Genomic DNA, 72,089 nt, shown 5'->3' with positions numbered 1-72,089 from the left:
AAATGGCTGAGACCCACTGAGGCAGAGCATGTGCCATATTGGAATAGCATGGGCATTTTCTTTGAAATAGTAAACTTTCAGTTTGGTTATTTGGGGCAGAGGAGGAAAAGGAGGGAAAAAAGGAAAGAAAGGGGAAAGGAAAAGGGGAAGAGAAGGAAAGGGAAGAGAAAACAAGACTGAGTTCAAGATCTTGAGGGATTCCCACACTTAGCAATGTGAGAGAATAAAGAAGAGTAAGTAGAGCATCCAGAAAAGGGGTGAATCACAGATAGAGGAAAAGAACCAAGATGGTATCGAGCAATAGATACCAATGATAGTGACACGAGGAGTATGTGATCTATGTGCATTTTTTTGCAGAATGATGTCAACATGAACTCTTGAGTTACTGTGAGACCCCACTTTTTGTACCTCTCATAAAATTACAGAATCATAGATTTACAGCTGGAAAAGACATCAGAGAACAATCATTTACTTTTACATATGGGGAAAATGAAGCCCAGGGAAGTGAAATGAAATGCCCAAGATCACTCTGAACTTTGCCCAATGGTAAAGTTGTGATTTGGATCTGTTTTCTTGGAGACCAAATCTAACATTCTTTTTTTCTGTACATGCTTCCTCAAAAAAATATCAGAATCTCTATTCAAACTTTCCTCTAATGCTTTATTTTGGTGTGGCTGAGTGTCCCTCTAGCTCCTCAAATACTCTGTCAATGGACAAAGAACTCTAGCAGGTCCAACTGAGCTGGAAAGAGTTCAAAAAGAGCCCAGAATCAAGACTTGTTTCTATGATTCAAGGTCTAGCTAATGATAGAGGACTTAGCTCCTTGATAGAAAGTTGAACATAAGACAATGAATTCTTTTGGTCATAGCTACTCAATGAATCCATATCAACAAATGCCTCTCTTGTGCCAGGTGATGTTCTTGCTTCTGATGATTCAAAGACTAAAATAGAACACTTCCCTCCCTGGAGGAACTTCCGTTCTATTGGAGGAAAACATAATATGCTTCTATAAGAACCTATGAAATGCATAGTAGATTGTGAAAAATACTCTCAAAGGCACAGAAATTTAGTTCCCGCAGAATTCCATAACATTAGTTATGAGATTTTTTTTTTCCATGTTGGGTGTGACCCTCAGCTTTCTGGGACCATGGTGAAAATTCTTGCCAATGGGAAGAGAACAAATAAAGAAGACTTAACCTCAGAATTTGGACCAGAGAGAAAGATTTTATCCCTGCGCCTTCTCCATAAAGAAACCAATGCTTTCTTAGATCAAAATAAGTGAATTTGGAAAGAAACCCAAGTTATCAGCTTAGCCAGGGAAACCTAGGATTCCCTGAAAACACCATTGTCTTTACCTCCTTCCTGAAACTCCTCTCTGACTCCAGTCTTTTCATCAGGACTCAGAGCTAAATGAACCTCCATTAGTATCATTCTCTCCCGGAAAGAAAACTGGGACTTGGCATTAGTAGAAAGCCACGAGAAAGGAAAATGCTTGGATCTTTTCAAGCTGATCTCCTCGAGAAGAAGGGTGATTATGCTTTACAAGAGGAAGTGTTGCTGCCATTAGGTTTATTAATCTAACAATTTTCTGCCTGGCCAAGAAGAAAGCGAGAAATACCTACTCATGCTCAACTAATCCCAAATAACTTTCTGAATATCCCATTTGTTTTGAACTCCCAAATGCAAATTCAGGGTGTCGCCTCCCTGCTATTTCTTTATCACTTTTCATGGATTTGCTGCTTCAAAAGAAATATGTCTCACTGAATTACCCCTAAGTATATGGATTGAGATCAATAGGAAAATAAAATGTTACATGTTGTCAATTGAAAAAAAGTGTGATCACATTTAATCTGGGTAGATCAGTTACTTTTGGGGGGTTATAAAAGAGGAGAAAATCAGATGGAAATTGGGAGGGTACTTAGCCAGGAGGCTTGGGGCTGAGCTGTTATTAGTAAAGAATTGGTAGATCACCTTGCCCAGCCCTCACTCACTTAAATCCAATTCATTTGCACATTATTGTATCACTTCCCTAATGTCATGGTTCCTCTTTTAAGAATGCAGAACAAACAATGGTAAAGAATTAGGGCTGGAAAGGATCTTAGAGGTCATTTAGTCCAGCCCTTCATTTTGTGAAGAAGAAAACTGAGGAAATAGAATGACTTGTCCAAGGTCCCACAGCTGGTAATTGTCAGAGCTGAGATTTGGGCCCAGGTGTTTTTGGCTCCAAAGCCAAGGTTCTTTTCTATCAGCGGTTGCCATGATTGGCCCTATCATCACTTTAATACAATCAGGTTCCGGAAAATCCTATTTATTCCAGTTAAAAGAAACCCCGGGGGAATGGAAAGATTGTTAGATTTAAAGGCTAGATTGGAATCTTGATTTTGACATCATCTGTGTGTGACTTCAAAAACCATGTCTCAAATGCTCTTTTGGAGTTTCCTTCAGTGCTGGAGCCCTCCTCACCCTGTATTATTCCTTCTGACAGACATGGGTCCATGTTCTATTGATGAGTTCCTCCTGGGATCCAGCTGAGGAAGTTTTTTTTTAAACAATAAGTTTTTATTTTTCAAAATATATGTAAAAATAATATTTACCATTCAGCCTTGTAAAATCTTGTGTTCCAATTTTTTCTCCCTCCCTCACCTACTCCCCTAGATACCAAGTAATTCAATATTGGTGAAACACGTGCAATTCTTCTAAACATATTTCCACATTTATCATGCTACATAAGAAAAATCAAATCAAAAAGGAGAAAAATAAATGAGAGGAAAAAAAAACAAGCAAACAAAAAACAACAACAAAAAGATGAAAATCCTGTGCTATACCCCATTTAGTTTCCATAGTTTTCTCTCTGGATGTGGATAGCTCTTTCTATCACATGTTAGAATTGCTCACCTACCTCATTGTTAAAAAGAGCCAAATTCTGGAATGGTTTTTAATTCCAGAAGGTCAGGAGCAGATGGAGGAAGGGACTCAGATGGGTTTTCCCCTTATCTCCTCCTGTCTGAGGTCCATCACTCTACTTCCTGGATATTTCCAAGTCATGCCCCACTTTCCTGTGTTCCCTCCCCAACTTTCCTTTCCAACTCTTGTCACTCCTCCACATGTGCTACCTTCTCCTCTTAATATGGAAGCTTCTGCAGGGCATGGACTATCTTGCTTGCTTGTAAATTCACAGTGCCTGAGCTCCTAATAAATTTACTTCATAAATATTTTTGAGATATTTGGATTTGATGATTTCTTAGGACTCCTTCAGTTATAAATCTGTAATTCTAGTGACTTGGTTATAAGAGGTGGAAATAATGGAAAACTAATAAATGTCAGCAACCTTAAGGATAAACTAACATTTGTAATTTATCATTATTAATTTATCACTTTTAATTATTAATATTTTATAATTATTTTATTTTATTCCCCTCAATTACATGGAAAAAACAATTTTAACATCCTTTGTAAAGGAAAGTTTTGAAGACTAAATTATAATTTGTAATAATTAATACTCAAAACAGATCTGTGACCTCATTGACTTGGAAGTTCCCTCCACTTATCCAGTTATTCTTAGCATTTATATAGCACTTTAAGAGTGATGAAGTATTTTATATTAATTATGTTTCTGTTTGTTATGTGTATTATAGTTATATATGTTCATTCAATTGAGCCTTACAACTTTGTGAGCTAGGTATTATCATTAACTGAAAAGGAGAGGTTAAGGAACTTGCCCAGAATTACACAGCTAGTAAGTATCTGAGGCAGAATTTGAACTCAAATCTTCCTGAATGTGTAAAGGGCTAGAACTGAGCAAATGCACTTGAATAATGAAGCACGTGAGACTAATTGCCAATTGGATAGTTCCCTATTAACTTGTTTGAAGGTTGACCCTTCCCAGCTGTTCTGTGCTGACTTAATTGGTGGGACAAAGAGGGGGAAGTGATGTGTGTGGGAGGAATAGGAGGAAGAAGAGGAATTGAGACGCAGAAGCTGACTCAGTCTCTCCTGGAGTTTGTGGGAGGAAGGTGTGTGTGAGGCAGCTAGGCCTAACCCTCTGACCTTGACCGTAAAAGATCCAGAATAAAGACGTTTAGTGATCCTGACTCCAGCTGAGTTCTGGGAAGACAGAGTTCCAGCATGAATGTAAGCACAGAATTCTATCCCTTGTACAACCTAATTTGTCCATCCACACCTACCCATTCACCTTTGTGATTATTGTCTACGAATTTCCATAACAATGATTTCCTAATTAGGTTGTTATTTAAAAATCAAGTCTAGAGAAAGGGATGATTAATCACAATATACTAAGTTCTGGAGTTAAAACCGCCACACCTTTTGAAAACAATTTCTCCCTTATATTCTTGAAAGGATGATTTTTTAAAATCTAAATGAAGGACTTTTCTTTTTATCCCTACTGAACTTCAGCTTCTTAGTTTAGCCCAGATCTTTTTGAATCCTGATTCTGTCAGAAATATTTTTCTTTTCCTTCCTTTCCTTCCTTTCCTTCCTTTCCTTCCTTTCCTTCCTTTCCTTCCTTTCCTTCCTTTCCTTCCTTTCCTTCCTTTCCTTCCTTTCCTTCCTTTCCTTCCTTTCCTTCCTTTCCTTCCTTTCCTTCCTTTCCTTCCTTTCCTTCCTTTCCTTCCTTTCCTTCCTTTCCTTCCTTTCCTTCCTTTCCTTCCTTTCCTTCCTTTCCTTCCTTTCCTTCCTTTCCTTCCTTTCCTTCCTTTCCTTCCTTTCCTTCCTTTCCTTCCTTTCCTTCCTTTCCTTCTTTTCCTTCCTTTCCTTCCAAGTGACTTGCCTAGAGTCACACAGCTAGTAAATGTCAAATGTCTGAGATCATATTTGAACTCAAGTTCTCCTGACTCCAAGCCTGGTGCTGTATCCATTGTGCCATTTAGCTGTCCCAGGAATTTTTTTCAAGGCCACAGGACTGCTTAAAACCATCCATTAAATCATGAATGCATTTTAATATGTGAAGCATATTAAACATTAAGTCACATATCCTGGAAATATTGAGGCAGTATTAGAAATTTTACAAAGTGGCATCATGGCTCAGTAAAGAGAGAAAAAGGCCTTGTTATTGGGAAGAATTGCATTCAAGTTCTGACTCTGACACTGGGCAAAATCACTTATGCTTTCTGAGCCTCCCAAGAGTTCTCTAAGACTATACAGTACAAAGCAGGATCTAGTCTCCATTGGTAATGGGAGTTTCCATTTGGTCTATGCCAATAGAATCACAGACCCATTTCCATCCTATTTCCATGAGCTCACATTAAATGCTTTCTAGGTATTACTGCTCTTTGGTGAGTCGGTCACTAATCGAGTTTAAAAGCAAATTGTCATCATCCTCAAACTGGATTTAAAATGGAGCCACATTTGACCTCCAGTTTAAACCAGAAGCATTTAAAACAAACTTTTTTATTCCGAACTTAAGAAATAAAACAAGTATTTCTGCAACACAGTAGAATTAAAAAAAAAAAAAACAAGATGATTGAACATGCAACTGTAAATCTGTTATGTACAACTTGCTATTCCTTTTAAATATATAATAATAATATAATGTATTGCTTTCTGCCCTTCATTCTTTTTTCTCTGCCATAAAGATAACTACTATTAGACACAATGTGTGTGTGTGTGTGTGTGTGTGTGTGTATAAATATATATATATATAAAATCATTCTGTACATATTTCTATTTATCAGTTCTTTCTTTGAATATAGAAAATATCTTCCTTTATGTGTCCTGGGTAGTTAATTTGAGTATTTATAATCATTAAAAGGACTTAGTCACTCAAAGTTGTTCTTAAAACAGTATTTTGCTTACTGTATATAGTGTTCTCTTGATTCTGCTCATTTCATTTTTGATTATTTTGTGCTAGTCTATTGATATTTTTTCCTATGATCATCAAGCTCATCATTTCTTGTAGCAGAATAATATTCTGTTAAAATCATATAACACAACTTGTTTAGCCCTTCCCCAACTGAAAGGCATTTTCACAATTTCCAGTTTTTTGCCAACACAAAGAGAACTGCTATAAACATTTGAAAACAGATAGATTCCTTTGCTTACTATTTGATCATCTTTGGAAACAGACCTGGAATTGTAATTGCTGAATCACAGGGTATAGACAGTTCAATAACTCTTTATATATAATTTTGAGATTGCTCTCTAAAATGGTTGCATCAATTCATAGTTCCCACCAATAGCAAATTAGGGTCCTATTTTTTTCCACATCCCCTCCAACAAGTGTTGCTTTCTCCAAGAAACACTTATTAAATGCTGACTATAGTTCCATTGCTTGAATTTTCTATTTTTAAGTCAGTAGTAGATTTTGGATTGTTGTTTTATAGCATATTTTGAGATCTGAGGCTCCTGGGTTGGTGGGTACATATTAGAAAGGATTATTAATAAGTGAACAAGCATCCTAATAAAGGAAACAATGAAGTTGGCAATGACAGAGAAAGATACCCTTTCCCTATTAAAATCTTTCCCTTCCCTTCCCAACGTAAACTGAGGAATTGAACTAGATGGTGTCTGAGGTCTTTTCCAGTTCTAGGTCTATGATCCTGTTATACCTTACTCTTCACAATACATATGCAGAAACACATGCACACTCTTATATGTATATGTAAACATTTGGTTAAAACAGTCAACAAGACACTTCTTCGAGCTCCTCTGTATGTAACTACAAGTCCAGGGAAGTTCCAAGCTGATGGGACGTGTTCAGAAAGTGAAGAACAAGTGGAAGATGAGGGATTAGGAAAAAAGTCTGTGTATAACCTTAACTCTCCTGTTCGTGAAGGAAAACATCAGAGCAGCATAGGTCGTTTTGTGTGTTTGTGGCTGTTTTTCACGAAAGATTAAAAAGAGAAAAGAGAAAGGGAAGTGGGTGAGACAGCCCTGTGATCTGCAGAGCCTAAAACAATAGACTTCAAAGCTTCTGTAGAAAGAATTCTTGTAATCCACAGTTTAATTCTCCCTAAGTAGGCATTGGCAAGGTAGATCATAACAGCTTAAAAAGTGATTGAGATTTCTGGTAGGAAACCCTGAAACAGGTACAATGCCCATTCAGATCAGTATTGCTAAGAAGCTTGATTTGCCCTGATGAGGGAAAAAAAAAAATCCTCCCGTATGAAATGAAAATTCCTGGTTGAGACCATAATGGGATGAAGCCAGGAGCCTTGGTGGTAGAATGGACCTGGTCTTGATGGTTGGCTGGGTCCAATATAACAGGAATTGCACACACTTACATATCACCATCCTTTTAATTAAGGGATTGGGGAAAGAAAGCAATAGATTCTTAGCTGATATCAAGGAGTGATGATATTCATCCCAGTGGAATATAAGGGTCAGTTTTGTAGTAGCCAAGTTTACTTTGCAAAAGCTGAAGAAAGTTCAATGCTTTGGTTTCTAATTCTCCTTTAAAATAAGCAGTTATTTGACTATTAGATTGTCCATCTTTGGTATTTTAGAATGACCTTCATTTCCCAATGGATAAATCACTCCCAAGGAGGCAGACCTCAATTATAAACAGCATACACATTGATATTAAGTATAAATTTTCCTCTCTGTAGTTTCTCCTATGATTCTTAGAATATCCTTCTGGAGCAAATCAGAGAGTGCCATTCTAAGGCAGTATGGCCCAATGGGGTCCAAACATCTCAATTCAAGACCTGGCTCTGAGGCTATATCTCCGTGACTTAGATACATTATTTATTTCCCCCTTACCTCCCAGGCCTTAGTTTTCTTGGAGTCGGAGTAGATAGATTCTGGAATCTCTTTTGCTTTTAAGACTGACACAAATCCTTCTACCTGATAGCATTTTATATACCTGAATCTTTCTCCTAAAATCCTTCTCTTTTCTTGGCTTAATATCCCTTATTCTTTCAACCAGCCTTCATGTGGCAGGGTCTCAAGTTACTCTAGAATATTGCCTTCAGCTGGATATATTCTAGTTGTCAGTTCAGTCATTTTTCCAGTCATATCTGACTCTTTGTGGCTCCATTTAGCATTTTCTTGGCAAACATACTCTATTGCCATGCCCTTGTTAGAAGCAGTGGTAGTTAATTCATTGGATTACCATACTTAGGGAAGAGTTGGCAAGTTGAGGCTGAGGGGAAGTCACTTAAAGCTGAAGGACAGATGGTAAGATGCCCAGGTGGGTCCTAGTTTCCCAATGGATGGCTAGATTAGATGTAGAACATTTTCTTGATATGGCTGGATGTACTTAGCTCAGTAAGTTTGCATTTATCAGTTAGGAAGGTCATCTAATGAATTAACTGATTTTTAAAAGTGAATTGAATCTACCCCACTGTTTAATCCACAAACCCTTTTTAGCTAAAGGTAGACATAAAATAGTACTTCTAGGAGCACTAACTGGTGGGCAGATTGAATGGTAGATATAAGGATGGATTGGTGGGAGAAACCGTGTCATATTGGTAGAAAAATGAACACAAAAATAGAAATAATAAAGAAAGAAATGGTGAAAAAAACTCCAAAACTTGGGTTTATGATTTGATAACTAACAGGAAGGGCATTTGAGACCTTAAACTCATTATCACAATCCATTAATATTATTATAAATCCTGACAGGCATGGACAAGGTCTATATCCTAAAACCTGTTCCATTTCCAATCTGTCTGCCCTCCAGCCACTAGCCTATCTCCCATCTGCCTCACAGTTCCCTAAATACATCTGTGAACATGGAGCTCCTTCAGAAAGCCGTAGCCCCCAGGAACAAGAACTAGCTCAACTGCAAGAGTCCCATGGTTGTCTGAATGTGATATCTGGAGCACCTGCTTTCACTTCTGGGTGCCATATTATAGGAGGATCACTGATAAGCTGGAGAAGACAGACAGTGTGCTAATGGAGGAGGACAGCCAATGTGGTGAGGGGCATCAAGTCCATGTGATATAATTGAATAAAGAAACTGGGCGTGTTTATTTTGGAGAAAAGAAGACTCAGGGAGGAGCTTCTACTGCTTGGACAAGATGAACCCTAAAGTCCTATACAGCTCTTAGATTCCTTATTCTGTGATATCAATTTTTTCCCTCACTAAATAATTTTTTTTGCTGAATGAAACAAAAGACAAAAAAAAAAATACTTGGGGAAAGTTAGTTTATCAGTGCTTTAGTTTTTCCTACAAATACCTTGCTCTAAGTCTGAACTATAGATTTGATTACATAGGCAAAGTGAGGTGGACCTTGAGGAATTCTTTTTTTCCCCTTTTTTCTGTTTCTTTAATTAATTTATTTTAATACACATTGTTTTATGAATCATGTTGTGAGAGAAAATCAGAGCAAAAGGGATAAACCATGAGAGAAATTAAAAAAAAACAACAACAACAAAAAACAGAAAAAAGAAGTGAACATAGCATGTGTTGATTTACATTCAATCCCCATAGTTCTTTTTCTGGATGCAGAGGGCATTTTCTGTCCAAAGTCTATTGGAATTGCTTTGGATCACTGAACCATGAGAAGAACCAAGTCTTTCATAGTTGATTATCACACATTCTTGCTATTATTATATACAATGTATTCTTGGTTCTGCTGGTTTTATTCAGTATCAATTTGTGTAAATTTTTTCAGACATTTCTAAAATCAGCTTGCTCATCATTTTTTTAATAGAGCAATACTATTTCATTGCCTTCATATGCCACAACTTATTCAGCCATTCTCCAACTTATGGGCAACTACTCATTTTCCAGTTCTTTACTGCCACAAAAAGAGCTGCTACAAACATTTTGCACTTGTGGGCTCTTTTCCCTCCTTTATGATTCCTTGGCTCTACTGGATCAAAGGATATGCACAGTTTTATAGCCCTTTGGGCATAGTTTCAGAGTACTCTCCAGAATAATTGGATCATTTCACAACTCCACCAACAATGCATTAGTGTGATCATAGGGAATTCTTTACATAACTTGATCCATGCATTTCAGGCCAGTAGTGTATGGCACTTAGACTGAGGGGAAAAAAAAAAAAAAAACTCAACCCAAGCAAACCATAATCTGGATTCTCATGGAGTAATTGTATACCCTGCTTCAGATTATCTTTATGTACTTGAGATGCAGTTTCATCCTCCTTTTTAAGTATGGCAGAAAACTGGAGTGTGCTGCTCTTGCCTATCTTTAAGTCTAAAAATCAATGCTACTTTGGGTTTGAGAGCCAGAGAACCAGGACAAGAAAGCTAATCTTCTCATGCTCTTCTTGTCAATCTATTTGGTCTGAATTGGTGAATCAAGAGCATTTCAGTTGTTTGTTGATTCTTGGATAGATCTGTGAATTCATCCATGTGGGAACTTAGTACTTCAATGGAATGGCCCACAATTGTAGTGACAATCCCAGTTCTGGATCTGGAAATGGTTCCACAGCCATTGAGGAATAAGCCCCTCATTTTACAGAGGAGGAGCCTCAAAAAGTCATAGGATTATGACTCTAAAACTGGAGGAATTTTATGGTGTGTCCAATTCATCCTGCCTTGGGGTAGTGGATAGGGCACTAGATTTGGAAACAGAAAGGCCTGTGTTCAAATTCTGCTTCAGACATTTCTTAACTGTATGACCCTGGACAAATCAATTAACCTCTCTTGCTCTTGGGTTCTTCATCCACAAAATGGGAGATTAGATTAGATAGATTCTACCTTTGAACTCATGATCCTATGAACTCTTTTTTTTTTTCAAAGATGAAAAATTGAGACCCAGAGAGCATGTCCCCAAATCTCATAATTATTAACAAATCCCAGATTCGAACCTAGGTTCTTTGACTCCAAATTCAGTGTCCTTTTCACTTCATCACACCTTTTCTCCTCTTATCCATGTCTATTCAGTCCATTGTGATCTTTCTCCATGTCTTCTGGTGAGTCCACACAAAAAGTCCATCTATCTTAGAGGCTTTTCTCTATATTTATTGATAGAATAGAGCAGTGATTTCCATGAGTATAGGTGTGATGTGGTGTGGTGTAGGAGCCAGTGTGCAATACAATGTCATAGGTAATAATTACACAAGGCTCTCTCTCACTTTAACAATACCTTCAACTTGCATTTACAAATTTCCAAGTGCTTTCACAGCAACCCTGGAAGGTAGGTGAAACTGACACATTATTGCCTACTTTTTACAAAAATGGAAATTGAAACTTAAATAGATGAAATGACATTACCAAAATCATATAGATTGAAAGCAGCAGAGCCAAAACAATTTTTGAACTATACAAAAACTATCTTGGAGAAATATCCACTGCTCTCCAAGAATCTTATTTTTTTAAAGTAAGGCATAAGAGGGATTCTTTTCTGGATAAGACCTCTTGAATAAGTTTATAAAATCATAGAATTAGAACTGAAAGATACCTTAGAAGTCATAACTTTCATTTTACAGATCACCTGGGTAATAAGTAGCTGATCTGGAAACTGACCTCCAATATTTTTCCAATTGTATTACAGGGTTGCTTCTGACAATTAATTGTCAGACTGACATCTTTCTCTTCCCCCATGACAAAACCAATTAGGAGGCTTGACTGTGTTGATTTCCTGAGAAGAGATGTCAGATTTACCAAATGGAAAAGCAGAGAACTCCTTGTTCCAAAATGCATATGTCAAGCTGGAGGGAATGGGAAAGGAGGGAAGCTGCAGAAGAGAGAACAGCAGCCTTCTGCTTCTGTCTGACACCGATTGCCCTGGGGCTGAGGAGGAGAAGCTTGTGATCTCTACTACTTATCTGATTACAAAGTCTGATAAAGAAGGACAGCTTTTTACTTCAGGGGAAGCTTGAATTCTTCCAACAGAACACTTGTTAGTAGAGTCATACAATTATTTTTTCCTTCATCTCCTGACTTTAAAAAAAAAAAAAAAATCTGAGAGACAATGAAGGAAAGTACATGGGAAACAAGAATGAGTATGTGTTTTCAGTTTGGCACTGGTGTTTCCAAGGATTGTCTCACATATTTTGACTAGACTCTTCCGTCCCATTTCATGTTCTGATGGATGGCATGTTCTGGAGGAAAAATTATTGTGAATCTGTTTGATATGATTCGGTCCAGTAAATTTATTAAGAGCTTATTAAATGCCAGACACTGAGCTAAGTGCTGTGGATATAAGGACAAAAAATGAAAATAGACTACTTTCAATGAGCTTTTGGAGTCACATTGATTTAAAATCAACCAGTTGACCAACCAACCAATCAACCAACCCAGAGACTATTTTCTCAATATTTCCCTCCAATAAAAAAACCAATAAAAATAGTTTGGGCTAATCTGAATAGGAAAAAGTAAATGTATGAAGTGTACTGACTATATAAACTATGATATCTGGTTAGAGAGATAAACTAAAGAAATTATTTATCTGTATGTGTATCTTGACAAACATTGCATGAAAATAATGAATTGAGCCCAAAACTGACCAGTAGAAAAGTAGACTGAATTATTTTAGGAATCGCAAAATATAAAATAAGCTAAACTTCTACCTGACGCAAAAATCCATTCTTTTTAATATGTATATTCTACTGGAGATGTCTTATGGTTAGATCAATAGGAACATATGTAGATTTGAATAAGTCACAATCCATTACCTATGAGAAATTCTAATTATAAAGGAAAATGGACAAAAATGATGTTAGCAAAGAAATACATGGCAATAAAAGAATTTAGACTGATCAGATGGCTCCAACTGACAGCCAACAGACTGTGGGATAAATCTGTGGTCTGTCAAGAGAAAATGAGGAAGGTCACTGACTTTTTGAATGGACTCTGTGAAAAATGTATGGGAAAAATCTGAGTGGGATTAATCTTGAATCCTGATATTTTACTGAGTCCTTCAACCTATTTGATAAGATAATAAGACATGGACCTTCTGAAGGCATCTGAATGAAAACTTGATCAGCAACTGTTTATTTAGTATCTAGTAGGGAAAGAAACATGTTATGTTGAATATAGTTTCTGAACTTAGAGTCAGGAATCTGGATTCAAATTCTGCCACAAACAAATGGTCTGGGAAAATCAGCTTGCTTCTTTGTATCTTTCCTCACCTCTGAAATGAAGGTATTGGACTTATTGGCCACTAAGTTTCCTTCTGACTTTAAAGATCCTACTATGTGGTAATTGCCATAGATATAGACAAAACAAAATTGAAGGGAAATATCCTGGACAGCACAACTCTTCTAGATCTAATCTATCTTTCTAGAAATAGAAAGGAGATTTCTTGGGAAGCTTCAGCCTTGGAAGTTGCCATGTGGGCAGTTTTGAAAATTCAGAGAGAGAGAGAGAGGGAGAGTGAGAGGGAGAGGGAGAGAGAGAGAGAGAGAGAGAGAGAGAGGGAGAGGGAGAGGGAGAGGGAGAGGGAGAGGGAGAGGGAGAGGGAGAGGGAGAGGGAGAGGGAGAGGGAGAGGGAGAGGGAGAGGGAGAGGGAGAGGGAGAGGGAGAGGGAGAGGGAGAGGGAGGGAGAATGTGTGTTCTGAAAAAGTTATCTACAACTTTTTGAGAAAGGAAGAGGATGGTCAACAGAAAATCACACTGAAGTTGAAGAACTAAATGTAAGCCCTTGGTTTGCATTGTGTGAGTATGTAGAAATCTGAATGTTACCAACTCTGCTATAACTTATTGGGCACTGAAGGTACCAAGGGAAAGAATCATTTGTTGCGTTCCCATTCTTACCTTTCCCTTTCCCAAAAATGTATTTATCTTGGGTTGGGACTAGAATTTAATAGACTATGTGTTTCTATGTCTTTTTTTTAGTTTCCAGAGATGTTGCTTCTGACCAGTGACAGGAAATATGTACTTTACTGTATTTTCCCAATGTTGATGATGTGCTAGTTTAATATAATTATGAGATGACTTCCCTGATACTACAACATAGTCTTGGAAAAGCAAAATATAGTAAAATTAACTGGCCAACATAGATAGGTCTATGAGAAGCTATTTACTTTTAATGACTAACAATTGAAATGCATGTCCAGAAGATGTTCTGAAAACTGTGTGATTTGATACTTCATGTAAGCATTTTCTTATAATTTGGTTCTAAAATACCATATAAGATCGCAGAGAAAGCAGTGACTTGGAAATCAGAAAAATGTCACCTCTTTTTTCTGGGCCCCAGTTTCTCTCAGCTTTCTCTGAGAAGGCAGACCTAGGCCAGTAGAGATTCTACACTTGTTTTGTGTTATGCACTTTCTGGTGATGCCTATGGACCCTTCCTCAGAATGATGTGTTTAAATGCATAATATAAAATACACAAGATTACAAAGGAAATCAATTATACTTAAATACAATTGTCCAATTAAAAAGAAAAATACTTCCCTGAATTACAGGTTAAACACTTCTATCTGAAATGATCACCCAATTCCATCCCAACTTTTTTTATAGTTTGTGAAATACTGGACTTCCTGAGCCACCCATCCAGCTCTAGGGGAACTGTCCATGGTACCCCAGGAGATTAAGTCATAGTTTTGTAAACATGAATGTAATTACCATAAAAATATGTATAGCTTGTTAGGGAATTTATATAATAGCAGTTTACCACTGTTTGCATGCCTTGTTTGTTTTTTCTTAGAGGCTTGGCAGGATAATAGCATGTTGCATCAGAGGAACAGAAATATGATACTTTTCCCATTGACAGGAGGTCAAGCATGTCCTCCTTCACCATGTTGAGTGACCTGGCTGTGGGGAGTGGTCCACCAGCAACCTCTGTACTCATACCGGTTCCATGAGGAGAATGCCTTGTTGATGGAAGAAGTCGTCCCTTTCAGCACTCATTCCAGTGGTCTTATTTGGACTCTATACTACCTTGCCATCCAATTCATATGGCTTTGACATGCATGATCAGGGGAACACATTGGCCAAGAAAATCTTTTCAAAGCTCCTAAAAGATTTGACTTTCCCTAAAATGTTAGTTTAGTCTTTCCCAGGTCCTAGAGTGATTCATATGATTTTTACATTCTTGAGTTGTCTAATTTCCCCTCTTTCCCCCTTCCCTCACTACCTACACACACACACCCAAAAAAACCCCAAAAAAGCTTTTAACTAAATTGCACTTTTAAATCGCTAATTTGAGTTGAACCACAATTCTATTCTTTGGTCTGCAGGAACCAGAAGCAATAAATAAATGGAATTTACAAAGAGGTCAATTTTGTCTTGATGAAAGGGGAAACACACTTTCTAATCAATAAGTATGCAGTAAGTATCAACTATGTGGTAGGCACTAGTGCTAGATGCTGGAGAGGCAAAGTAAAAAATTCAATAGCCCCAGACTCAAAGAGCCTAAATTGCTAACAATTAGGGCTATCTGAGAAGGGAATGTACTGCTTTGGGGTGGTAAATAGGTTCCATTTCACTTCAGATCTCTAAGATCTTAAGTGAAGATCCATCTTCACTTAAGAATAAGCAAATGTTAAAAGATTTCTTCTTGGATAGCTTAGAGGAGATGCTTTTCCATTTATATTTGTTATAGTTTGTGTTTTATCTTTCAACTGTTTTTTTTTTTTCCTCCTGGAATCATCAGACATAGGGCTACTCCAATGTACAGTGAAGAAAAGAGCAATTCTGTTCAATGGATCTGAGCTCTCAATATACTCTCCATAATCATATTACCCATTCATGTCTTCTCTTCCTTAGATTATGAACTCCTTGAGGGCAGAAACTATCTTTTGCCTCTTTTTTGTATCATCAGCTCTTAGCACAGTGCCTAAAACATATTAGATGGTTAATAAATGTTGATGGATTGTATGATTCTTCTCCAAGTCCTTCTAGAAATCCTTTGAATAGGATCAATTCAGGATGAAATGGAATTGTCTTTTGAATACCTTATGTTAACCTCTTAACTACTACTTAACTACACGAGTAGTCTACCCTTTGGAATTGAGATCATTATGCAATGACCAGTAGATTGAGATAATTCCAAAGGGTATGGACTACATTAATAATAATATTCTGCTACAAAGGATAAATATAAAAAACAATCTTGGCTTTATCATTAGCTACCCATATGATGACTTAATTGCTCTGGATTTTGATTTCTTTGTCTAGAAAATAAGGGACTTGGATTAGATCAGTGTGTCTGAAGCCAAATCACCCTACAGCTTCATAAAGGATATTTGTCAATCCCTGTATATCTATAGGTAAACATATGTATGTGTATACACACACACAATACTCATTTTACTAAGCTATATATGCATACATACTTTATAGTAATAATTATATATAATATAGTCTTTATATTTATTATAAAGCATATGTATTCTATGTGCACATGTATGATACAATTCTATAAGTGTGTTTAAATATATGCGTGTGTGTGTGTGTGTGTGTGTGTGTGTGTGTGTGTGTGTGTGTAAAGTATACCTAAGTATGTATTTTCTACAAGGGAACCCTAGTCACTTGGGATTCCCTGTGATTCAAAAAGAGAGTGTCAACACCAGGCAAAAATAAGGGAGTCAAAATAGGAAGAGGATTATGTTTTAAAAATTATTATTTTAATGGTTCTAGATTTTTAAGAGGTAAGAGTCTTTGTAGTAAAATTAGTTGTGGATCAGTAATTGGGATCAGGATGGGGGATGGTAGCTGAGCTGGGTGAGCACAAAGGTCTTTCCCAATGATTGTCCTTTCTAATAATTGTGTCTCTCATCTTGTAATCCTGATGTTCTCTGAGCCTCTGGATCTCCTTTCTTCAACACAAACCCTAATCACTTACTACCAAGCTTTTTTAAATAGTGGCAAACTAATCTGGAGGAAAGGACTTTGGTTCTGGAATTAGAACATCTAGGTTCAAATTTTGCCTCTGATGGTTTTTACCTGTGGTGGCCTTAGTGAAATTCCTTGTTCTGAAGTCTTTGAAAGATTTCCATCCATTTACTTTCTATGCATTTTTCTTTGTCATTAAATTATGTTTGGTGCCAGTGCCTTCCCTAGAATATCATCTCCACTTTGACCTGTATATAACTTGTTTGTACATAGATGTTTGCATGTTATTTCCCTTCATTAGATAGTGAGCCTCTTGAGAGCAGTAACTGGTTTTGCTTTTCTTCATATATCTCCAGTGCTTAGCACAGTGTCTGGTACATAGTAGTCCTTAATAAATATTTCTTGACTTGATATGACTGGAGTGGAGAGCCTGTTCTTCCTTTCTTTCCTTCCTCCCTCCCTCCCCCTCTCTCTTCCTTCCTTCCTTCCTTCCTTCCTTCCTTCCTTCCTTCCTTCCTTCCTTCCTTCCTTCCTTCCTTCCTTCCTTCCTTCCTTCCTTCCTTCCTTCCTTCCTTCCTTCCTTCCTTCCTTCCTTCCTTCCTTCCTTCTCTCCCTCCCTCTCTCCTTCCCTCTCTCCTTCCCTCCCCCCCTCTTTTTCTCTTTCTCTCTTTTCTTTCTTTTCCCAGCATTTAGAACAATGGAAGTGCTTAATAAAAGCTTGCCAGGGATAGATCTTCCCAGGGCTCAGTTTCCTTGCCTATATAATGAAAGACAAAGGCTAGACTTTCTAAAATCCCTCTCAGCTCTTGATCTATGATCCTATGATGAAAATTTACAATCAAATCATTTGCATAAAGGTTCAGACTCTTAGACCAGAAGCAGTAACCAACCTAGCAAATTACTTAATGTTTAAAAAAAAAAACTTTAGATATTATCATTAAATGAGTCTGAACTTATCTGTGATTCCAGACATATGCTTAGGTGCTATCTAGATATCTACACAGAGTGGGGACTTTAAATATCTAGTAAACACATCCAGATGGCACAGTGAACATTGGCACTCAAGCAAGAAGATCTGAGTGCAAATCCAGCCCTAAACATTTACTGACTGTGTGACCTGGAACAAATCATCTAACTTTCCTCAGTCCCAATTTTTTCATTGGTAAAATAAGAGCAGAAGAGAATACCTCTTCATGTTGTTGTGAAGCCAAAATGGAATGATATTAGTAAAATGCTTTGTAGATCTTAAATCATTATCAAAATAATAGCTATGATCATTGTCGTCATTCTGTCTTTGAATGGAAGTATGGTAAAATGAAGGGTAGGAGTTAGTTAGCAGAAACTTGAGTTCAAATCCAGCCCATCTTTTATTCTTTTAATCTGTGTAAATCATCTCTCTGAACTTCAGTTTCCTTATCTGTAAAAATGAAGGGGTTGAATTCAATGGCCTTTGAGGATGGTCCTGTTCATTTCTAGCTTTCTGCTCTATGATTATCATATTAAAAACATGGTTTTTGAAGGGCTTGTGCTGAGGCATTTTCAGGGAAGCTATATGCCTTTCCAATTCTGATTGCTATTATACTTAAAAGGAAATAAGATAGGCTATTTTGGGGAAGGAGACAGTTCCCAAAATTCCTCTGTCAGAACTCCATTGATTTTACCAGGAGCTCAACCTCAAACTCACTATTGTCCCATGAAATTCTTCTCAGTTCAAGAGTTCATAAGTAGGAGCCATGTTAATGGTATTGGAAAAAGTCCTTTGGAATAAGAAAAGACTTCTTGTTTAAAAAGCAATCTCCCCATCCCTAGGGCAATGAGATTGGGGAATCACTGATAGTTTTTTCCTTTGATAGACTGTAAAAGCAAAGTTCAAAGGTAAATGTATCCCCAAGGATTTGGAAAATCTTGGCAGAATTTAGAGAGCCAGAGTTGGAGTTAAGAAGAGTTGAGTTTATGTCCCATCTGAGGCAACAAGCTTTCCTTTACTCACCTAAAATGTGGAGAACAACATTGGTTATTTTATAAGCTTGTAATAAGACTCAAATGAGTAATATAGGTGAACCATAGGCAGCCTTAAAGTTCCTTATAAATGTGTATGTTACTGTTAACAGCCTTATTCCCAGTCTTCTTAATTAGAAAAATGATTTTATTTGGTTAAACCATTTTAAAATGGGATGTCCATGGAATACTATGACATACATGTAGCATGTGTGTAGGGCCTTGGGATGAGAACTTGATGAACATACAAAAAAGACCTGCATTTTTACACCTATTATTAACTCCTCAGCTTGGCCCAACCCTCAGAGGCAGATGCTTTATTTGGGCCTAGTAAGCAGCTGCCTCGGGCCTTCTTGCTTTGCCCCCCCTTTCCATCTGTTTTACCTGTATCTGTTTCTGAATAATTCATTTCACCATCTGCATAAATAGAACACCTGGCCTAAGGCTAACTCTGTTCCTAAATAATTTAGAGAAAATAACCTCTTTGGTCGATACTGAAATAATATAACGACTCCAAAGAACGATGCTCTTGAATCAATGGTTCTTGTGGATCTTTCTGGAGTCATTAAGTCTTACACTGATCCATTTTTATGGTTTATTTTTTTTCTTGAAATTTTTATTATTCTAATCCTTACACCTAAAAGTAAACCATAGGCAACCAATAATCAAAATAAACATAGGATCAATCTCTCTAACAAATCTTCCTGTTGATCTATTTATATTATATGATTAGGATGAGGAAAGAAAGTCCATATTGTATCATATTTTTGACAGGAAAATGCCTAACAAATTAATGAAAAACACACAAAATACCTTTACTTCTTGCTCTGTATGCATTCCCTCAGGATTAGTCCAATTTTCCAAAAGTGTTTTATTTATGATCATTCAAATTTAGTATAATAGCTGATATTTACATAGGATTTGAAGGTTAGGAAAGCACTTTACATAACATCTTACCTGAGTTTTCAAATAGCTCTGAGAATTAGAAATTAGAAGTATTATTACTGAAGTATCCTCCACCTCCACCCCCCATTATTACTGAAGTATCCATTGCAGTATTTTGGTGGTCAGACATCTTCATTTACTTTTTTGGAATCTCCATTTAGTGCAAGGATTCTTAACCTGGAGTCCATAAATTTTTTAAAAAATCAATTTTGATAATTGAATTTCACTATAATTGATTTCCTTTACAATCTTATGTATTTTATTTTATGCATTTAAAAAGATCATTCTGAGAAGAGGTTCATTGGCTTGATTGTGATGCCAAAGGGATCCAAGGACATAATCAAGGTTCAAGGCATTTGATTTAGAGACGGGTCTTTCCAAAAATTCAAACTGTCTAGATGCATATGGAATGAGTTTTGGTATATACATATATATATATATATATATATATATATATATATATATATATATATATATATATATATATATATACACACACACATACATATCTATATATATGTATATGTATATATATGTGTGTGTGTATATACATATATATACATATATATGTATATACACACACACACATACACACACACACACACACAATACAAAAACTGGTGATGCTGTTAACTTTATTGGGGTCTGTGCCATAATAACAACAGACATTTATGTAGTACTTTAACATTTGCAAAACACATTATGGACTTTATCTCCTTTGAGCTTTATAACAAGTCTTTGAGGGCTTATTGTTTCCATAGTATGGATAGGGAAACTGAGAGTCTGAGTTATTAAGTGACTTGTTTATAATACTACAGCTAATGTCAGAGGTAAGACTTGAATTTAAATCTTCCTGATTCCAAGCTTAGCCATTCATTACATCCCCCTTTTTAAGCATTTATTTTTCTTTTAAGTTTTAAGTTCCAAATTATATCCCTCTTTTCCCTCCCTCTGATAGTAACTAGTCAGATACAGGTTATATACATGTACTATCAGATTAAAAAAAACCATGATGTCTTAAATGTCATTGATAAATAAAAATCTTTTTGAATATTTTTATCTTCATGATATACCAAGGCATTTAGTTAAGACATTTGTAAATACAATGCATTAGGTGACACTATGATTTGAAAACATCAGGGACCTCAAGCAGAGGGTGGGTGCCTATTTGTCAAGAATGTGGTGACAGTAGTCTTTTCCCTATATGGATCAGACTAAATAAAGTCTGAGTTCTCCTCAGACTCTGAAATTTTGGAATTCTGGAAGGAAGGAGTCATATTTTGAGTACTTTCTTTGTTTACTATAATGTGCATATCCAATTCAGAATAACTAGGATTATAGGATCAATAGGTTCACATACCTAAAGGGAGGTTGGACATCTCCCTCATTTTATAGATGAAGAAACCAAGGCCCAAAGAAAAATGGCTTTTAAGATCATATTAGTAGTAAATGGATAGAGCCAGAATTTGAACTGTGGTCACAGAATGATAAATAGGCTTGATGCTGCAAGGGACCAAACTTAGAAATCATAGCATTTAGCTTTTTTAATTTACAGGAGGGACATTGAAGCATAAACATCAAGCAAGATGTTAAACAGGGAAATGGATATTTGACAACAGTATTTTCCAGTTACTTAGAGAGGAAATCATCATGGAGTCTATGCTGCAAAAGTGATGAAGGATGATGGAATTCTAAAGCTGCTGTTTATGGTTTATGCTGCTTATGGATGACAGTGTGTGGATTGATTACAACATCCCTGGAACTGAGAGATAACCATTCTAAAGAACCTGGCCTAGCCATCTATACAAAAAAAAACCCAAGTAGATGAAGAAAATTTATTGTTCAAATTCTGAGATACAATCGAATGGACAGTCTATGGTGTTTATCCATCTATATGTTTATCTGGAACTGGAAGTTCAAATGAATAGCAAGTTAGGCCCAGAATTAAAAACAAAGAGGAGAGTAGGCTAGAACACCTTTAGGAAATTGCAAATCCTTTTAGTGACCCTAAAACTATGCTGGGAGTTGGGGAGGAGTCTGGTAACAGAATTGACAGATCATGGAGAGCCAAAGCACTTTAGATCTTTTCTACTATTTTTAATATTAAAAACTTTCATTTAATTCTGCAATAATATTGTACAGTGCTTTACAAACTTTAAATTGCTGTCTATTATTATTAACATTAAGTTTGGTTGTTTCTATGCTGTAGGGAAAAAAAAAAAGATTGTTTGTGCTCTTTAAATACCAGCACCTTGGGGTCAAAGCCCAGATTGTCCTGCTTTAGTTACTCTTTTGATGCCTCCTTAAATGTTTACAGCCATACTCAGGACATGAAGGCTACTGAATGTATGTAATCAAAAGATGAAAAAGGAAGTGGAGGGAGGGGAAGATATTGAGGAGTCTTGCTTCTTTATGTTGTAAACACAGGGGTGGCATTTGATGATGTAATTCTATGAAGGGGGTAGAGAATTATAATGAGAGCAAGTGAGAGGAGGAAAAGAGGAATACTTTAAAGGTAGATGGAGAAGAAAATCAAATATGTTGAAGAGGGCAAAAAGAGAAGGAAAGAGAGCATCAACAAGAAAGGCACACTACACACAATCGACTCATTTAAGTATGTTGTTAACTCAGTCTTTTTTTCACTGTGGAGAAAAGAAAAATGAGGAAAAAGTCAAGGAAAGACTTCAGAGAGAGAAATGTCCACCGGGAGCTTTTAAAAAGGTCTGGTCTCAGAGGAGGACAATGATTCCTGAAAAAAAGATGAAAAGATGAGAAAATATAAAGCTCTGGGGGGTAGGGAAGTGATTAACAAACCAGATGAGGTCTTAGGGAATGAAGCAGGGGAAAAAGAAATACTGTTCTTCAAACTGATTGTGCAGTGGGAATTGGGAGATTCACAAAAGAAAGAAATAAAAGAAAGAAAGAAGGAAGTCATAAAGAAGGGAATGAAGGGGGAAAAGACAAAAAAAAAAGGAAGGAAGGAAGGAAGGAAGAAAGGAAGGAAGGGAGGAAGGAAGAAGGGGAGGGAGGGAGGGAGGAAGGAAGGAAAGAAGAGAGGAAGGGAGGAAAGAAGAGAGGAAATGAGGAAGGGAGAAAGGGAGGACGAGAGGAAGGGAGGGAGGAGGAGAAGGAGGAGGACGAGAGGAAGGGAGGGAGGACGAGAGGAAGGGAGGGAGGACGAGAAGGAGGACGAGAGGAAGGGAGGGAGGACGAGAAGGAGGACGAGAGGAAGGGAGGGAGGACGAGAAGGAGGACGAGAGGAAGGGAGGGAGGACGAGAAGGAGGACGAGAGGAGGGAGGGAGGACGAGAAGGAGGACGAGAGGAAGGGAGGGAGGACGAGAAGGAGGACGAGAGGAAGGGAGGGAGGACGAGAAGGAGGACGAGAGGAAGGGAGGGAGGACGAGAAGGAGGACGAGAGGAAGGGAGGGAGGACGAGAAGGAGGACGAGAGGAAGGGAGGGAGGACGAGAAAGGGGAAAGAGATAGAGAGAGACAGGGACGAAGACAGACAGACATAGAGACACACAGAGAGAGACTGTGGGAGGGAGGGAGAAAGAAGAAGAGAGAGAGAGAAGAAGAAAAGCCAGGGGGAGAAGCCTGGTAACAGAATTGACAGATCATGAGAAAATCAAAGCATTTTGGAACTCTTCTACTATTTTAATATTAGAAATTTTCATTTAATTCAGCAACCGTTTGTTAAATACCTACTATGTACAATAAATTCAATGAAAAACATTCCTACAGAGATGAAATAAGGCACAGTCCTTTCTCTCAAGGAGCACAATATGAGAATAAATGTGTATGTATGTCATCCCTATATATATATATATATATCATATGCATATATGAGTATATATATGTATATATATATGAGTATATATATGACTGATCCTTGAAAGAAATTATATATATATATAAATGTATTTGTGTGTGTGTGTGTGTATGTGTGTAAAACACAATGGACTGCACAAAGGAGCTGTAATTTTGTCTATGAGGGGTCCCAGTGTATAAAACAGATCACAATCACTGATGAGCCAAATGAAATCCTAGGGACTTAGGGATGAATAAGAAAATCAAGAAGGGTGGTAAAAATCTTGATGCTCCTATGGGTTAAGTAAGTCACCCTGAAGCAAACAGCTAGTATCAAAAGCAACATCTGAATCCACCTCACCTTCATGTCTTAGTTCCTCTGGCTTTTTTCATGACTTCGCTCAATTTCTGCTTTCTGTAGGTGGTCTTTTTTGGTCCTCTGGTCACTAGTGCCTTCTCTAAATGTAGTTTCTACTTGTTCTGTAAATATCCTATATTCTAATTTATGTTGTCATTCTCATTAGAGAGCAAAGTGCCTGATGGCAGGGGCCGTGTTCTTTGTATCTGCAATGATTTGCACATAGTGATAAATGCTTGTTGACTGATTCATCAATAATATAGCAAGGGAAATCATGTAGGTAGAATGCCTGGGTGGAGGTGAGCTTTAATTCTCAGTTATTCATTTATGTCTGGCTCTTTGTGACCCTTCTTTCCTTCACTGCCTCCAAGAGTTGTCCAAGCTCTTGGTTGTTGCTTCCATGACAGTATCATCCATCTCACCCTCTGCCATTCCCTTCTCCTTTTACCTTCCACGGCATCATGGTTTTTTCCAGTGAGTCCTATCTTCACATTATGTGATCCAAGTATTTAAGCTTCAGTCTTAGTATTTGACGTTCCAGTGAATAGTTAATTTATTTATTATTTATTATTGAACAAATCTGATAGATTTTTCGGTGACAATCCTTCAGATGATTGAGAATATACATCATGTTCCTTCTTTAAGGAGTGCTCATAATGCTAAGTTTTGTATCCTGAAGATGAACACTTAACCTTGCTCTTTCTGATCATGGGAATGAGTTACAATGGATTTAGACTGACTTGATTCTAAGGCATTTATTAGCTCTTTGGTTCTGAATAACTCAGTTTAATTCTCTGAACCTCAGTTTTCCCATCTCTAAATTGGGGGTGTCATAATAGCATTTACCTATCAGGGATCTTGCAAGGCTTCAATGAAGTCATAGGATTATAGCTGGAGCACTCAAGGGAAGCTGATAAGCCATCTAGTCTAACACCTGTCTTTTATAAAATGAGGAAACTGAAGTTTGTGAAGACAATGCCTTTTATAAATGAGGAAACTGAAGTTTACATGGAGACAATGACTTGCTAAAGATCACGTAAGTAGTAACAGAGACATAATTTGAACTCAGCTCCTGAAACTCTAATCCTGGAGGGGATTTCCAGTGCATTTTACTGTCTCTTTCAACATAAAAGACTTTAACCAATCTTAAAGTCCCATAGACATGTCAGCTGTTATCATTTAGACTCTAAAATTGGAGTTACTGATCTTGATTTTGAACCTAACGTGGCAAGGGGTGGCAATGATGCTGTGACTTAACTACCATGGGCTTCTGCCCCAAACTGTAACTTTCAGGGCCTGATCTAATTGGCTGCTCAGGCCTCTCTCTACTCCATCTCTCAGAACCTGACATTTCTTTCACGCTAACTTTTCAATCCATCAATTAATCAATCAGCATCAATTAAATGCTTACTCTCTGCTGAGTCAAGTATGGCCTATTGACATAATGATATTTTTAGAGGGAAAAGTAATTCTTTCTTCAGCGACTTTGTCCCTGTGCCCCATCCCAGCTGGGCTATTACCCATATGAAGCTTCCCACTTTTTTTTTTTTTTTTCAAAGGACTTTATCAAGCATATTAGGTTTGTCTCTGGGTCTGCCTTTGAAAGTCGGGGATCCTGGATTTCAAACGAGACACTTTGTTACAATTCCAGGGCAGCGAGAAAACACAATGGCCGAGACAAAAATCTCCCGTGGTATTTTTGGCTCTCTGCCTCCTTTTTCTTTGACAATGACAGGGGGAAAAAAATCAAGGTGAGACCGGAGTCCCCTTCCTGTATGCTTGTCTCCAGCCAGGAGAGTGAGACTGACAGGATGATAAAACCTGATGCCAAGCTCTCTTGCCCACTCAAAGACCCTCCCGCAGGTATCGGTTGCTGTGACTGGGCTTTGAGGTCAACCAGACACCTCCCGGGGGGCTCCCTAGCCTGCCAGGGAGATCTCCGGGAAAGGCCTCTCTGGTGAGCAGCTGTTATCTGAGCTAGCATCAAAGTCCCACTCTGTACTGCAGGGGAAAAAAAAGGAAAAAAAAAACCCATCTTCTGAGCTGGGCTTCTTTCTCCCAGATTCAGATGGATGCTCGGAGTCTCCCAGGGGACACCAGTTGCTTTGCCCAGGAACAAGCTGTCACAAATTCTCTGTGGGCAAAGGTCACCTCCTGGGAGAGGTCTTTCTGGCTGCAATTTCTTTCTTTCTTTTTACTAACTGTCTCAGAGGTAATTAGTAAAATAATCATAATAAATTACTGCTCTGTTTTTGTGTCCCTAGAGCTTAGCAGGGTATCTGGCACATAGTAGGTGCTATATGGTACTTGTACAAAGACTGCCTCCCCCAGTTCCTGGAATAATACTCTTCTCCCTCCCCTTAGCCTAGCAGCATCCTCATGTTTCAGTGAAATCCAGTTTAGGGGCCACCTTCCTTTCCCACTCTCTCTTAGCACTCTCTATGTCACTCTTGAAGTTTTAGTTACTTTTTATATTCCATGTATTCACTTAACTGTGCAAGTTTTGTGTCTTAACAGTAGATTGTAAGCAAACTGCAGCCAGGAAATGTTTCATTTTTTTTTGTCTTTGTATTCCTGGTGTTTAGAGTGAATGTTGCCAAACTAAAATAAACAAACAAAAAAATAAGCTTGGTCCTAAAAAGAAAATAAGAGAATATGACTCTTTTCATTGCTTTGACAAGATCCTTTGGACTAAAACATTACATAAAATATCAGTTTTGTTCATTTTTTCCTCTTAAAAAATTTTTCTTTTTATACTTCTACCATGTTTAACATATATTAAACTACTTGCCACCTAGGGGAGGATGTGGGGGAAGAGAGGGAAAATTGGATTTTGCAAAGACTAAGGTAAAAGAATCATCCAGGCATGTTTTGAAAAATAAAAAGCTTTAACAAAAAAAAGAAAAAAATGTTTTAAGGAATGGATGCTAGAGGAAATTTAGGAGATATAAAAGATATCAATAAAGTTTTATTTTTAAAAGGAGGAAAGGTCCTATTTTGAGTTTTGTATACACACATGCATTTTTAAAAGCTGGGGATTCTACCAGGAAGATGTGACTTGTTTCATATGGGCACTGTTTACAAATTCTATGGGAAACAGGCTACTGTTTTATAGGTGAGAAAACTGACTTGTATAGTACATTACTTGCCAATATCTATTAAAGTTAGTGAATTAGTGCATGAAATTTTGTCTTTTGCCTTACATTTTGTAACACTTTAAAATCTTCAACAGATCCTTACCTTCAGAACAGCTCTGGCTATAACTTTCCATCAACCAATCAGCACAATGCATCAATGGCATGGCAATTCAATTGGCAGAGATCCAGAAATAGGCAAAGTTCCAGGCAGAGAGGGTCAGCTGGGAAGCCTGTAGACAGCCCAACCTGTGTTAACTATTCAGAAATAGAGAACTGACTGACCAAATTGGAGGTAAAATGTCCCAGAGATATATTATATTACAAGACCACTAGTAACGTAATCGTTGCCCTCCAAGGGGAGAGGGGTCCGGGCAGTACATTTCCTTCTCATGCATGGACTTGTGAATGATCCTATTCATTTCAGTAGGAATCTTTTAAGTAACATTGTGGATGTGTGTGTGCACACACAAGCGTGAGTATGTGCATAAGGATGTTTTTGCTTGTGCATGCATGTCTCTATAGGCTACATTTCAGATTGCCCAGTTTAAATGAATGTTTTTGGTCTTACTACCAGTGGGAAGGTGGGCGGGTCAGATATTTTCGTCACGGCTCCCACTATTATACAGCCATCTGTGATATTGAATGGATTATTTTGTTTTTCAAGTTTCTTTGAATAGCAATTTCAGTCTTGTATCTTCTTTCCTACCCCACCGAGGGCACTGCCAACAGATGCAAGCTACATATTGGCTTGAGTTCCTTGCATTTTCCTGAAATTTTTTAAAATGCTTTTTTTCCCCTTCTCAGTACTTTTCTTCTCAAAAACTATTTCAATTCTAAAGGATCTCAGCTTCTGAACACAACTTCCTATAATTAACACCCTTGCTAATTCCTCCCTTTAAAAAAATTTTTTTAATCATCTTCTCATGTCCATCATCAAGCGAGAGGGGCATTTTATTCTTTCATTCTTGTCTTTGTATCGGCCACGTGTTCCATTGTTGCTCAGAAGGCTTTCCTGGTCTTTTGGAAATCAGATCAGAGTATTATGAAATAAAGCAAGAAGGAATTTTAGAGTTCATGTAGTTCAACCCTCCCTTTCCAACACTCTTTTCACTATACTATGCTGCCTCTTAATAATGGGTATCTATGAAAGTGGTGGGGGTTCTAGCCATAAGCACACCTAACACTCTTTTCACTGTGTCATACTACCTCTCAATAGTAGGCATCTTTGAAAGTGGTGGTAGTCCCAGTTCTAAACATATGTTTCCCCCATGAAATCCATTCCAGTCCATTCCAATCCAATCCAATCCAGTCCAGTCCACTGCCATCCAATTGAGTTCAATTTTCTTCCGAAGATTTCAATTCAATGAGTTTAAATTCAATTATTCACCAAAACATCTATCAGGTCCCAGACATTGTGCTAGATGGTGGGGTACAAAAGCAAATAAGAAAGGTCCTTTTTCTCTAGGAGCTTGTATTTTACTAAAGAGAAAATAGATTTGTTCTGTTTGATTCCAGAAGCCAAAACCAAGAGAGAAGTCTAAAATGTCCCAAAGAAGCTAACTTAGCATGGTTGCAAGGGATACCATTGAGTATTTTACAACCAGTTATCCAAAAGTTAAAAAAAAATTCATGAGAAACTTTTGAGTTTAATCTCCAATTTGTAATATTTTATCCATTGCTTTCACAAATATAAACAGCCTACAAAACAATATATCAAGTTGTGATTTGTGTAGTTATTTAATTTCTAAGGTGTAAATGATCTCACTGAGAATGTCACAATTGTGGTCAGAGTTGACTCTGGCATATGGCTGGCTGGCTGTGGGGAAAAACACAAAAAATTAAGATAAAAGAATTTCCTAACAATGAGAGTTGTTCCCAAAAGGAAGGATCAGCTTCTGGAGGTAGTGGGTTTTCCCAAACGGAGGTTTCCAAGCAGAGGCTAGAAGATTGTTGGTTGGGGATACTCCAGAAGAAATTTCTATTTAAGTATGGGCTTCATCCAGTGTTGCTGAGGTCTCTTCTGATTCTCAAGGTCACAGATCACAGAAAAATAAAAAGGAAGATTTACCATAAAAATAAAAGAATTGGGTCTGTTATATCTATATCTGTAAGAAGGAAAACAGTGTAATGAAGCAGCTAAAAAAGCTGGTAAGATCTAATAATAATATTTGCATTTGAAAAGTGATTTTAGGTTTATAACATGCTTTACACATTTTCTCATTGTAGGAGGAGACGGCATAGTGCAAGAATGGAATAGATGCTCAGGCCACTGTGCTCTAGGTAGAGCAGAACTCATCTCAGGTACTGGGTTCAAGGCTGAGTCCTGATTTTAGGAAGAACATAGACAATTAAAGAGCAAGCAGGGGAAGGGTGACTCAGAAATGAGAAGACTGAAGATGATGACATGTCAGAATATAGTAAAGGAACTGAGGATGTTTCATCAAGAGAAGAGAAAGACTTGGGATGGGGTTTGGGATGTCAACTGACTCCTTTACCTTTTTGAAGGTCTGTCATGTAAAAGAGGAATGAACCTGTTTCTATTTGACCTTATAGAGCAAAACTAGAAGCAATGGATAGAAAGAATAAATATAGATCAACTTATTAGAACTATTGAAAATTAGAATTGACTGACTCAGGATACAATGGGTTCCTTCTTGCTATCATGTCCAGTCAGAGACTGATTGAAAAATTGGGGTTGATATAACAGAGGAGATTTTTAGTCACATAATTGTGATTGAATGGAGTGGCCTCTGATGGCCTTGGATATCTTTCCTGATTCTAAGATTCTGTGAAAACAGGGGTCCTGGTGAAATGTCAAAAGCACTTGTTCTCTCTGAGGTTTTCCTTACTCTTTACCACTTCAGTCGAACTTATCTTTCTGACTTCATGGCCCCAGGGCCTTTCGTTGTAAGTAGGGATGGCAGTGTCATGACAGAAGGAACCACCATTCCAGCATATCTGGGATGTGGCTTATTAGAAGATTAAGAAAAAATATAAAATTGGTGGCTATTGGCCATATGGTATATACATTACATCTTGAATCATAGTAAACAAATGAAAAGAGGTTTATATATCATATTCTTCTAAGGTAATCTTTAAAATATTAATTATTCCATTGATTTGGAATGATCTCCCTCCTTTCTTCTGCTTCTGAGAATCCCTGGCTTTCTTTGAGGCTCTGCCCGAGTGCCATTTCCTATGTGAAGTTCTTCCCAATCCCAACCCTTCCCAAATAAAATTGCTAATGCTCCCTTCCCCTTCTGGGAATTGGAGGCATGAATCTAGAGCTGGGCAGGATCTTTGAAGTCTTCGAGTCCTCATTTGAAAGAGAAGGAAATTTAGCCAAAGGTCATAAGGTTAACAAATAGCTGAGATGGGAACCCAATATTTCGATTCCCAAGCCATCAGAAGAGTTGTCTCACTAGTATCTGCTCACTGAGAAAGTGAATGAAGAAAACTCAGTTATGAATTCAGTAATATTTTAAAGCAAATTTGTATTTTTTCTTTGCAATTTTATCTCTATACATCAAAACAAGAAATACATACATGTCCATGGTGTAATTTTTTTTTTTAGTCTAAAGAAGGGGTTTACTTTTTATAGCTATATATTTAGATCTGAAAGGGACTTCAGGTCGCTCAGGGACCCCCTTCCTTAGGCCAACTCTCATTTTTCAGGTGAGGAAATTTTGTCTTTACCTTTTTTACATTTTACATTTATCTAACCGTGTATTTATTTCCCCCAATAAATTGTAAGCCCCTTGAAGAGAAGGGACTATTTCATTTATGTATTTGTTTCCTTAGACCCTCCCATAGTGTCTACTTTTGCAATCTTAGACAATTGAAAAATCTTTTACAATCTTATAAATACTGTAGTAATTGGAGCTTTGATTATTATGTATTGGATAATGAAGTGATTTTGTTTCCTTGAATCCATGGTACCATTCATATCTTGGGTTTGTAGAATATTCCAAACATCTTTGCTTGGAAGGTAAATAAGCCCACTAGAGTCCATGTTATGGTGTGACTATTTCCTATCTATGAATACAGGCAGGTTAATTTTTCGCAGGAGTTCCCTTTGGGAGTTCCCCTGTATCAGTAAAATCCCAAATCCAGGCCAAGCAAACAAACAAGCTTTTCCTCTTTAGACAAACCTGATGAAGAATCATAGGAAAAAAAATCTTTGGGAATATCTTTAAAATATAAACTGCTTTGAGACCAAAAAATCAGTGTCTTCATTGCTGAAGTCTCTATTTTTCTCCCTCATTTCCTCTTGGCCAGGATTGGGAAGTGGTCATCAAAATGGTAGTCAAGTATTTAAAGCTGAAAAGAAGGATTAGATTCATTTTACTTGATTCCAATGTAAGAGCAAGGGGGGAGAAAAGAAGGGATGGGGACAAGCATTTATTAAGTGCCTACTATGTACCAGACACTGTGCTAAACTCCTTAAAGGCAGGTAAGACCTTTTGCTTCTTTGTGTATCCCTAGTGCTTATAATTATATTAATTTAATATTTGATATTATTTTAATTATGCTAATATAAAGGGGAAATTTAATATTGATATTATAATTATGATCAATCATATATAGAATATATTTAATTTATATTAATAAATATATATTGATTGATTATTGCAAAAAGATGTGCCAGAGATGATCCTATGGCCATGCCCAGAGTCCCCTTTCCTGGTCTCTGTTGACTTTGTGGGAGTTTCAGAGCTGGCTTTTTGCCATGTGTGCCTTAGGGGCAGGGGATTGCAGTTGGAGATGATGAAAAATCTCTTTATTGGCTTCATCGCTGAAAGCAAGTCTCAGTGAACATTTAAAAAAGAGTGGCCCCATTCACTGCTCACTCCTTTTTTGGCAGCAAGTGTTTTTTCATACCATTTCCAGCTGCTTCCTAAGGGGTGCACTGGGGGAAGGGATGGCTTATTTTATCCCCCCCATCCCCACCTCCCACCTTCTGTGTATTCATAAGCACATATATCTAAAATTCTCTTTCCTAAGATTAAGCCATGGTTTGGGCCTTTTTATGTTTATTTTTTCTTGATCCTAGGTGACCTAGTAGTACCTTTACCAGCATCCATATGTCCAGGTTCAGAGGTGACATTATGAATTCAAAAGATCTGAATCTCCTCAGATAGGTGATGAAAGGTAGCTAGGAGAGGAATATTTTTGGCACCTACCACAATGTTCTTGGGGTTCTCACCAACAAGAGAATTAGCTAAATCTGGCCATTTTTTCAGAAGCTCTGTACCAGGAATTGTTTGAAAATGAAAAACTGATGATCAATGATGGACAGAAACAGCTACACCTAGAGAAGGAACATTGGGAACTGAATGTAAACTGTTAGCACTACTGTCTATCTCCCCAGGTTACTTATACCTTCGGAATCCAATTCTTAACATACAAAAAGAAAATTGGATTTACACACATATATTGTATCTAGGTTATACTGTAACACATTTAATATGTATGGGATTGCCTGTCATCTAGGGGAGGGAATAAAAGGAGGGAGGGGAAAATTTGGAAAAATGAATACAAGAGATAATGTTGTAAAAAAAAAAACTACTCAAATATGTATTGTCAAAAATTATAATTATAAAATTAATTAAAAAACTGGAAAAAAAGAAAAGAAAATGAAGAACCGAGGTGAAATGTAAAGTGCCGAATTATTAGTCCTGCAAATGACTTCTTGTTCTAGTGAGGTTCCAGTATCAGCCTCTCAGGAGTTTGTAACTGTAGTTAAAATTAAATTGCTGGATCCTGTTTGAAGGTTGTTTTGTTGAAGTATGTTTGTGAGTATTTTGTATTTAATATTCTTCTTGGGTGTAGGAGATCAGTACCAATTTCCTACCTGATTTATAGAATTTATTTATAGCTTTTGATTACTTTCCTTTAAGGAAACCCTAGAGTAGTAATCTAAGACATAAATAAAAATTTCCTGGGACACCAGAGAGGGAGTTTATTGAGCCAAAGAGTATGAGAGAAGGTTTTTTCTTGCGGAGCCAAGATGGCGGAGAAGAAACACACGACTCAGTGAACGTCCTCACTCCCTCACAACCAATTAGATAAATTAAGTCTCAAAATTAGCTCAGGACTGATAGATACCACAAGGACTGGAAGCACGACTTACCAGCTGAAGAGAATCTGGAGTTTCAACAGGAAAGGTCAGTTCTCAGGGGAGGAATAAGAAAGACCAGCACAGACGGTGGGGTAGGGGCACACTGCGCCCATTGCGCTGGGAGGGGCTCTGGGATCAGAGAAGCCACTGAGGTAAAGGAATCTGGCACAGGCTGTTAGCTCTTCTCTGCTAATTATTTAGCAGTTCAGAAGAGAAAGCCAAAATATTTTAAAACTCAGATTAGATTCCCCCCCCCCACCCTGGGGGGGACTCAGCAGACTCGGCACCAGGGGGTGTGGCCTCAGCTACCTCCTGAGAATAGTTAAGAGACTGACAAGTGGGTGGATACGGCCCAAGGCAACACACACTGCCTAGCTTAGCTGGAGGGAGTGGAACTCAGCTCCAGGAAGTCCCAGAGAAGCGGAACCTTTGAACTAGGGACCGCGGTTTCTGGCAGACACTTCCAGTTTGAGCGCAGGGGCTTCTCACGTCACCTGCTGCAGACATCCACTCCCCACCCGGACACATAGGCTGAGCTTCTTGCTGTCTTCACTATTCTACGCCCTCAAAGCACAGCAGTGCTAATCACCTCTGAGGCACTTCCAGGGAGGGGGTGGGGAACTCTCTCCCAGAGCTCTCTCTTAGCGCGGGCGCAGGGGCCGCTGCATCCATCCGGTCTGGGAGGAAGCTGGTAAAGAAGTAAATAATTTCCTACCCCAGGGACAGACCCCAAAACATTTTTTAAGTATGAGCAAAAAAGCTAGAAAAACTATAGATTCCTTCTATACAGAGAAAGAGCGGGTACCCAACCCCGAGGAAGTTAACAGCAAAGATTCAGAAGATAACAACCTAAAGGGGAACGATTCCTGCCCCCCATCACATAACTCTCTCCTAGAAGAAGCTCTTAAGAAATTGAGGGAGATCGAAGAAAAATGGGGCAAGGAAAGGGAAGTTATGATAGAGAATAACAACGTCCTGAAATTGGAGTTGGAAAAAATAAAGAATTCACAGGAGATGCAGGGAAACAAAATTAGTGAATTAGAAAAGGTTAAAAAAACACAGGAAAGTAGGATTTCTGAATTGGAAAAGATAAAAAAGTCTCAAGAAAATAGAATTTCTGAATTGGAAAAAGAAAATAATTCTCAAAAAAAAAAATTAGGGAAATGGAAAAAAATTCAATAGAGCAAAATAATTCATTTAAAAACGAAATTGGGCATTTACAAAAAGAACTAAAAACTGTGAAAGAAGAAAATAACTCCTTAAAAGTCAGGATGGAACAAATGGAAATGAATGATTCACAGAGAACCCAAGAATCAGTCAAACAAAACAAAAAAAATGAGAAGCTGGAGAACAACGTCAAATACTTACTGGGAAAATCTATAGACCTGGAAAATAGATCTAGGAGAGATAATCTGCGGATTATTGGACTTCCAGAAAACTATGACCAAAAAAAGAGCCTAGATTCTATTTTACAGGAAATTATCAAAGAGAACTGTCCAGAGATAATAGAACAGAAGGGAAAGTAGATGTGGAAAGAATTCATCGAACTCCTTCTGAAATAGACCCTAAAAAAAGAACACCACGGAATATTGTGGCTAAGCTGCAGAATTACCACACAAAGGAGAAAATCCTGCAAGCAGCTAGAAAAAAACAATTTAAATACCAAGGTGCCACAATAAGGGTCACCCAAGATCTGGCTGCCTCCACATTAAAAGATAGAAGGGCCTGGAACCTGATATTCCGTAAGGCAAAAGATCAAGGACTGCAACCAAGAATGAACTACCCAGCTAAGTTTAGCATCTTTTTCCACGGAAGAAGATGGTCATTCAATGAAACAGAGGAATTCTATATGTTTCTAAGAAAAAAACCAGACTTAAACAAAAAATTTGATCTACATCCACAAGACTGAAGAGAAACAGAAAAAGGTACACAGAACCCTTGAGAACTGTAACTCTGTTGTGGGTATATAAAAAATACTCAAGGATAATTTGATTTTACTGATATAAAAGAAAAAAAGGGGGGTGTAGTAAAGGGAAGGAGGTCGGTTCAGAAAAAGGGGAAGGAGTAATAAAAAGAGGGAAACTACATCCCAGGAAGAGACATAGAAAATACACCATATCTGAGGGAACTTAGTGAGGGGGAGAATCATTGTGTGAATCTTACTCTCATCAGAAGAGGCTCAAAGAGTAAATAATTAACATATTTGTTTTTCAGAGAATTTTCTCTCACCTCATTAAAAGGGGGGAGAGGAAAAGGGAAAAGGAAAAGGGGAATAAGTGAAGGGACTTGGAGGGAGGGGGGAGGGATCCGAAAAAAAAAAAAAAAAAAAAAGAGGGAGGGTTGCGCGTCACAAGGGGGGTCTGTAAATTAAATATCGGGGAGGGGGATCAGGGGGGTCAAGGGAAAAAAGCATAATCTGGGGATAATACGATGGCAGGAAATACAGAATTAGTAATTTTAACTGTAAATGTAAATGGGATGAACGATCCCATCAAACGGAGACGGATAGTAGATTGGATCAAAAAGCAGAACCCTACAATATGTTGCCTACAGGAAACACACTTAAAGCAGGGAGATACATACAGAGTAAAGGTAAAAGGTTGGAACAGAGCCTATTATGCTTCAGGTAAAGCCAAAAAAGCAGGGGTAGCTATCCTTATCTCAGATCAAGCAAAAGCAGAAGTAGATCTCGTTAAAAAAGATAAGGAAGGAAACTATATCCTGCTGAAAGGTAGCATAAATAATGAAGCCATATCAATACTAAACATATATGCACCAAGTGGTATAGCATCTAACTTTCTAAAGGAAAAGTTAAGAGAACTGCAAGAAGAAATAGACAGTAAAACTATAATAGTGGGAGATCTCAACCTTGCACTCTCAGATTTAGACAAATCAAACCACAAAACAAACAAGAAAGAAATTTAAAAAGTAAATAGAACATTAGAAAAACTAGGTATGATAGACCTTTGGAGAAAACTGAATGGCAATAGGAAGGAATATACTTTCTTCTCAGCAGTTCATGGATCCTATACAAAAATTGACCATATACTAGGACATAAAGATCTCAAAATTAAATGTAGGAAGGCAGAAATAATAAATGCCTTCTTCTCAGATCACAATGCAATAAAAGCTACATTCAGTAAAAAGTTAGGGGTAAATAGACCAAAAAGTAATTGGAAACTGAATAATCTCATCTTAAAGAATGACTGGGTGAAAGAGCAAATTATAGAAACAATTAACAATTTCACCCAAGATAATGATAATGATGAGACATCATATCAAAATCTTTGGGATGCAGCTAAAGCGGTAATAAGGGGAAATTTTATATCTTTAGAGGCTTATTTGAAGAAAATTGAGAAAGAGAAGATTAACGAATTGGGCTTACAACTTAAAAGGCTAGAAAAAGACCAAATTATAAACCCCCAACCAAAAATTAAACTCGAAATACAAAAATTAAAAGGAGAAATCAATAAAATTGAAAGTAAAAAAACTATTGAATTAATAAATAAAACCAAGAGTTGGTTTTATGAAAAAGCCAATAAAATAGATAAACCTTTGGTAAATTTGATCAAAAAAAAGAAAGAGGAAAATCAAATTGATAGTCTTACAAATGAAAAGGGGGATCTTTCCACCAATGAAGAGGAAATTAGAGAAATAATAAGGAGTTACTTTGCCCAACTTTATGCCAATAAATTTGATAACTTAAGTGAAATGGATGACTTCCTCCAAAAATATAGGCTCCCTAGATTAACAGAGGAGGAGATAAATTGCTTAAATAGTCCCATTTCAGAAAAAGAAATAGAACAAGCTATTAATCAACTCCCCAGGAAAAAATCCCCAGGGCCAGATGGATTCACATGTGAATTCTACCAAACGTTTAAAGAACAATTAGCCCCAATGTTATATAAATTATTTGAAAAAATAGGGGATGAAGGAGTCCTACCAAATTCCTTTTATGACACAGACATGGTACTGATACCTAAACCTGGTAGATCGAAAACTGAGAAAGAAAATTATAGACCAATCTCCTTAATGAATATTGATGCTAAAATCTTAAATAAGATATTAGCAAAAAGACTTCAGAAAATCATCTCCAAGATAATACACTATGATCAAGTAGGATTTATTCCAGGAATGCAGGGCTGGTTTAATATTAGGAAAACTATTAATATAATTGACCATATTAATAATCAAATTAATAAGAACCATATGATCATCTCAATAGATGCAGAAAAAGCATTTGACAAAATCCAACATCCATTCCTACTAAAAACTCTTGAGAGTATAGGAATAAATGGATTATTCCTTAGAATAATCAGGAGTATATATTTAAGACCGTCAGTAAGCATAATATGCAATAGAAATAAACTGCAACCTTTCCCAGTAAGATCAGGAGTGAAACAAGGTTGCCCACTATCACCATTACTATTCAATATAGTACTAGAAACGCTAGCCTCGGCAATAAGAGCCGAGAAAGAGATTCAAGGAATTAGAGTAGGAAATGAGGAAATTAAACTATCACTTTTTGCAGATGACATGATGGTATACTTAGAGAACCCCAAAGACTCTGCTAAAAAGCTACTAGAAATAATTCAAAATTTCAGCAAAGTGGCAGGATACAAAATAAATCCACATAAATCCTCGGCATTTTTATATATCACTAACAAAATGCAACAGCAAGAGATACAAAGAGAAATTCCATTCCAAACAAATGTTGATAGTATAAAATATTTGGGAATCCATCTACCAAAGAAAAGTCAGGAATTATATGAGAAAAATTACAAAACACTTGCCACAAAAATAAAATCAGATTTAAATAATTGGAAAGACATTCAGTGCTCTTGGATAGGCCGAGCGAATATAATAAAGATGACAATACTCCCCAAACTAATCTATTTATTTAGTGCTATACCAATCAGACTCCCAAGAAACTATTTTAATGACCTAGAAAAAATAACAACAAAATTCATATGGAAGAATAAAAGGTCAAGAATTGCAAGGGAACTAATGAAAAAAAACTCAGAGGAAGGTGGTCTAAGTGTACCTGATCTAAAGCTATATTATATAGCAGCAGTCACCAAAACCATTTGGTATTGGCTAAGAAATAGACCGGTAGATCAGTGGAACAGATTAGATACAAAGGACAAAAAAGGGTACATCTATAGCAATCTAATCTTTGACAAACCCAAAGATTCCAACATTAGGGATAAAAATTCATTATTCGGAAAAAACTGTTGGGAAAACTGGAAATTAGTATGGCAGAAATTAGATATGGATCCACACTTAACACCATATACCAAGATAAGATCAAAATGGGTCCATGATTTAGGCATAAAGAGGGAGATAATAAATAGATTAGAGGAACAGAGGATAATCTACCTCTCAGACTTGTGGAGGAGGAAGGAATTTATGACCAGAGGAGAACTAGAGATCATTATTGATCACAAAATAGAAGATTTTGATTACATCAAACTAAAAAGTTTCTGTACAAATAATACTAATGCAAACAAGATTAGAAGGGAAGTAACAAATTGGGAAAATATTTTTAAAAACAAAGGTTCTGACAAAGGTCTCATTTCCAAAATATATAGAGAACTGACCCAAATTTATAAGAAACCGAACCATTCTCCAATTGATAAATGGTCAAAGGATATGAACAGACAATTCTCAGAGAAGAAATTGAAACTATATCCACTCACATGAAAGAGTGTTCCAAATCACTACTGATCAGAGAAATGCAAATTAAGACCACTCTGAGATACCACTACACACCTGTCAGATTGGCTAAGATGACAGGAACAAATAATGACAAATGTTGGAGGGGATGTGGGGAAATTGGGACACTAATACATTGCTGGTGGAGTTGTGAAAGAATCCAGCCATTCTGGAGAGCAATCTGGAATTATGCCCAAAAAGTTATCAAACTGTGCATACCCTTTGACCCAGCAGCGCTACTACTGGGATTATATCCCAAAGAAATACTAAAGAGCGGAAAGAGACATATATGTGCCAAAATGTTTGTGGCAGCTCTTTTTGTTGTAGCTAGAAACTGGAAGATGAATGGATGTCCATCAGTTGGAGAATGGTTGGGTAAATTGTGGTATATGAAGGTTATGGAATATTATTGCTCAGTAAGAAATGACCAGCAGGAGGAATACAGAAAGGGTTGGAGAGACTTAAATCAACTGATGCTGAGTGAAATGAGCAGAACCAGAAGATCACTGTATACTTCAACAACGATACTGTATGAGGATGTATTCTGATGGAAGTGGAAATCTTCAACATAAAGAAGATCCAACTCACTTCCAGTTGATCAATGATGGACAGAGGTAGATACACCCAGAGAAGAAACACTGGGAGGGGAATGTAAATTGTTAGCACTAATATCTGTCTGCCCAGGTTGCATGTACCTTTGGATTCTAATGTTTATTGTGCAACAAGAAAATGATATTCACACACATGTATTGTACTTAGACTATATTGTAACACATGTAAAATGTATGGTATTGCCTGTCGTCGGGGGGAGGGAATAAGGGAGGGGGGGTAATTTGGAAAAATGAATACAAGGGATAATATTATAAAATATATATATATATAATAAAAAAAATTAAAAAAAAAAAAAAAAAAAGAGTATGAGAGAAGGATACCTAGGCCCATCTTTTTCTCTTTTGAAGACAGACTCTTCTAAGACTGAACCTGCTTCAAGCCATTTGCTTGGGTCTAGAATAGGAAGCAGGCTTAATGACCCAGTCTTCCTGGTCCCAGCAATGATACCTTAATGTTAGAGACACAAATTTAGGCCTGATATCAGGAAAAAGCTTTTCAGCAATTAGACATGCCCAATAATGGAATGAACTTCTTTGTAAGGTGATGGATTCCCTTCAGTTTTCTCAGATGTAAAATGGGGATAATAATAGCACCTACCTTTCAGCATTGTTGTGAAGGAACAAATGAGATAATATTTATAAAGTGCTTAGCATAGTGTCTGGCCCATAGTAAGCACCATGAAATAAAACACATCATCATCATCATCATCATCATCATCACTATTATCATCATTATTATTGTTATTACCATTACTTTTCTTCCTCAGTCCCTTATAAAAGTCCCTTTCAGCCTTCAATCTAAAATCATCTGTTTTCATAGTCATATTCTTTGAAAGTCAATGAGATTCCTTCTATCTCTGAGATCCTAAGATTATCATTGTATAAACCAATTAGAAAAAAAGAAAAAATATATATAGTATCATAATATTAAGTGGCTATTCACAATTTGTCCAGTGGAATGACTAACAATGACTTAAGGAAAAACATTCTTTGCTTTCCAGATAATGAATTCAGGATTGAGACTTCCATAACAACTCTCCAGCAGACTCATAGAAATTAACTCAAGTGACATTGGTTTTTCTCATACTTGTATTCAACATGTAGGAAACTGCTCCAACAAGAAGTGTCTCTTTAGCTGCTGAAGAAAGAAAAGATATTTTACTTCTGCTTGGGTTTGGTAGGGGTAGGGGGTGAAAGGGGAAAAAAAACCTTTGTAAACCCCAAACACTTGAAAAAAAAGACTAAGACCAAGAAGCAATTTAAGAAAGATTAACAGCAATTGTTCTGTTACCCTTGGCAACAGAATCAAGAAGCAGCCAATCAGCTGAGTTGATATATTGTTTTGACACATGTGCACGTATTTCTAACATAAATAGCAACAGAGACCTAATAACAGTAGGTTTTGAAGCTGGAAACTGATGTCATTTAAAAGATGTCAATCAATGAGAACCATGGAAAGTAATTTTTTTCTCTCTATCAAGCTGACATTAAGTATATGCTGCAAATGACTTCCTTAGGGATAGTCAAGTTCTGTTAGGCCATACAGAAGATGCTAAATCTATAATTACATTCCAGAGTCACAGAATGTGCTCTTTTGTGGGTTGGGGAAAAACCCAACCATCCCAAACTTTGATACTCTGATCAAATGAAATCATAGTTTTACAGCAGCATCTCTCCCCCCACCCCTACCCTAACAAAAAAACTAAAGCATTGAAGAATAAGTGAAACTAGACTAGCCTGTTGGTCCCTGACATAGATGCATTTCTGTAGTTTTTATGTCTGTTGAATTTATGTTCATTTGGTGCCAGGACATTCTGCTATTTACATTTTGTAAGGGCTTCCAAAAAAGTAGCAGTGTCTTAGAACAATAGGTTTGGGCCACACATAGGAAAAAGGGTAATGAAACGCAGACCCTTTATGTGCCTCCTGTTGCCCATGAATTAAGGCATGGTCTATCTCAGTGACACTGGGAATGGGGATGACTCGGGATCTCCCATGGGAGCTTGGCTAGAGCAGTCACTTGGTTTCCTTGGTGACTCCAGTCTGAGATACTCTACTTAGATGTTGGAGAAGAGGAAATTCTCTTTATGCATTTGCATTTGCCCTTTGCTCGGAAGCTATCTTGCTTTCCCCCCCCCCATGCAGTCAATGATGGTCTGCCCTTGAAAGAGGAGTTAAATTCTCACCTCCTTCCTCCACAAATATTTCAAAATTGCTTAGCCCACCCTGATCTCTTTTTTTTTTCCCACTTTTGAATATATAGCACTAATAGATAGCCTACTCATTTTGATCTTATGCTTCCTGTCTACAACTCTCATACTGTTGCCTGTTTTATTTTTTTTTTCAAATTTAATATGTAACTTTTACAAATATACAAATATATGCACATGTGTATATGTGTAAATACACACACTGTGGACAGAGCTCATCTTCCCTTTCCAATTCTTCCTTCCTTTGAATTTCTCTATTTTTATCAGAGCCACCATCTTCTTCCAATGAATTTGATTTTTTATTTTGATCTCATCCTTAACTTTTCATTCTCACTCACCCAAATCCATATATTATTCTTTCTATATTCACAATGTATTTTACATAACTTCCTTTCTCCTAACTCAAATGATTACTACTCCAGTTTAAGGCTTCCATCACTTTTTGTCTGGACTTAGTTTGATTCTCTTAATGCTTAATTAATTTCAGTCCATCCTCCATTCAATGCCAAAGTGATTTTCCTAAAATGTAATACCTTGTCACCCCCCCCACTCAATAAACTCAGGTGGCTCCCTATTATCTCTAGGGCAAAATATAAAAGTTTCTGTTTGACCCTTCACAAGCTCTCCATTTTCCAACTTTGTCCCTGGCCACAGGTTGTTTTCCATTCTTAAAACTTTATCCTTTCTCCCTCTCCCTCTTGAACTCAGGTTTTGTGATGACAACAGCAGTCCCTGCTCCATTACCCCATACTATCTTTCTATGTTAACCACTCCAACGATCAATTGCTTTAAAGACAACAGGTCTTATAAAGCTTGCTTTCCATACATTATCTCAAGTTAAGGCTCAAAACACCTTTGGAGGCAGGTACAAGAGATTTTATCATCCAATTTTTTTAAATAGAAAAATTGAGGCTCATTGAGCCTCTCAGCTCCAGTGCTGAGTCCTATAATAGGTCTGTCCTGATTCCCCTAGTGCCTAGCCAAAGGTATTTTGCCTTTATTACCCATTTACACATCTGTGGACATCCTTATTTCCCCAAATGCCAATTATTAGTACTGAAATTACTTTTTGAGTTTATGTTTGTAAACATTGTTTCCTCAAACTAGAATGTCAGCTCCTTGAAAGCAGGGACTATTTCATTTTTGTCTCTGTAGTCGCAGCCTTTAGTTCAGTTGCTTAGACACTGAAGATACTTAATAAATGCTGGTTGGCTTGAATTAGATTGTGATAATCGCTAGTAAGGATCAGAGGTAGTATTTGAATCCTGATCTTGTCTGACTCCAAGTGTGGCACTTTATTGACTCATTCCCATTAGTACTTTAATGAAGTTCAGTTGCTAGAAATTCCATAAACTTCATGTATAGTGGGATTTGCCCTATTACATGGCCCCACTACATAGATTTATCGAGTCCTGAGGCTGGGAGTTTGGTTCATCAAAGGAACCCAACCATGTCTCAAGCTAGGTTTCAAATACTTGGGGCTTGGCACAGTGTCCAAATCCAAAACGCATTTTGCAGGGGCATTTTTCCCTTAATTGTTAAACACTTATGTATTTTCAGGGAAATGTAACCCACATGTTTATTATTTAATTTACATTTAACTGTGAAGTAAAACCCATTTTGTAAAATGTAATATTGTAGAGGTTGGTGGGAAGTTGTTTCTTTCTTAGGAATAAGAAGTCTTGGTTCTGTCCAAATTAAACAAAATCCTGACCTGGATTTTGCATATGATACCAAATCTGTGAGTTATGATGGACTTCCAAAGTTGGCTCAGTGATTGAATACTATGTGTACCTTTGACCCTCTCAAGAGTTAAGAGTCTGATTCTGAAGATTTTCTGTGGCTAAACCTTCTTTCCCAAGTTGTAGGGGCCTCTTTCTTATGCTCATCCAGTGAAGTGAAATCTGTCCCAGTCCCAGCATCTTGTCAACATGGCGGGTTGGATTCTCTTGACGCAGACAGAGTGATTTTTTTAATACCCCAAACTATTGTGTATGGGTGAGGTCTCTTGGCAGCTAGCTCTGCTGCTTGAGTTTCTCAAGAAGAGAGGTGGTCACCACCCTATTCTTCAGGAAGCTCAAAAGTTCTGTCATGTTGACCTATGTCTTATAAATTTGCCAAAAAGAACTTGGCCATGGGGACACTAGTTTCTTGCTGAGCATGTCTTTGGGCAGGAGTAAATAAGCTGAGACCTCTTCTGCTAAAAAACTGAGACCTCATTAAATGTTAAACAAGGGGGTGAGAGTGCAGGATAAGAGCAATTAAATGTCATTTTTTTTTAATAAAAAGATTGCTGAATTAGGCAGAGCAATGAATGGTCTGAAACAGCTCTGTTCATGTGGACATGAGGATTGCCTAGGAAATTATCCATCTCTCTAACAACAGAGAATGTCCTGAAGTGAACAAAGGTATTGAGAACACTTAAAGCAAAACATAAAATTGAAATGAGCCTTTGACAGGATGTTGTCTTATGTTCACAAATTTTCATAGTGGCCAAATATAGGAATTTTAGGACCCGATATTTCAAGAAATAAAATCTTGAAAAATGGCAAAGAGGGGGCAGCTAGGTGGTGCAGTAGATAGAGCACCAGTTCTGAAATCAGGAGGATCTGAATTCAAATCTGGTCTCAGACACTTAATGTTTCCTGGCTGTGTGACCCTAGTCACATAAGTCCAATTGCCTCAGCCAGGAAGGAAGGAAGGAAGGAAGGAAGGAAGGAAGGAAGGAAGGAAGGAAGGAAGGAAGGAAGGAAGGAAGGAAGGAAGGAAGGAAGGAAGGAAGGAAGGAAGAAAGAGAGGGAGGGAAGGAAGATGGGTTAGAGTCTGTCAAATGATTATTCATAAAGAGTAGGTCTTAATACTCCCCTACTCAAGATGTTTCAATGTTGACTTCTGGGATGAAATGGAAACTTCTCTGTTTGTCCTTCAAAACCTCACTCTTCCTGTCTTTCCAACTTGATTATATTTCATTATGTTCCTGCCCAACTGTCCTAATTACCCAGAATTTTATCTGTTTCTCATGACTTTTCTTCCTTGCTTCTGCTTCTAGGAAGACCTGGATCTCTTCAAGGTTCAGCTCACTCCTTAATGAAGCCTCTCCCAAGTTCTCCAATAGTCAAGGATTAATAGCTACAGGAAAAAAACTTTGTTTTTTATTGTGTATGGATTTTGTATTGATATATTCAAGCAGATTGTAGTTTCCTTCCTTTAGACTATAACTTCTTCAAGGACAGGAATTGTTTTCTTTTAATATTTGTGCACCTAGTACCAGTGCTCACACACAGTAGATTGCCTAGATGTTTGCTGAATTAAATTGAATTTCCTACTGTATGAAAGGCTTAGATTTTCAAAAATCAGAATTATTTTTTTCCCTTCTAGAATTACAAAATCATAAAATCTTAAGAGCTAGAAAGGACACCAGAAACCATTTAGTCTAACTTGTACCTGAATAAGAGTATCTCTATATACAGGTGGTTCTTAATCTGAGGTTCATAAACTCCTTCTATGGATATACTTAAGAATGGTGATAGTTCATGAACTCAAATAGGAAAACATTATATTTTTTATTATCACTTATTATTACTAACTTGAAATTTAGGATTTCTTTCAATTGCTTAAAAACTTGATTCTGAAAAGGGGTCTATGAGCTTTATCAGACTGTTGTTCATGAGACAACAAGTGTCAAGAACCTCTATCTAAACTGTCCCCAACAGTGGTCATCCAATCTTTGCTTGAGAAATTAAGTCAGCCCCCTTTCCTTCTGGAAGCTTGGGTAACAGGATATTTTTGTTTATATTGTCACAATTTGCCTAGTTGGACCTTCTCTAGATTCTTCTTAGATCTGTCTTTGGGATACAAGCAAAATTAGTCTAATTTAATAGAAAGATCCTTTGAGAAGATTCTGGACCACTTGAAATATATCATCAAGGAGATACAGAACTGGAAGAAACAACTTGTCTAATCTTGTAGCAATAATGAAGGACCATGGATGGGCAGTCCTGGGCTTCCCTGAAATTTATAGGTAGGTACAGCAGTTTCTGTCTTTCACTAGTGTAGAAACATTTGAATTTAGCAAAAATAATTAATTCAAATGACAAGGTTACTAAATGGAAATTGTGCATCTTCTCTTTCAGTAGCCTTCCTCAGGTGAACTCCTCTCTCTCTCTCTCTCTCTCTCTCTCTCTCTCTCTCTCTCTCTCTCTCTCTCTCTCTCTCACTCACTCATCTTGTGCCTTGATCATTAACCACATGGCTTTATATTATAAATCTTTTCCTGCCACTGGAACCTTAAGTAAAATTGTCTTAAAACTTGATCTCAAAAAAGAAAAGAGTAAAATGCACAAAATCATTTTCACTCTTTCTATTGGCAAAAAAAAAAAAAAAAACTATGGAGGTGCCCATTGAGTAGACTCTATAAAGGTTAATCAATATTTAAGATGCTATCTGTTTCAATATTCCAGATTTTGATGATCTCCATTCTCCACAAAGTTTCTTCCAAACCTTTGCATCCTTCCTTAAATCTCCCATAGCTCTCTCTAGCCCTTCTCTCTCAGCGAAGAATCTTTCTTCATATACTATAGAAGACATTGAAGCCATTTGCCATGAGTTCTTTCTTCTCCTTTATTTTTCATCTTTTACCACTTTAGTGCTATTCTGCCACAATCTATTTCACTCCTGTCTCATAATAGATAATAAATGTTTAATGATTGATTAACCTAACCAACACAAAGAGATTTAAATGATCTCTTTTACCATATGGATTCCCTCTTCTTTTTGGATGCTGTGCTACAACTATTTTTAAAATTAATTTTATAATTATAATTTTTTGACAGTACATATGCATGAATTTAATTAAAGTCCCAGAATCTGCTTCTCCCAAGAAACAGAGAAACAGACACACGCGCGCACACACACACACACACACACACACACACACACACACACACACACACAGATTGAGAGAAATAAATAAAGAAAAAATATAATAGAAATAGAAAAATATAAATAATTCTAGAGATAAAGTGATGGTGATAGAAAGAAAAATTTAGTTAAAGCCATAAAGATGGAAATAGAGATGGTGTCAATAACACTAGACTTATACTCATAAAAGTCAACATTCAAATTTAGCCTTAGATAGTTATTAACTGGGTGATCCTGGGCAAGTCACTTAAACTCTCCTTTCTTCGAACATCCCAAGTGTTTTCCAGGAATAATCTACAGAATAGGAACTTCAAATCTTGAGTGGGACATTAAGAAAAGAGTGGGTGCACATGGGCTTTCTTTGAGAGCCCACCAATTTCCAACTGCTATTTCAAATCTGTAGGCTTTTTATAATGATTAAGTTAGATTTCTTCCCAACTTTCTAAGGAGAACAAGTTTAACGAGTTCCTTAAAAGTTTCTGTTTTTCCAGGGCAAATATGCTGGCTTACCACCTTTGGACTCTTCCCACATGCTGAAGTTTTTGTTAGAGGAAAAAAAAAAAAAAAAAAAAAAGCTTTGCTTGGTAGCTTATTAATTCTTCTGAGAAAGGGACTTATCTCTGGATGTTATACTTTCACACTATCTACAAAGGTAGGACATTCATCTTAACTTTTGCATGCTACATAAAAGAAAGGGCTACGATAAGAATGCCTTAACTAGCCAGTCATATTACACAAAACCACCTCGGTTTGGTTTTTTTCCCTAGCCGCCCACTAAATCCATGAGTAGGCCTATTAGAATTCAATATCCATTCATTTTTATTGTGTGATGGATAAAGCCTGTTTAATAATTCTTTGCATTTTTTTAAACCAAACTCCTTAGATGAGAGCTTTGGAGACTTTACAATAACATGTCAGAGGGTATTGTCTGCATTGCATAAGGGGGCAGGATGGGAATGGGGGGAACCCCCTCCCCACTTGGCTGCAGATGCAGTGACTCAGATGGGAATAAAAACCAGACTTTCTGGATTCCATGATTCTGGGGCTCTATCCACTAGGGGACACTGCCCCTCTCTGTAACTCCTATGGTCAGTGGTTCCTTTAATATCAGAGCACATTATTTTCCTGCCGTTTCCTTTTCCCGGACTAATTACTAACATCCTGGGCAGCCCAATCTCTTCATAATTTGGACAAGTACTGAGAAATATAGGGCAGAGATAAAAAAAAAAACCAAACCAAATCTGACCTATATTTCTCTTTCAATTTTTTCTTCTCAATACAATGGACTTGCTCTTTAAAAAATGCAAATATTCTTTCTGAAACTTTCTTCTCAAAATCTATGAAAAAATTCTGCCAGGTTTTTAGTCTGTGGAATCCCAACCTGACAACCAGAGCTGAGTGTAAAAGAAAAAAAATTACTTCATCATCCTTCCATTCACTGCCCTTATGAATTCACCCTAGTGTCATGGGTAAGAAGCAGTGGCAAAGTAGAAAAACAAGAAATATCTCTCCTCTTCCTTTATGCTAGCTATGTGACCTTAAGCAAAATGTTTTATCTCTCTGAGCCCAATTTTCCCTATTTTTGAAATGGGGAGAGTAATAGCACCTACTTCAACAAAATTACTTTGAGGATCAAAGAGATATTGAATATAAACTGCATACTGGTGAGCTTCTTATAATGTGCATGTACATGTGCTCACACACACATGTTTTTAGAGAATTAAATTGGTCCTTTAGGATCATAGACTTTGGCTTGTAGGGGCATGAGACACCAAGTAGTCCAATCTTCTCATTTCCCAGATGGGAAACTGAGGCTCAGAGAAGTTAAGTAGCTTGCCTGTGATGACACAGCAAGTGTCTAAGGCAGGATTTGAATGTAGGTCTTCTTGAAGTTCTGCACTCCATATATCATTAAATATAATATACTCTAACTCTAATAACCCAAGCAATAAAATCTGGAAAATGATATTGTATTACCTTTCTCATGAAAGGTTTTTTGTGTCGAAGAGAGGAATTCCCTTTCTCTACCTGAGTTACAAAATCAAGTAATCTCAAACTTTTGGATTTATCTACTTTCAAACTATACCTGAAAAAGGACCCTTTTCAAACGAGTCCAACAAACAGTCCTCCTTATTTTGAAGAACTATAATAAGGGGGAAACCCACTCTTTCCTGGGGCAGCCCATTCCACTTTTGAAAAGGCTCTCATTTCTAGGAAGTTTTTCTTTATGTAATACATACATCAGTCTTTATAACTCCAATCCCTTGGTCCTGATCCTGTCAATCTGAGGTCAAACAATTGAGTCCTTTTTTCACATGACTGGTTTCAAATATTTGAACACTTACACTCCCTCCTTCACAAGTCTTCTCTTTTCCAGACTAAGGATTTTTGGTTCCTTTACTCAGTCTTCATCTAAAATGGACTTAAGACTCTTTATTATTCTGGCTGTCCTCGTCTGGAATCTTTCCAAATTTTTAATGTCATTTCTAAACTATGGTGCCTAGAACAGAACGTAATGCTCCAGCAAGTGGGACCATCACCTTCTTGTTTCTTAGATGGGATGACTCCTTTGATTCAGTCTACACCCCTTTGGATTGTTTTGCAATAGCAAGACTCCTAATTCATGACATGAAAGAGCAGACTGTTTTAGATAAACCAAGTTTTCCCTATCATGTTTTTAAAAACTGATTTTTAAAATCCAACTATGGGACATTAGATTATGATCTTCTTGAGGTCAGTGACTGTTTTTTTGCCTTTGCACAGCCCTTAGCACAGTGCCTGGCATATATTAGGTGCTTAAATATATTTCTCTCTATTACATTTCATCTTATTAAGTTCAGCTCAGTTTTCTGACCTGTTGAACCTTTTTCAATCCTGACTTTGTCAACTCTTATGCTAGCAATCCCTTCCAAAATCATGTTAAGTTTTGGGTCCATTATGGGCCCAAGATACTTAAATTTTTTTCAGTACTCACACATTGCTGCTTTTTCTAACTGTTTCACTGAATTTCACGCTTAGTTTTTGTGTTTACTTTCAGTTTGTAAAATTCATTTGAAACTACAATCCTATAATCTATTGGTTTGTCTTCTATGGTACAATTTTGGTGTTGTTCCTGGCTTTAATAAAAGTCTTCCAACTTTCATCCTTTAGAAAAGAAGGAAAGACATCACACCTTGGTTTGTTAACTTTTTCCTTTGCTTTCCAAAAGACTTTGTAATTCAGACAAGCGGAGTACCCTAAATGGCAGATGTTTGCAGGGGAGGAAGGGACTTTTCCCTTCTGCAGACTCAGTATTTTGTAGTGGAAAGAATAATGTACTCAGAATTAGAAAGGCAGGGTTCAAATTTTGCTTTAGCTACTTACTGTGTAGTTCTAAACAAGTCGCAACTTTTCTAAATCTCAATTTTCCCATTGATAAAATGAGGCAGTTGGACTTGCTGTTGTCTCAGATCCCTTCCATGTGACATCTATGATTCACATGAAACATGGACACTCAGATTCTTATACCTTGGAGATACAGCAGGATATTTAACTGTCCCATAAACAGAAGAAATTTCATGGTGTTTTCAGAAAAGTCTATGTTTTTTTTTTTAAAGACAAATTTTCTTTATTCACTCCATTATATGGCACTACTATCACAGTTTAGAATTTCTCCCTAAAGTGAAGGGTTTGGGGATGGGATAATGGGTAGGGAGAGAAAAAAAAAAAACAGTAGTATAAAAACAAATGCTTTTATTTCTGCAGTTATCAGTAAATATTATCTCTTTCCTTTGTTTCTCCAATACAATATCTCTTTGCCTGATCTTTTGTTCCTTTTCCAAATTAGAATCCCTTATCTATTACTTTCCACCAATTCCACTCCTACAAAATGTAACATCCTTAAGTCAAGGACTATTTATAATTTGGCTATGTGTTTTGAATACATCTGGATATACTTATGTATATGTCTTTCCCATGGTATATTAGCTTTTTGAAGGCAAGGTGTAATTAATTTTTGTCTTTATATTCACCCAGCTTAGCACAGTACTTGGCACATAGTTTTAGCCTTAATGTTTATTAAATGAATGAATAATCACTTCTTTCAATATATAATTTGATTAACCAACTTCCTTATAATCCCCCCCTAACTTCTCCTCTTCCTCACATTTCCTGTGTCCCAAACCCTCTTAAGGATGAGCCTAGTTTGTATGACATATGATTCAGAGGCATGGTTTTGAAACTGCTCATTAATAATCAGAGAAAATAAAGCAACTCTGAAGTTCTACCTATACTTAACAGATTGAGAAAGATGACAAAAGAAGAAAATGACAAATGTTGAAAGAATTATGGGAAAAAGGCACACTAATGCATTGTTGATGGATCTGTTGATTAGTCTACAATCATTCTGGAAATCAATTTTGAATTAAGCCCCCATGTTTACTAAACTATATGTATACCCTTTGACTCAGTTATACCACTACTAGTGCTATTCACCTAAATAGATCCAAGAGAAAGGAAAAGAACTCATAGGTACAAAAATATTTATAGCAGCATTTTTTTTTGTAATAGTAAAAAAATTGGAAGTTACAGCAGTGCCCATCTATTGGGGTACTCAACAATTGTGGTATATGAACAAAAAGGGATATAAACTGGAAATATGTCCATGATCTTATTTAGAGTGAAGTGAACAGAATAGAACAATTTAGAAATGGATGACAACACCGTATAGGAAAAACAACTTTGAAAGACTTTAAAAAGCTCATTAATGCAATGGGAAATCATGAATCCAGAGGTATGAAGGTGAATCACATCTCCAAAGTCCTGCTAGAGAGAGAGGTGATGGATTTAAAATTCAGAATGAGCTATGCATATTTGGACATGGTCAGTGTGGGATTTTATTTTGCTAGATGGTAAATACTTATTTGAGGCTCTTGCTATTTTTCAAGTCAATGTGAGGGGAAAGGACTGTGGGAAGGATGGATAAAGTTTTCTTTTTTTTTTTAAGAAATAAAAGAAGGGAAGCTAGATGGCATGGTGATAGAGTACTAGCTCTGGCCTCAGATACTTAATACATCTTAGCTATGTGACTGTGTACAAGTCACTTAATCCCAATTGCCTTGCAAAAAAAAAAAAAAGAAAGAAAAAAAGAAAAAAAGAAAAAAGAAAAGAAAGAAAACCTTTCTAGCTATTTGGTCACAGCTTCTGTATACTTAAATATCTATTTCCCCGTTTTGATAAAATGTAACCTCCTTCGGACAGCTTTGTCTTTGTATCCCCAGATCCTAAGAACATGATACCCAATATATGATGGGTATGAGTAATGATTTACTACCACAAAATTGCTATGAATATTTTGGTGCACAAATCCACTTTAAATTAGAGCACTGGTCCTTGGTGGACACCAGGAAGATCTCCGTAAGTTCCACCTCTGCTACATTCTGTCTGGGTGATGCTGGCCAAGTCCCCTAACTCTTACAGATCTAGCCAGCTTTTTCTACTATTAAAGATTATAGGAAAGGAAGCAACCTACATTGGTGGAGGGGATTTCCTCACCCAGAATTCCCCAAACTGATGAAATTAGTCCCTAGACCAGGGGTCCTCAAACTAAGGCCCGTGCGGGCCAGATGCTGCTGATGAGGACGTTTATTCGGCCCACCTGGTTATGGCAAAATCAGGCCGGAAGAGACGTTGGACCTAAACTCGAGTTAGCATCACACACTTACGGCACTGGGCTGAGGGGCGGAGACAGTGTGAGCTTTTGTTTTTACTACAGTCCGGCCCTTCAGCAGTCTAAGGGACAGTGAACTGGCCCCCTAGTTAAAAAGTTTGAGGACCACTAGTCTAGACAGTCCCTCTCCCGAGCATCATCAGGCAGCCACAAAATTGCCTGATAAGTGAATAGCAAATGCTGCTTTATTCCAGGCCCATAGTCTTGAAAGGAGGCAGAAAAGAACTCAGAGGGCAATGGGTGCCCGAAGCCTGCCCCTGTTGCTTTTGTTGACTGTACCAGTAGGGATTAGGCAGGAAGGCGATGTCCTGCCCTTGGGAAAATTTGGAACTGAAGACGCTAAGAATCCTAAGCAGTAAATTTCTTTCTCCCTTGAGAGCGATTTCTCACCTTACCATATTAATTTAGCTGCAATAAAACACTAGGCGAATGGCTGTCATGAGCTGCTCCATCCATCCATACTTAGTGGGCGGGAAGTCTTAAATTAGCCTACTGACAAAACGGAGGGGCACGTACAGGCTTTGGCGGCTGTCTGAAATCTAGGAGACGTGTCAGTTAGCCGGAGGGTCGGCTGACCCGAGGGCTCGGCTCGTACTTCGGGGTGGAGCCGCCTCCCTCCCATCCTGGGCAACTTGGCTGCTGGGCAAGATCAGACTCCCCAAATTAGCTGGTTTGGGTGACAGCAAAAATGCCTCCCTGTCCCCTGGAGCTAGACTCTCCACCCTGAGTGAGAAACGAGAAGCATGGCCCGAGCCCAGAACAGGTGTTTAACGGGGAAGCTGGGAGGCAGCGGCTGCCACAAGCAGGGGCCTGGGCTAAATGGCCGGGGGGGGATTTGGTGGGATGATAAGCTTTCATTACTGCTAAGGAAAATTAAAGGCAGATTCTGCTAGAGTGAAGTCACGTGTACCGGTGGGCCGGGCTGTCTTAACCCTTTGTACCAGCTCAGAGAAATCCGGGCCTTTTGTACTCCCGAAGCCTGTGCTCCAAGAGCATGCCCGGGATTTGGTTCAGCATAGGACTCCCATTTTGTTGATATTGTCTTTTTCTGCCAGATACACATGCACAATTTTATACACACACGAACATACACATACACACATATATGTAATATATATACATATATATATATATAATTCACATGCACATAAATATAATTTTAATGCATGCACATATATATTATAATTACTCTCTGTATGACCCAGGCTGTCACTGAATATTTGGGGTTTCGGTTTTATGGTATGTATAATAAAGGAGTTAGACTCAGTTTCCTCCAACGAACCTATGACCTATTCAGGACCCATGAAGGTTGTGATCAGGTTGGAAAGACATAAATTTGCAAACATTTGTGCACGGCACTAACACACTCTAGTCTTCTCACTCTGCTTGGTTTGGTTCATTTTGTTTCAAATATAACTATAACAAGATAAGAATAGTTTTCTTCTCCAGTTTACAGGTAAGAAAGCTGAGGCTGAGGGGAGAAATTATAGTTTTTTAAGAAAAACAGAAATTATTGAAAAAAACTGTGTTTTTTTTTGTGTGTGTGTGTGTGTGTGTGTGTGTGTGTGTGTGTGTGTTTAAGTCATATCCTGAGGGGAGGGACACTTTATCAGAAGATAACCTGGGTTGTGTCAAGTGAGAAGAAGATGACAGGTTGTGAACCTGATGACTGCATAATGGTGGTGCTGTTCAAAGAAAATCAGAAGTTCAGGGAGTGTTGGGTTTGAGATGTAAAGATGATGCTTTCTGTTCTGGACATGTTGAGTTTGAGATGCCCACAGAAATTCCAGCTTTGAGATGTCCAAGAGAAAATTGGTGATAAAAGACTGGAAAGGGAGAGACACTAGGGTTGGGAAAATATGTAAAATCATTTATATAGAGTGGGATAGAGGGATAATAAACTCATGGAAACTGGTAAACTCATCAATTGGGATTAGAGAGAAGAGGAAAAGTTTCCTGGCAGAGCACGGGGAGACAGTAGAGGTGATGCTGATGACAATCTAGGAAAGGAGATTGAGAATGAGCAGTCAGAGAGGAAGGAAGAGAACCACGAGAGAGCAATGTCACAGATTTCAGAGAGAAGAGAGCATGGAAAAGAGAAGACAGTCAACATTGTCATCATCTTCAGATGCTGCAAAGATAGGGATGAAGGATGAAAAAGCCATTTGATTTTGCAACTTTAACTTACTGAAGACAGCTAGTGGCTCCCTCACTTAACTGTGGTTTCAATTTTCACTTAATCACTTTTATTCTATCCTTCTCAACATAAAAATCATTGTCATTGGGTAGAAATAAAAATAAATAATATAATAAATGAATAGCTCACTTTCTCTCCACTTTCACTTTCCATCATCCTAACCACATTGAACAGCAATCACTATCCCTTCTTTGGAGTTTCCTTTTCCCAAACATAGCCTTTGGGTTTCTTTAAGTCTTTCTAACTTAAATCTGCCTGTTTTCCTTTCTAATGGCCTCCAGCTCTCCTTTGTTTCCACCCTCTTACCTGTCTTTGTTTCCATTTCCTATAAATAAAATCCAATCTGGACAAAAAGAAGCGAAATCTGTACAGGGTGATGAGTTTTATTCTGCAGCCATATTGGTTTACTTGACCAACTCTTCCTTACTTGGATTGTACCTTTGGGATTAAATTATCAGGTTCATCCCAGGTTTTTTAGGCCTACTTCCCTTATAATGATTTTAAGCCTTATCATCTTACCCATCTTGACTTTGGATTCTTTTCTCCCCATATCTAGGGCTATGTAAACTTTTCTTCCCAAGTGTCTAATCATTATACTTCCCCAATCCGTTTTTTTTTTTTTCTATTGATCAGAATCAGTTTCTTTTTAAAAGCCTTTTGAGGAGTGCATTTATCATTATGGCAAGTCAAGAACTTATCAGTTGGATGGCCACTTTAATAGCTCTGGTTTGATTTTGAAAACCTTCTTTGCTTTCATATGCAATATGAAATATGATACATTCAGTAATTGCAATGATGTGAATGGATTGCAAGTTTATATACCAATTCTAAAATAAATGGCTGCAATTCACTAGTGTTCACTTTGATATAATCGTCTTTGTTGGAGAACCAAAAAGAGAGCTTTTTTCACCTTGGTTAGAGAATTTAATCAATGATGTAACAAAACAAAACAATTTTTTTTAAAAGATGTCTAGGTACTTTAAATTCCTCATAACTTTTATATTGTGCCTCTGTCTCAGGTTTAAAATTTATTTGTTAAATTGCTCAGGGACAGCTAGATAGCACAGTGGATAGAGTACTAATAGAGGACCTGATTTCAAGTCTTACCTCAGATACTTGGCTTACTAACTGTGTGATCCTGGATAAATCACTTAACCCCATTGTCTCAAAAAACAAACCAACAAAATACCAAAAAAATTCCTCAAATGTTCCACATTCTGATGGTCTGTTTCCTAATGATATGGGAAATACTTTTCTTTCTACTTCCATTGATTCTCATCCAATGCTCTTGTGTTCATCTTTAGATTTCAGAACATAACTATATCTCTTCAATATTTTTTTGGGGGGGGGAAGGAGGGAAACTTGATCTATGATTCATAAATAAAGAGTTCTCAGTGAGAAAACTCCTTCTACCAATGTGGGCCAGCACCTTCTTTAGAGAGTTAACTGAGTAGACCACCTAAGAACTTAAGTGTCCCGCCCAAGGTCAATAGCCAGTATGTGTCAGACACAAGATTAGAAACCAGGAAAATCTATTTTCTTTCTTTCAAATAATATATACATTTACAATGTTCCAAGTGATACCAATTGGCTCAGTAGATCTACTTGCCTTATGGAGGCAACCAGGTAACACAAAAGATGAAGCTCTGGACTTGGAGTCAGAAAGTTGTTATTCACTCATTTCAGACATGACTCCATTTGGAGTTTTCCTGGCAGATTCTAGAGTGGTTTGACATTTCCTTTTCCAGCTTACTTTACAGATAAAGAACTGAGGCTCTACAGGGTTAAATCACTCGTCCAGGGACACATAGCTAGAAAGTGTTGGGCCAGATTTGAATTTAGAAGATGAGTCATTTTGAATCCAGGTCCCATACTCCATCCACTAGGGTGCCACCTAGCTGCCAGGAGTCAGAATGACCTGAGTTTAAAATTGGCCTTAGCTGTGTAATACTGAGCAAGGAGAGACAAAGAGAGATGGGGAGGGAGGGAAGGAAGAAAGATGAGAGGTCAGCCTAATAACAAATAAATATATCGGTGTATTAATTGTTATTCCTGTGTCTGCTCTGCATAGAACTCCCAGAAGTTCTTATTTGCAGATAGAGGGAAAGTCAGAGTGCACAGAGGCCATGAGATCTTGACTGAGTCAAGAAAAGGTTGGAGCGCCCTAGAACTCTGTGGAAGTTCTCATAACATTTGTGATACATTGACTGTCATAAAAAATACTATGAGATAGATATTATTATCCTCAATTTGCAAATCAGGAAACTGACACCGATTGAAGTTAAATCACAATAATGATAATTGACATTTGTATAGTGCTTACCAAGTGCTAGACACTGTTAACTCATTTGATCCTCACCACAACTTGGGAGGTAGGTGTTATCATTATCCCCATTTTACAGGTGAGGAAAATGAGGCAAATAGAGGTAAATATATTTTAAATCTAATTTAATTTAATAAAATATATTTTTAAATGAGATAGTTTGAAGAGAAGAAAGATTATCAGGGAAGGTATGAGAATCAGGAAAGGTATTATTGAACTAGTAACAGTCTAGATTTCTCTGGGATTCTGCGTCTTGTATTGATCTATGCCAAAATCATTCTGTCAGGCCCCTTTTGACCAGGGTTAATTTATTAATGTTTTCTTTATCTGGTTCGGGTTTCTTTCTCTACATCCTTTTTACCAGAAGGGCAGTGCTCTTCATGGTCTATATGGGATCCTCAAAAGGAAGGCATTGAATCATCAAGTCAGCTGAGGATCTCTTTTTCAGAGGAAATATCAAAAGCTAACATTCAATGTATAGCATATATGAAATGATAATCTATCTTAGCATCTTTTCTTCCTCTATTTAAAAATACCTCCCTGTCCATAACTCACTGACCTATACCAACCATAGGAGATTTTTAATAAATATTTTTCAAGCCAATTGTTTTTGACTTTGTAGCCTCCATGTCTCTCTGTCCCAGTAAAGTCCTTCCAAGGTTACTCTCTATGTCCATCTATCCTGCTGTTTCCCTTGCCTTCTTTGGCTGTTTGCAATCACATGGGGCAAACTGCAATGAACTTCTAAGATACCAGGGCAAAGAATTTCACCACAATCTCCTAGCATCTCAGAGAATGACGTAACTCCATTCTGTTCCTTCACACCATTCCCCCTACCTGGTTTCCAAGGATCTCTTCTTTTATACCCCAGGAAGAGAGCATCTTGTTGAATGGTGATCTCTCCCACCCAATGCTCAAAGACTGGAAACAATAAATCTTATGTCTTCCAATACTATGTGTGATGGGTTGTGTGTTGGGTTTGGTGACCATTCCTTCGAGATCCTCCTAACTGTCTTGAAAAATCAATTCATGTGAAAAACACATATAGATAATATATATTCATTTATATATTAAATAACACATAATTTATGGATAGAAGTATGCATACATAGATAGATAAAGATGGATGGATAGATGATGGATGAATAGATAATAAGACATAAAGATATATGGATAGATAGACAGATAGACATATAGATAGATAATAGCCTATGGCCTTTCTTTGTGGGTTTGTACTAGGACCAAATTGAAAGAACCATAAAATTAAAAAACAACCAATGAAGCGTGGGACAAGAGGGAAAGAAATCCAAAATAATTATAATATGTTTCAATTTGTAATCAAAGATTTCGTTGATGAATCTTTTGTTTGTTTTGTTTTTGGTACATTTCTTTGTCGTGAATTTAGAACAAATTCAGAAAATGTGTTGAAGGGTACTAATCTGATCTCCCATTCTTAGTACAGATGGCTACCACTTTTTCCTCTCCCTCTGGACTCAATAATACCAATTGCTTACATTGATAGTACTTTCCTGTTTATCTCAGTTTCTCAGAGTTACCCAGAACCTCGATGACTGTCTAGTCCAATATACCCATGAACAGATTTCTTGTATAACAATGGGCCATCCAGATGAGGTTTGAAGATCTCTAGTGTTGGGGAAACACCTCCCAAGATGGCTCATTCCACTAATTGCTCACACCAAGATTAATTAAATCTGCCTGCATCCAATTTATACTATTGCACTTAATTCAAAGAACTGCAGAATTTGTGAATTAGAAGACATCTTAGTAGCTATCTAGTCCTACTCAGACCCATAAAGAAATTTCCTCTACAACATAACCTACAAGTTATAAGGTGTTATAGTTGAATCTCTACTTTGGGAATATCAATTTAGTGGCTGAATAGAGGATAAATTGGGTAGAGAGAGGCAGACTGACCTACCAGCAGATTATTGCCACAGTGAGACAAAGAGGGCCCTTTCTATAGCCAAATTTTGTGATTCTGTCCTAGGCATTAGTTTTGATGATACTATGCGTATTTACCTTTCCTTGAAGCATCATGGGGTCCTTAGTTCTGATATCTTGCCAAGAACCATAGCCTATCTTACAACTCCACTAAGACCACTTCTCTCTTTCTTTTATCTGTTGTTTTTACCCATTAGAAAGTGAACCCCTTTGAGCAAAGGTTGCCTTGTTCTCATCCCCAGAATTTAGAACAGACTATTAGAACATAAAAGCACTAAATAAATGCTCTGTCTTTGCATCCGACCGTCTATGTATCTATCCATCCATATATCTATTATCTATGTATCATCTATCCATCCATCTTTCTTTCATCTCTCCATCTCTCTCTCTCATCTCTCTATCTATTCATCCATCCCTCCATCCATCTGTCATTCTATCATTTTGTAAAAACCAGAGGCATTCTTGCCATGCCTCCCTTGCCTTATTTTGCATTTCTTTGCCCATCTAGAGAACAATATCTTAAGCCAAGTAGAAAATCAGAGCTGTCTCTTCTGAAGGGACCATATTAGCATAAGGAGGCACCTTTTGGAACTTTGCCAGAATTTCCTAAAAATAAACTAGCCCTTTGTCCCTGCTGGAAAGTTTTCCCTCTAGGAGCTCTGTTTTAATTTTCTCCAGGATGGATGGAACTCCCATATCCATGAGTTAAGTCTTGGGGGCCATTCTTGGGCACCGGCCCTGTTTTGCTTTCTTACTGCTGTTCAGGTGAGTGAGTAAGGTCTCACCAAACCTTCGGTTCCAACATGAAGCCTCCAGGTGCAGTGGCTCATACCTGGGGGATGATGAGGTGGTTTGGGCAGGAGGCCAAATGGGAAAGGGTAACGAATGGCAAGCACCTGGGAAGGTTTAGCAGGGCCTGCAAAGGGATCTGCTGGAGTCTGGATTGTTGCAATACCCTAACCACAGTTAATAAGTGAGACCGTTCCCCTGTTCCCAGGCCTCCTGATGGATGAGAATCAGAATACCACTCCCCGTGTAGATTCAGGGGATTAGGGGGTACCTTTTGGGTGTGATTGGAGGAGCAGAGAAAAACATATATATTCTGCTTAAAACTGAAGGGAGGAATGTTTTTCTCCTCAGGAAAAGTGAGTAGGTGACTAAATCAATCCTGACAATCTGGAAATATGTCTTCATTATAAAGCACCTACTAAGTACTGAGGACTGGAATTTTTTGGTTATATTAAGATCAGTTGTTATTTCAATGGTAAATAGAACTCCTACCAATATAGATTATGACCTACTCTGAAACTAAAGTCTTTGAAAACTTCCTGGGCTACTGACTTGCCCAGTGCCATGCAATCATCATGTGTTGGAAACTGGCATGGAATTCAGGTCTTCTTGACTTTCAGACCATCTCTCCATCTTTCCTCATGCCACTTTATCTCATGGCACCTATTTTATTTTGTTTTATTTATGTATTTATTGTGAGGTGATTTGAGTTAAGTGATTTGCACAGGGTCACACAGCTAGGAAGTGTTATGTGTCTGAGGCAGGATTTGAACTCAGGTTCTCCTGATTCTAGGGCCAGTGCTCTATTCTATTTGCCAACTAGCTTCCCCCTGGTACTTATTGCAGGCAGAATGGTAAGCAACAAATCAGTAAGAATTTAAGTGTTCACTAAGTGCCAAGTACAGTGTTGTCTTCAACATCTAACTTACATATCCAATGTATTGTCATTTTTATCTTCACAAATCTCTCCCATATATCTGCATTCTCCATTGCTCAGCTACCATCCAACATTAGACCCTTATCACCTTTTGCCTGGAGTATTACATTCGCACTGGCTATTCCCCATACCTTGGATGCTGGTGATCCATCCTTATCTCTGTCTTCTGGCTTCTCAAACTCAGTTCAAATCCTGTCATCTTCAGGAAACTTCTCCTTTTCTTGATTTGTTAATTCCATCCCTCTAAAAATGTCTTCCATCTACCTTGTATTTATCAGGGATGTGCCTATTTATTTATATATTGTCTTCCCCATCAGAGTATAATCGCTCTGAGGTTAAGCTACTATTTTTGTTTATCATGGTACCTGACATATGGTAAGGGCTTAATAACTGTTAATTGATTGATTTTGCCTTCAAGGAGTTTCTTTTCTACTGGACGACTGCAACAAGGACATAAATAATTCAAGGACATGACAGTATGAGAAGGAAAAGAACATATTATGAATTATAAAATGGAGTTGATGGCTAAATTTGAACAGTAAGCAAATCCAGATCCTTCCTCCTGGCATCCTAGGGTCTCCATTGTTAAGGACCATGCCTAAGGGCAGGTCATTTCTCCAAGAGCCTCCACAGCTGTGGATTGTGACACTTGAGGGAGTTTTGAGGCAGCCTTTACTGAGACAGGTGCTCTTTATGGACTGGGAATGAAATAAATTGGAAACAGAGGGAAGAGGAGAAAGGTCAGGGAACAGCAACTGTCTCTAAGTCTCCTTGTATCATCATCATCTGCTCACAAGGAGACAACAATTCCAGGTCTTGGTGTCTGGATTCTGGAAACCACAAGAGCAGCAGATAACACTCCATCATCTATTTCTACTTTGACCAGTTTAATTATTCTGCTACTTCACAAAAGAAACTAACTTCTCACCCTTCACATATACTCTCCTTATCTCTGCCCAGAACAAAGGCTCATGGTACTCTCCCAGCCTAGAAACCTTTCCTGTTTCTTCTCCTTTATCCAACCTCCAACACTGAAGGCCAAGCTCAAACCCTCCCATGCCTTCCATAATAACCTTGTTCATCCCTGCTATAGCTGTATCCCTGGTTAAGTAGATTCTTAGCACTGAGGATCTGGGCGCCTTTGCACTCTTAAGTTATTTCCTTGATGGGGCCCTCTCTCAGAACCTCCAAATACCTTAAGAAGAAGGGCCGTTTTATTTCCATTTTCTATCTATCTCCTTCCCAATTCCTGGCACACTTCTGAATCTAGGACCAGTCTTCTGTAAGGACCTGCTGAATGCAAATGAACTAAGTAGAAGAAGACAAGAAGAGTTTAGTCGTGGGCAGAGTCATGGGAGGCTGCTCATCTATGAGGTGTGATTTTAGGTCATCAAGAAGCTAACCTTCAAAACACTTCTTCCACTTGTTAATTGATGTTTCTTTGCTACTCCCGGTGGTTAGCACAGTGCTTGGCACATAGCAAATAGTAAATAAATAAATGCTTGTTGGGTTGGTTGGACTTTATCTGTATAAAGCCCCCAAGATGAGAGGGAATGCTTGAAATTCAAATACTCCTGGGGGAGGAGGTAGTACATTTGCCTGAAGCATAAGTCACATTAAGGTTTAAATGACATATCTAGATTCTTTTCCAGAAAATGTGTGTGTGTGTGTGTGTGTGTGTGTGTGTGTGTGTGTGTGTGTATGTGCTTAATAAAGGGAGAGAAAGTAGAGCACCTAATCAGCATCTTGTATTTGAGAAAGACCCCACAGATGGAAAAAAGATGAAAAAGGGGCTTGGGGAAAACTGAAAGCAAACCAGTTAACAGCTGCCCAGGGGAAGAGATTTTCACAAGAGTATAGATAATGCTTCTGTGATTTGCCAGTAGATTCTAATCAATTATGATCTCTGGTTAAATAGCTAAATGGGAAAGTAGATAGAGAGCTGGATTTGGGAGGAAGATCTAAATTTTCACTTGTGTGAAACACAAGCTCAAATGTTCCCTCCTCTTCTTTAGTAATCTTACCATTCCCTGCTACAGCTACATGCCTGACTAGGTAGCCTCTTAGCAGAAACACAAATGACCAGAGACAAGGTCACATGTGTGACTTTGAACAAGTCACTTCCTGTTTGTGTCGTTTTGTTCATCTGTAAAGTGAAGGGGTTAGACTACATTGCCTCTTGGATTTCTTCCACCTGTAAAACTATGAACCTCTGACACTGTCTTCAGGTCTACTTACTTCTTCCTCCCCAACCATCACCATTGTATAATGGTAGTCCTTAAGAGAAATAACATGTAATGCTAAAGGATATAATGTGAATTGTGTCTTTAGAGAACCAGGGGAGACAAATAGCAAGGCCTTCTAAAAAAGTTTTTTACTATTTAAAAAGTAAGCTATAAACATTATGGGAAGCTTAGACTTCAACCAAAGCCAGCTTTATATGTCTTACTTGTTTGATTTTAGTAAAGGAAAACCAGGGAGGTAGAAGGAAGAAAATATTTGGAAGTAGACAAGCTAGGTAGAAAGAAACAGTTCTCAAGAAAGAACACGAAAAATGAGGATCATGTCAATTGTCCTAGAATCACAGGATTTTTTGCTGGAAGAGATTGTCAAGATCAAGATATTGCTGGTGGCCAAGGAAGCTTTGGCATCAGAGAATGGCTACTGGAAAGAGGATTGGCCCAATTATGCAAGTAGTTTCTCACTATCAGGGCCAAGGTGATATGTAAAAGGTGCAGCTATTTTCTGATCTAAGGAAATTTAGATATTTACCTCCCAGCTGCTTGTAAACCTAGTTCCGAGCTGTCATTAAATACTATTATTAAGGTGTTTGTGATTCTTCCACGTTCAAAATACCTTTCTAAGTAGAAATAAACTACCTGTACAGTACCTGATGAGTACTGTACATTGGCTACCTCTTTTGTACTTTTGTGAGAGGTCCTTACTTGACCCACAAGAAAAATATTCCCTGAGTAACTGGAGTGAGGGTTTATTAATAGGTTCAGGAATGTGAAAAAGAGGCTCTTCCCCCTGCGTTCTCTATGAATAAAACCGGTCCAGAAACTTCCAGTATCATAGGACATTGTTGTAGACACCAACAATCATTGTACAATCCTGAGCATGAAGAACGGGGACAGTTCTGCAGCACCCCTCAGGCCAGTAGCAGTGCCTTTCCCACTAGACAATCAAAGCAAATATACAGTCATTTCAGTTTGAAAGATCCCTATTGATGAGAATAGGAGAATCCTTGGGAACCAGCTTTATGACACCTAGAGAAAAACAGAATACTGCCTCCCATTATAAATGATAATTTAGACCTTTAATACTAGAAGGGCTCATCGTATTCATCCAGTCTCTTTTTGTAAGCAGGAAATTCAAATGACTTGTGCAAAGTCACAGATATCTAGTTAATGGTCAGGCTGGAATGGGAACTCAGCCTTGCCACTCTGAACCGAGAGTCCAAAAACTTTTGTAATTGTCATCGATCTTAGTAAAATTCCCAATTCTTCCCTTGATTTGGCCCTCCATTCATTGTAGCAAACTGTTTGTCTAGTCCTCCCCAGTAGTAAGCCTTTCCTGTTCTCTTCATTATGTGGGGCCCAAAGATATGCTGTTGTCCATTGTTCGGGCTTAGTTCCTTTCTCGAGTATGCTTTGCTTGTTCTTCTAAGTGGTCCTGGAGGGGTTAATTCCATAGCAATCTCACTGTGTTGTGGAGCAAAGGGGTTAGTGAGACAGGGCTATTGTATTAGCCTGCTTATGTCAACGGTACTTAAAAAAAAATATTCAGTTCTCATCTTCTCACTCCCTTCCTTTTGCCAGCTGAATTATCCTAATCTCTCTTTGCAAAGAAAACCCTCCCCGATCCCCTTCCTGGCTGCCTTCTCAGTTTGTTGGTTTCCTAGAAACGGTGGGATTAAGTTGGTGTGTGTGAGAGGCAGATTGGTACAGTCCCAAGAATTCTGGACCTGGACAGAGCCTGGGGAGGCCTAGAAGCACAGAAGAGCTTTGACACTCACTATAGTAGCTGTAGGACGCAGAGCTATGTGAGCCCATGGAGCTGACCATGGAAAGGCCATTTCAGTTCTCATGATTCACTCTCTCTTTAAAATGGGATTAATGGCATTCCCTCTGTCTATCTCCCGGGGAGCATTTTATAAACCTTATGGCACCCTAGAAAAGGTGGTTCAGAACCAAGAGTTTGGAGTCTCAGTTTTGTACCTGGCTGTAATCGTAGCAGAAGAATACCATCAATGTGGCCTTTGTGAATTCCCCAAAGTGATATAAATTCTTTGATGCTTGGAGTTCTAAAAAGGGGACCAATATATAAATAAACAATGCAATGTTTGCTTTTAAAGTTTATCGATTGATTAATTTATCGATTGAATCTGTGCAAGGCTCAGTTAATACCTGATGTATAAGGTCTTTTCTGATTCTCTTCCACCCTACCTCCTATAATTACTCTGAAGTTGTGTCTTGTGTTTTATTTACCTAACTGTATGGAGTATAGTTTGGTGGAAGGAGCTCTTGGTTTGGATCCTTTGTTCAAATCCCGACTCCAGTGAAATCTGATCACTTGTGTGATCCAGTGGGGGTGTAAAGTAAGAAGAATGGATTGTCCCTTCTATCTTAAAACTAAGGTGCTATGGTACTTTGTTATTTCTCCCCTTCTTGTGCCATCCCAACAGAATGTAAGCTCTCAGAGAGCAAGACTGGTTCACTTTGGCCTCTGTATCCCCATAGCCAGCACAATGCTTGGCAGATGGCGGGGCTTATGAAATGCTCAGAAAATCGAATGGAATTGAATGGCTGTTTATGATTATTATCATTTGTTAGTGATAATGTTATTAACAAAAGTAATTTCACATAAGTCCAATGGTCAGTGACATCAGTGAGAGCCACTTAGGGGGAACAGCAAAATAACCTAATGCTCCATTTCAAATTAAACAGCAGATGAGCTGGATTGTGGAAGGAGAAAGGCAGGCAGGAACAACAGTCGAAAAGCTGAACAGTAGCGTAAAGGTGGCTTCAGCCGATTTGTGCAGAAGGAGCTGTGGTACCATCAGCATAGGGTTCTGCCTCAACTGAGGTAAACTGCGGCTTGTACACAATATAGTAGACCAATTCTAAGGGGCACTGAGTCTCAGAGAAGTCAAGTGAATTGTCTAGGATCACACAACTAGTAGGTATCAGAGAAAGGATTTGGACTTGTCTTCCTGACACAAAGTCCATTCTCTCTTTCTCATCTCTTTCTGTCTTTGTCAAACAGCATCTACTGAAGTGGAACTATGAAAGTATTCCTCTCTCTTCCTTCCTTTCTCCTTCCTTCTTCTTTCCTTCTTCTCTCTTTCCTTCCTCCCTCCCTCCCTCACTCACTTTCTTCCTTCTTTTCTTCCTCCCTCCCTCCCTTCCTTCTTTCCTTCTTCTTTTCTTCCTCCTGTTTTTTTTCCTCCTTGTCCTCCTCTTTCTCCTACTTCTCATCCTCCTTCTTCCTCTTGTTTTTCTTCTCCCTCTCCTCTTTTCTTCATCTTCATCTTCTCCCTCTACTTTAAAGGTAACTAATTGATGGGGTAGTGTCCAAAAGAATTTGAATACCATCTCAGATGCTTACTGTGTGACCCTGGGTAAGTTATTCAACTTCTCTGTGCCTCAGTTTCCTCATATATAAAATGAAGGAATTAATCTCAATGGTTTCTAAGATCCCTTTCAGCTCTAGAACCTACCATAGCTTTTTCTCCTCACTAGTAACAATAATAATTAGTAAATAGTAATTAATTAAGAGTAATATTTGTATCACCACCATTAGTATTTAAAAAGCATTCTCTCCAAACACAGTTGTCTTCATATTTTCATTGTTTTTTGTTCGGCTGTTTTCTGTTGTGTTCAATTTCTCTGTGACCTTGAAATGGGGGTTTTTCTTAGCAGAGACACTGGAATGCTTTTTGATTTCCTTCTCCAACTGAGGCAAAACTGGGTTAAGTGACTTATCTAGGGTCACACAGCTACTAAGTATCTGAGCCCAGATTTGAATTCAAGAAGATGGTTCTTTCTGACTCCCAGGTATGTCACTCTATCCATTCTACCACCAAACTGCCCCTTTTCATATACAATGGCTAATTATAAATTCTGAGTAATAACTGTATTTTCATCTCTTCAACTTTAGGAAATTAGTTCTTTCTTCCCCTTCCTTAGCCAGATTTTAAGGGAAGTCATTGCTCCTTTTCTCCTAGGGTTAACAGGCTGCTTCTGTGTCCTTTGTGCATTTCCTATTCTCTAAAGCAAGTCCACCCACTGGTTAGCCTTTATACATCATTTTGTTAACTCTTTCAAAGCATGAAAACAGATTGGGGAGATCGGATTTGTCTGAACAAAAGGTGGGCCTGGTTGGCCCCTTTTCCATTTCTATTCCCTAAGCAATTTATAGCTACTCCTTTAATGAATGGCTAGGATAGGATAGATTAGAAGGCAGGAAGGGGATGAGGAGAAGAATGGGGGGGACAAGTATTCTTGAGTCCTTGTCGGAGGTCACCAGAAGTCCTTTCTGGAGAAGAGTCTAAGTCTGGCCACCCAGGCTTGTATCGGGAAGTCTCCAAGTGGAGCTGGTAACTAGCTCTAGCAGAGATGGGTGATGCTCAATCCTGTCTGGCTTTTTATTCATATGTTCTTTTCTCAACACCTCCCCCACTCTCCTTTTCCACCTCTGGAAGTTTAAACTGGGGTCTCAAACTTCTTTTTCGGATTAGGATGGCATAATTAAAACTACAAGGATAAGCTCAGAAATGTGAGGGAGGTGGAGGTCTAATTTTAAATAAAAAGAGCCCTTGGAGCATAGCCCTAGGAGGGTGGAGAGGAAAGAAGAAAAGCTGGAGCCAGACAAAAGCCCCACTGATGCTTGATGGCATTCCTGGAAAAATTACTGGGCATCCTATCTCTTTGGTCAGCTTCAATTATGTGACCTAAATCCTGCCAGTGCTCTGTGGGCATTCGGGAAGTGTTCATTGCCAACAGTGATGAATTGAGTTTGTTGTGGCCTGGAATAACATTGGGTATCTGGGTAATTGATAGGATTTAGAAACAGAAGGGAGCTTTAGAAACCTCCTTATTTTATTTATTTATTTATTTTAAAAATAACTTTATTAATGCTTTTTACATTACATTTGTTTCCAACGGTCTATCTACTCCCTGCTCCAACTCCTTTACCAAAGTGAGCCTTCCCTGCAACAGGGCAAAAGTTAAGTAATACCAACTGGGGCAGAAACTGTACATTTTTTTGCAGTGTGTACAGCAGCCAGCACCCATAGTTCTTTACCTCTAAGAGGAACAGAAGAAGGTATATTTTCTCATTTCTTCTTGAGAGCAAGCATGATGATTAAAATTATATAATTTCATCTTAGTGTTCTTCTCCATTTTATTATTGTAGTCATCATGTATATTTTTGGCCTCTATTTACTTCATTCTGCATCAGTTTGTGCAAAAACTTTTCCATGATTCTTTGAATTTCTCATGTTTGTGATTTCTTACAGAAGAGCAATATTGCATTTCATATTTCATATCCCAATTTATTTAGCCATTCCTTACTCTATAGGGAGCCAGTTTGTATCCTGGTTCATTGCTACCACAATATTAAGAGTCTACTAGGTGCACTGTATTGAGCATTTTACAAATGTTATCGGGTTTGATTCTCATGACAAACCTGGGAGATAAGGACTATTATTAATCCCATTTTATAGTTGAGGAAACTGAAGTTGAGATAGGTTAAGTTATTTGTCCAGGCTCAGCCAGACAGTAAATTTCTAAGGTCACATTTGAATTAGATCTTTCTGATTCTGGGCCTAGCAACTTATCCACACCCTTCTTAAGTACTACATGAATAGTTTAATATATATGAGACTTTTCTTTGGGTCTTGGATCTCCTTGGGAATAACCTTTTCATTTTAGAAATAACTGAGAGTAAATAACTTGCCCAATATCATACACCTCATAAATTCATAAGTCAGGATTCAATAACTCTTACTTGAAGCTAGAGGTATTTTTGAGGCACCATTTTGAAGCATCATGTAGTTGTTTTACCATGGAGGCAGCTGGATTGTCTGTGGAGCATCTGAAGGTCACCACTTGAGCTACCACTAATCATGAGTTACTTGAAAACAGAGACCTCCTGAAAATAAACTTATTCCTCTTTGTAAATCATAGGTTCTGAAACAAATTTTTGTACCCAGTAGGTGCTCAACAAGTGTTTTTTTTTTTTTTTGGAAAGTTAATTGAACTGAACTATATATGAGAAGATCATATGATAAATGTTCCCATCAACATTTAAAATGAAGAACCCAATGCAAACATTTTAATTCATATAACTCATTTTTCCAGCATTCATTTGACCCCAAATGGCCAGATGACAAAATTTGAGAATCTAAAGTTTGCAAAGATCTTCATTGACCATTTAGTCCCAAAGACCACTCAGTATAGTATAGCATACCCAACAAATGACTTGATTATTATTTTCCATACTTTACTTTTTAGGGGGAAAATGAGCAAATCATTTGTCTACAATGTGACATCAAGGCACTGGGCATACAAGGCAAAAGAAAGAGATAACTAACAAGTAAATACACATATATGAAGAATATATTTTAAAAAGTAACTTTTATGAATGTCAGAGTTAGTGATTTATCTTATTCTCTGGTATTTTCTTCATCTCTAAGGCTATACAATGCTGATTTAAAAAATAATTTTATTTTATTTATTTGTAGCATTCTTTTCTTTTTAAATTTTGAATTACAAATTATTTCTCTCTCACCCCTCTCTTGACTACTAAGGTAAGAAAAATGATGTCATTCATGCATATGAAACCATGAAAAACATATGTACATTATCCACATCACAAAAGAAAAAGCACAAAAAGAAAAAGAAAGTTATACTTTTATACTTCTATCTGTGCTCACAGAGATTTAGCTCTCTAAATGAGAGCAGATTGTATTTTATCATGAATCATTTGTAATTGTCTTGGATCAGAATAATCAAATCTTTCACAGTTGATCATCATTACAACATTGCTGTGACTGTGCACAGTGTTCTCCTGGTTCTTCTCACTTAGTTTTGCATCAATTCATAGAGATCCTCCCAGATTTTTTTCTGAAATCATCACCTTCATCATTTCTTATAGCACAATAGTACTCTATCATAATCGTAGGCCTTAAAAAGCTGCTATAATTGATTTTGTCCATTTAGATTCTTTTCTTCTTTCTTTTATGTCTTTGGGATACAAATTTATTAGTAGTGTTATTGAGTCCAAATTATATAACTCTTTGGGCAGAGTTCCAAATTTATTCTTCAGAATGACTGGACCAGGTCATAACTCTATCAAAGTTTATTAATGTACCCATTTTACCATGGAGGCAGCTGGATTGTCTGTTGAGCATACCCATTTTCTTCGATCCCTCTAGAATTTGTCATTTACAATAAGTATGAAGTTGTATCCTAAAGTTGTTTTAATTTGTATTTCTCTAATCAGTAGTGACTTAGATAATTTTTTCATGACTGTAGATAGCTTTGATTTCTTCTAAAAATTCCCAAATCATATTTTGGGATATATATTTGGGACCAGTTGATAACTGGTCAAAGGATCTTATTTTTTTTAAAGTAAATTTGACTCAGTTCCCTATTTAACTGTGAAATGAGGCCTTAATCAGAGGAACTTGCTGTAAAATATTCTTATATTGCTTCATTGTCTATGGTATCTTTTAGTAAAATATAGCTTCCCTAATTATCTTTTTGATTAGGTCTTTTTTTGCTTTTGCTTTGTCTGAGATCATAATTACTATCCCTGACATTCTTACTTCAGCTGAAGCTTAATACGTTCTGTTCCAGCCCTTTATTTTAACACTGTGTATCTTTCTGTTTCAAGTGTGCCTCTTATAAATAACATATTGTAGAATTCAGGTTTCTAATCCATTCTGCCTTCCATTTCCATTTTATTGGTGAGCTCATCCCATTCACATCCACAGTCATGATTACTAACCATGTATTTCTGGTTAGTCTTCCTATGTTTCTTCTCTCTCTTTTTATCCTATCCTTCCTGTTTTGTTTCTGACCACTGGTAATACCACCTTAATCTATGCTCCCTTTTATCATCCCCCCTCATATCTCATATCCCCTTTCCCCTACGATTTTCCTATTGAGTCAGATAGATTTCTTTACACAACTGAGTGTGTGTGTGTGTGTGTGTGTGTGTGTGTGTGTGTGTGTGTGTGAAATGTCTTTCTACCTCTCCTTTTCTCTTTCTCATACTTTCAAATTTTTCTGGAAACCCTCCTAACATAATTGACTAACTCTCATTCCCTCTTATCTATTTGACTCCTTATAAGTGCCCTAATAATGAAAAAAAATAAAAAAATTACGTCTTCTCCAATAGGAATGTATGCAAGGATAGTTAATATTCATAACAATGACCCTAAGACATTATGAAATTCAGACTTGCTTTCTGAATTATCACAGGAAGATGAAATTGTGTTAGTATCGTATTGTATATATAATACACAATATTACTCTCTTCTTAAAATTATCATTCCTTATACTTATATAACTTTCACTCTGTCTTGCCATTTTCATGTCTCATTTCTTGAGCCTCAGAGCAGGAATAAAGGCAGACATTATCAGCCCCATTTAATAGATGAGGAAATTTTGACTGAGAGAAACTGGTTGACATGCCTATAGTCACATAGCTGGTGAAAGTGGAAGTGAGAGACTCAATCAAGAATTTCTGCCTCCACTTGAAATGTCCCTTCCACAATATGGCATACGTTTTAACAAGATCTCAATCATCACCTACATTCCTCTTGCCCTGCATTATATGGCTTAGCCAAACTGGTCTTACTGTTGACCTTCATACATGGCTCTCCACCAAGAGTGGTATACAGAGTAATTTTCCTTATTTCCTTATTCTCCTTATTTCCTTATTCTCTAAGCTTTATGGAAATTATTCTTCGGCAATTACTGCCTCAGTTTCCTAATTATTCTCAATCACTAGAAGCTTTGCTATAAACTATTATCCCCTAGCATTCCGATAGAATAGGCTCTGATCACTTTTTTTTTTATTTGCCAATAGGAAAACTGAGCTATCAATAGTTAGTTTGAAACTAGGAGTATTCTTCAGAGAGGTTTGGAGAGACTTTCATGAACTGATGCTGAGTGAAATGAGCAGAACCAGAAGATCACTATACACTTCAACAACAATGCTGTATGAAGATATATTCTGATGGAAGTGGAAATCTTCAACATAAAGAAGATCCAACTCACTTCCAGCTGATCAATGATGGACAGAAACAGCTACACCCAGAGAAGGAACACTGGGAACTGAATGTAAACTGTTAGCACTACTGTCTATCTCCCCAGGTTACTTATACCTTCGGAATCCAATTCTTAACATACAAAAAGAAAATTGTATTTACACACATATATTGTATCTAGGTTATACTGTAACACATGTAAAATGTATGGGATTGCCTGTCATCTAGGAGAGGGAGGAGAAAATTTGGAAAAGTGAATACAAGGGATAATGTTGTAAAAAAATTACTCATGCATGTGTATTGTCAAAAAATTATAATTATAAAATGAATAATAATAAAAAAGAAACTAGGAGTATTCTTCTCAAAGAATTTACTCTTTGGCTCAATTCTAATTCTTCACTCCATGGGAAACTTG

Source organism: Sminthopsis crassicaudata, chromosome 3 (genome assembly GCF_048593235.1).
Source record: "Sminthopsis crassicaudata isolate SCR6 chromosome 3, ASM4859323v1, whole genome shotgun sequence".
NCBI classification, from domain to species: Eukaryota; Metazoa; Chordata; class Mammalia; order Dasyuromorphia; family Dasyuridae; genus Sminthopsis; species Sminthopsis crassicaudata.
This window is presented reverse-complemented; position numbering follows the sequence as displayed.